The 70,957-nt window shown below is 44.2% G+C and overlaps 4 protein-coding genes across 10 annotated transcripts in view; 2 read left to right on the plus strand and 2 right to left on the minus strand.

Moving 5' to 3' along the window:
* The first annotated feature begins 9,804 nt into the window (after positions 1-9,804).
* On the plus strand, positions 9,805-20,917 carry LOC115103895 (malate dehydrogenase, cytoplasmic-like). Of its 2 annotated transcripts, none has more exons than XM_029624931.2 (9): positions 9,805-9,998; positions 13,516-13,614; positions 13,849-13,945; positions 14,903-15,078; positions 16,772-16,894; positions 17,219-17,395; positions 18,084-18,197; positions 18,592-18,681; positions 20,469-20,917. In XM_029624931.2, the coding sequence occupies exons 1-9, from the start codon at positions 9,945-9,947 to the stop codon at positions 20,589-20,591; spliced, it is 1,053 nt and encodes a 350-aa protein (XP_029480791.2). In that variant the 5' UTR covers positions 9,805-9,944; the 3' UTR covers positions 20,592-20,917. The 2 variants fall into 2 exon arrangements, with proteins under 2 accessions (XP_029480791.2, XP_029480792.2); XM_029624932.2 differs by lacking the exon at positions 9,805-9,998 and adding an exon at positions 12,546-12,639.
* Positions 20,918-23,837: 2,920 nt separating this feature from the next.
* Positions 23,838-41,546, plus strand: LOC115103897 (UTP--glucose-1-phosphate uridylyltransferase-like). Of its 2 annotated transcripts, none has more exons than XM_029624935.2 (10): positions 23,838-23,994; positions 26,315-26,430; positions 29,100-29,207; positions 37,089-37,274; positions 37,872-38,005; positions 38,279-38,576; positions 38,900-39,097; positions 39,350-39,592; positions 39,728-39,832; positions 41,097-41,546. In XM_029624935.2, the coding sequence occupies exons 2-10, from the start codon at positions 26,332-26,334 to the stop codon at positions 41,202-41,204; spliced, it is 1,479 nt and encodes a 492-aa protein (XP_029480795.1). In that variant the 5' UTR covers positions 23,838-23,994; positions 26,315-26,331; the 3' UTR covers positions 41,205-41,546. The 2 variants fall into 2 exon arrangements, with proteins under 2 accessions (XP_029480795.1, XP_029480794.1); XM_029624934.2 differs by lacking the exon at positions 23,838-23,994 and adding an exon at positions 25,109-25,297.
* Positions 41,547-41,802: 256 nt separating this feature from the next.
* On the minus strand, positions 41,803-59,587 carry LOC115103896 (vacuolar protein sorting-associated protein 54-like). 5 transcript variants are annotated; one of them, XM_065006306.1, is made up of 24 exons: positions 59,479-59,587; positions 57,711-57,882; positions 56,986-57,230; positions 56,500-56,584; positions 56,297-56,331; positions 55,915-56,046; positions 55,419-55,804; positions 54,921-55,047; positions 54,715-54,762; positions 54,168-54,275; positions 53,871-53,926; positions 50,597-50,693; positions 49,724-50,079; positions 47,705-47,834; positions 47,306-47,487; positions 47,077-47,189; positions 46,212-46,275; positions 45,981-46,086; positions 45,785-45,872; positions 44,083-44,204; positions 43,874-43,954; positions 43,656-43,763; positions 43,363-43,457; positions 41,803-43,086 (listed from the first exon to the last, which is right to left on the minus strand). In XM_065006306.1, the coding sequence occupies exons 2-24, from the start codon at positions 57,850-57,852 to the stop codon at positions 42,981-42,983; spliced, it is 3,012 nt and encodes a 1,003-aa protein (XP_064862378.1). In that variant the 5' UTR covers positions 57,853-57,882; positions 59,479-59,587; the 3' UTR covers positions 41,803-42,980. The 5 variants fall into 5 exon arrangements, with proteins under 5 accessions (XP_064862378.1, XP_064862380.1, XP_064862379.1 ...); XM_065006308.1 differs by lacking the exon at positions 59,479-59,587 and adding an exon at positions 59,151-59,349; XM_065006307.1 differs by lacking the exon at positions 59,479-59,587 and adding an exon at positions 59,147-59,349.
* Positions 59,588-62,760: 3,173 nt separating this feature from the next.
* LOC115103898 (E3 ubiquitin-protein ligase pellino homolog 1-like) overlaps positions 62,761-70,957 on the minus strand; it is a 53,835-nt gene continuing 45,638 nt past the window's right edge. Inside the window, exons 3-7 of the mRNA XM_029624936.2 lie at positions 67,227-67,356; positions 66,900-67,001; positions 66,257-66,472; positions 65,836-66,024; positions 62,761-64,642 (exon numbers count right to left, since the gene is read on the minus strand). Coding sequence (XP_029480796.1) covers positions 64,055-64,642; positions 65,836-66,024; positions 66,257-66,472; positions 66,900-67,001; positions 67,227-67,356 — 1,225 coding nt within the window. The 3' untranslated portion in view covers positions 62,761-64,054. The remainder of the gene's footprint in view (positions 64,643-65,835; positions 66,025-66,256; positions 66,473-66,899; positions 67,002-67,226; positions 67,357-70,957) is intronic.

Genomic DNA, 70,957 nt, shown 5'->3' on the forward strand with positions numbered 1-70,957 from the left:
TTTAATGCACAGAGATACCGTGATGAGATCCTGAGGCCCATTGTGGTGTTTCAGCAGGATAATGCATGTCCCCATGTCGCAAGGATCTTTACACAATTCTTGGAAGCTGAAAATGACCCACTTCCTCCATGGCCTGCATACTCACCAGACATGTCACCCATTGAGCATGTTTGGGATGCTCTGGATCGGCCATTGAAGAGGAGTGGGACAACATTCCACAGGCCACAATCAACAGCCTGATCAACTCTATGGGAAGGAGATGTGTCGCGCTGCATGAGGCAAATGGTGGTCACACCAGATATTGACTGGTTCTCTGATACACGCCCCTACCCTTTTTTCAGGTATCTGTGACCAACAGATGCATATCTCTATTCCCAGTCATGTTTATTAATTTATTTCAATTGACTGATTTCCTTAAATGAACTGTAACTCAGTAAAATCTTTGAAATTGCTGCATGTTGCGTTTATATTTTTGTTCAGTGTACAATCCAAGTGTGCAAAGCTTTTAGAGATTTACCCAGAAAGACTCAGTATTGACTCAGGGGTGTGAATACTTATTTAAATGAGATATTTAGATATTCATTTTCAATAAATGTGCATACATAAAAAATATTTTAAAAAGAACGTTTTCACTTTGCCATTATGGGGTAATGACAAAGTGAGACGAAAAAATCTATGTACTCCATTTTGAATTCATGCTGTAACACAACAAAATGTGGAATACGTCAAGGGGTATGAATACTTTTTGAAGGCACTGTGTGTACATGCATAGCAATGCTTCACTACAATGAATTGATAGGACTCATTTGTTGTTCCAGTGTCTGATTTGTTGACTATTTGAAAAGCAATTTTCCATTGGGGATTCTGTGTTCCATCATGTGGCCATTGAATCCATTCTCAAGGGTTAAGCAGTGACCTTAACTGACTCACAGATTTATCCAACGATCCTCACGCCCCAGCTAGCACGGCGAACTGATCAGGACCGACAGAGCCCAAATTCTTCACATTGTTCAATTCATCTCAGGGAACATGGTTGTTTGTCAAAGATTGGTTTAGAAGCTGGAATCTGCCTTACTCCCAATCCCTTACACCAATCCCCCAAACCTTATAGCCATCATACGCTATAGACAACAACCACCTTGGCTGGGAACCAGCACTTAAGGGCACTTTCTATCAGCAGGGTTCCAGGCAGATGGGGAAATGAGTGTGATTGGCAGAGAGGGGAAGAGGAAGACGAGGCGACTGACTGGGAGAATACTGTTGCCAAGGAGGCGAGGATTGGGGTGGGGGGTTGTGGGGCGTGACCGCTCTTAATTATCCGATATGGTTGCCAAGCGCTGGCACGGTGACAGGTTCAGAAATCGAGTGACAGGTTGCCAGCTCTGTGGGAGAAGAGCCGATAGGTGCATTCTTTGGGTTTCGAATGACAAACAGCAAGTGACTAATGCTTTTGGAGCATCGGGTGGGGACCTATGCGCCAGCAAACACGCACCAATGGATCTCCCCACAGTCGTCAGTCATCATCACATGCAATACAAAACAGCAGTTGAGCAACAACACCCGTCCCAGACCGATGCCAAACGTATATGTTTGGTTGTGAGGCTTCCCTATCAGTCCGATCTGAATGGCCCCACACTTTTAATCCTTGGTTAAGATTAGTTTCCCGCTCCAATCCCTTAAATCCCTCACGGAATGTTTTCTGTTCTGCATGTTACTCTCACCGAGATATGGATCGACTGTTAGAGCGATCGGCGATTGGTCATTGACTGCAGTCACCTCACGGAATCAGTTTCAAAACAAAACAAATCCAGCCTCCATGTTGCATTGAAAGATACTGCAGGTGTGGCGCGACTACCAGGGGAGGCACCGAAAAGGCAGATCAGTGTTGGGTTCATAGGGGGCAAAGAAGAGGCGGCGGTAGACACTGGCTAGCCTGTCCTTGTTGCCGGCCTTCAGGAATTAATTTATTTCAATCACTCAGAGATGGGGGATGGGATGGAGATAACACGGCCATAGCAGGTGAGATCACCGACTCTGGGTTCAACTGCATGTCAGGTGAAACTCCCACAATGCCTTCTGTTTTCACAGTCCACACAAATATGGAACTCAGATCCAATCGCCCCCCTCTTTTGTTGTCTTTCAAATCTTTTCTTGTATTGTTGTGGCGTTTTGAGGCCTGAAAATATTTATAATCCCCACATAGCAGACACACAAGACATAACAAACAACCGTCGAAAGGCCGCACTTGACGCCAGTAGTGCCCTAAAAACAGTCATTGCTTGGATTGACTTGAAAAACGACAATGTTGAGTCCATATAAGTTCAACTGGCGAGCGATGAAAGCTAGGCTAATATCTAAGCTCACCGGTTGGTCAGAAAACGGCATTCCGTACATTCCTCTCCCTGTTCGGTCAGCTTAAGCTCGGCGCTGAGAGACTTTTTCACTAGTGCCGTAATTACTGTGGACGGAAGGCAACAGGAAATTGTTATTCGCAAAACTGCTTTTTCTCTCTCACTGTCGAAGTGTGCGGAGACGCAGCCGTGGTCGGTCAGTCATCCCCCTCCTCGGGCTTGTCTCTGTGACTGACAGGGGAAGCCAGGTTCGGGCTGGTAGACATTGTGTGGTCATGAGAGCTGTGGTAAACAAGCTAGGCCATGCCTCTATCGCCGCTACACAGCCAGGCATTAGGTGTCAGTCATCAGGAATGGCACTTTGTTAGCACATCAACACTTGAGAAGGGGGCCAAGAGAGGAAAGAACGTCTTATTAAAAACTATTTTGTGATTCATATTTCCATGTCGCTGCTGAGTGATTGGAGAAGTGTGTGTGCCCCTGTGTGTGTGTGTGCCAGTGCATAATGTGTATGCACGCGTGTGTCTGTGCGCGACTGTGTGTGTGTGTGTGTGTGTGTGCTTGCATCTGTGTTTGTGCATGTGTGTGTGGACGCATGTGTGTCTGCGCGTGATTGTGTGTTTATGTGTATGTGTGTGCGCCTGTTTCAATGCGGAATGTGTAACATATTACACACACACATATGCACACACATACAGTGACACTGACTGAAGCATGGCAGGTTGAAACCCGCTGAGCAAACTACTCGAGGCTGCCTAATCATGCATAGTCTGTTGTCGATGAGGACGTTGGGAGAGGAATGAAAAAGATTCGCCTCCCTGTCTAAAGAGTCACAGTCAGTGAGGCCTAGTGGATTCACTCAGACCCTACATGTAAAAGACAAGTTGACGAGGTCACGACGACCACAGCTCCTCTTCCCTGTATGACCATCAATATCATGCCTAGTTTGTCTTTAAAAGTCATAAACACCAGTAGAAGTATCTTCACTTTACTGTATCCCTTTTGATCTGCCGTCCAAGGAATCTGTGTTCGGTCAGAAATAAATGAAAAATTGAAATGTGAATTACACACATCCCACTTCTGACTCCAATGCACTTCTGCCCAGTGTCGAGGCATTTATGCTTCTGTACGTAGGATAGGACTTAAAATGTTCTATATTTACCATTGGTAAAGTTATTGTGAAAGACGAAGTAGTGGGAATAGCAGCACTTTCCACACTGGCCCTCACATCTGAGCAATGCATTGCATCCCCAGCTACAGCTTATCGTTTTTCTCATGCAAGTGGCGACCTCTGGTGGTATAAGAACGAAACATCAACTTGTTTAGCTTTCTTGAAACCAATACTCTCTCAACATTTTCTCACATTGCACCTTCCTGAATAGACCACTGGCGTCATGAAACCTTCTTTCATCTGTAACCACAGGAGGTTGGTGGCGCCTTAATTGGGGAGGACATGCTCGTGGTAATGGCTAGAGCGGGAATTAGTGGGATGGAATCAAATACACCAAACACATGGCTTCCATGTGTTTGATACCATTCCATTTGCTCCGTTCCAGCCATTATTGTGAGCCGTCCTCCCCTCAGCATCCTCCACTGTGTAACCATCAAACAATATAGACTTGACTAGACTAGACTGCTGTTTTCCTCTTCATGTGCCGTTATCTGGGCCCCAGCCTGTATTTCAACGTTGAAGAAGAGTATGTCGCTCACTATATTGTGCAGGTAGTTAATGACAAAATAAACAGACACCTTTATGTTAATCGAGAATGTAAACAATCAGTGGGGATTTTAGCATGTAAATCTTGATAAGGAGGGGAAAAAAGTGGGATGCATGCCAGCAAAGCCACTACACAACACAACACTAAACAATAGATAAATTGCACTATAACGGTGACAAACAGTGCCCACAAACTGTTAGAGCCTTACATAAAGCTGTCCCAACAGCAGAGTCCCAACAGCAGCCCCAACACTTTACCACTCGTTTTGTTTGTCAAGCCTACTAGTGGTTTTCCCCTTGCTACTGTCTGATTCTAGTTACTGTTTTCAAGTTTTCCCTGTTTGGACCATTCTGCCTGCGCTGACCCTGAGCCTGCTATTCTGTACCTTGTCACATGATACTGGATTATTGACCTCTGCCTGCACTGACCCTGAGACTGCCTGCCGTTCTGTACCTTTTGGACTCTGATCTGGATTTACAAGCCTCTGCCTGCCCTTGACATGTCGTTTTTCCTGCCCCCTGTTCTAGTAATAAACTTAAGTTACTTTGACACTTTCTGCATCTGGTTCTTCCCTAAAATGTGATAATATAACTATGTACAGAGACAGAATTCAGAATTCAGAACATGGGCCGTTCTTACAGTATTCTCCCTGTACACCAAGTCAGAACCGTATGATAAATAAAAGGGACATATAAAGCAGACAATGAAAGCTCTTACAATATTCAATGATTTCTCAAAAACAGGTTATAGGCTACATGTGCACCACCAAGTCAGAACAGTAGGCAAAATTAAGAGGTGAAAATAACATTCACAACATACACTTAGTATTACTTTCTTAGCTACAGTATACATATCTCCCTGGCATATCACATCATTTATGCAGCAGCATACAAGACATTTTTGGACTCACCTTGTTGTGCTGTGCTCACTTGAACAGGAAGTTTGTCATCAAACTTTGTCATCAAAGTCTGGCATTCTCTGGATTTATGGTGCTTTCAAGACAACTGGGAACTCTAAGAAAAAAAAGTTGAATCATGATGACTTCAGTAATCTTCAGGTCGTAGCTCTAGAAAGAGGCCTGAGTTCCTGATTTACAATTCTGAGTTGGATGAAAATTTTTTTTTTAAGTAAAAAAAGTATTTTCCCAGTCGTAGGTCATTTTACCCGAGTTCCTAGTTGTCTTGAACTCACTAAAGTCAGATTTTGCAGTTCCGGGTTAACAGTTGTTTAGAGCGCGTCACAAATCATGCTTCATTGACAGTATGGCTAATGTTGAATATTTATCATTTTAAACTAGGAATAGAGACCCTTATTCTTAGACTTGGGACCACACAGACACTCCACTGAATAGCAGGCTAATGAGTGCTTTGCAATGCTTGCAGTTAGCCACTGACTCCTTCCAAACCACTTATTGTTGAATTTGCCATTTCCAACTCGTTGTGTAACGTTTTTGGCCAATGTGCACCAATACGTTTTATCTATCATTTCAATTAATTATTTATCTTCATATGACAAGGATTAAAAAGGATTTGCCAGTAGATTGTCGACTTGATTCATGATGATGACTGCTAGCTAAGATTCTGAAAGTATGATGTTGACATGATCAGTCCAATCAAAGCTACTGTTGATATAACGTGATTTGATGTCATTTTATCTGTGGCCAATGATCTTGAGCCTTCTTGGATGGGCACTTCTAATGTAATTTTTTCATTTCTTTATTTAACCTTGTATATATCTAGGCTAACTAGGTAACTCTATTGCAGCACCCAAGGGGCTTGAATTGTCAAGCTCTACCCTTAGACTTGGCGGTGACGTAGTGTCCCCATGAGTGACAGCATATTGAGCCAATCACGGCGCAACGCTCTGTATTTTCTGCTGCTTTGCCCCACCACCACAGAAAGCACTGAGCTAGGCTGAAAAACCTGCATTTTGGATCTCACTTACTCAAGAAAACAAAGAAGAGACCGTGTTGGTATGCGGCTTTATTAACTCAATTGTTTTTTTTTTACATTGTTTGCAAACTGATATGTGACACATATTAATACCAAAATAACATACAAAACAGGCAATACCCATTTTTGGCTAAGAATGTGGGGCTCTAAACAGGTGGGGATCTGCATTATTATTTAATGCAATTACATGAATTGTTATAATTGAAACGCGTGCAATATAATGTGCAATTTATGCATCATACATGCAATATAGCCTACAGACCAGTAGATGCATAGGCTAGCATATACGGCATAGCAGCAGCAAAAATGCATACTCCTGCTGTATACAGTTGAAGTCAGAAGTTTACATGCACTTAGGTTGGAGTCATTAAAACTCATTTTTCAACCACTCCACAAATTTCTTGTTAACAAACTATAGTTTGGCAAGTCGGTTAGGACATCTACTTTGTACATGACAAGTAATTTCCCAATTGCTTAGAGGCAGATTATTTCACTTATAGTTCACTGTATCACAATTCCAGTGGGTCAGAAGTGTGCATACACTAAGTTGGCTGTGCCTTTAAACAGCTTGGAAAATTCCAGAAAACTATGTCATGGCTTTAGAAGCTTCTGATAAGCTAATTGACATCATTTGAGTCAATTGGAGGTGTCCCTGTGGATGTATTTCAAGGCCAAACTTCAAACTCAGTGCCTCTTTCCTTGACATCATGGGAAAATCAAAAGAAATCAGCCAAAGCCTCAAAAAAAGATTTGTAGACCTACACAAGTCTGGTTCATCCTTGGGAGCAATTTCCAAACGCCTGCAGGTACCACGTTCATCTGTACAAACAATAGTACGCAAGTAATAATACCATGGGACCACGCAGCCGTCATACCGCTCAGGAAGGTGACGCGTTCTGTCTCCTAGAGACGAACGTACTTTGGTGTGAAAAGTGCAAATCAATCCCAGAACAAAAGCAAAGGAACTTGTGAAGATGCTGGAGGAAACTGGTACAAAAATATTTATATTCACAGTAAAATTAGTCCTATATCGACATAGCCTGGAAGGCCACTCAGCAAGGAAAAAGCCACTGCTCCAAAACCGCATTAAAAAAGTCAGACTACGACTTGCACATGGGGACAAAGATTGTACTTTTTGGAGAAATGTCCTCTGGTCTGATGAAACAAAACTATAACTGTTTGGCCATAATGGCCATCGTTATGTTTGGAGGACAAATGGGGAGGCTTGCAAGCCGAAGAATACCATCCAAACCTTAAAGCATGGGGGTGGTAGCATCATGTTGTGGGGGTGCTTTGCTGCAGGAGGGAATGGTGCACTTCACAAAATAGATGACATCATGAGAAAGGGAAATCATGTGGATATATTGAAGCAACAACTCAAGACATCAGTCAGTCATGGTCGCAAATGGGTCTTCCAAATTAATAATGACCCCAAGCATACTTCCAAAGTTGTGGAAAAATGGCTTAAGGACAACAAAGTCAAGGTATTGGAGTGGCCATTACAAAGTCCTGACCTCAATCCTATAGAAAATGTGTGGGCAGAACTGAAAAAGCGTGTGCGAGCAAGGAGGGCTACAAACCTGACTCAGTTACACCAGCTCTGTCAGGAGGAATGGGACAAAATTCACCCAACTTATTGTGGAAAGCTTGTGGAAGGCTCTCTGAAATGTTTGACCCAAGTTAAATAATTTAAAGGCAATGCTACCAAATACTAATTGAATGTATGTCAACTTCTGACCCAGTGAGAATGTGATGAATGAAATAAAAGCTTAAATAAATCACTCTCTACTATTATTCTGACATTTCACATTCTTAAAATAAAGTGGTGATCCTACCTGACCTGAGAAAGGGAATCCTTTTTACTAGGACTAAATGTCAGGAATTGTGAAAAACTGAGTTTAAATGTATTTGGCTAAGGTGTATGTAAAGTTTAGACTATATACAGTACCAGTCAAAAGTTTCGGACACATCTATTCATTTCAGGGTTTTTATTTATTTGTACTGTTTTCTACATTGTAGAATAATATTGAAGACATCAAAACTATGAAATAACACCTATGGAATCATGTAGTAACCATAAAAGTGTTAAACAAATCAAATATATTTATATTTGAGATTCATCAAAGTACAGCTTTGCACACTCTTGGCATTCTCTCAACCAGCTTCATGAGGTAGTCACCTGGAATGCATTTCAATTAATAGGTGTGCCTTGTTAATTTGTGGAATTTCTTTCTTTCTTAATGTGTTTGAGCCAATCAGTTGTGATGTGACAAGGTAGGGATGGTATACAGAAGATAGCCCTATTTGGAAAAAGACCAAGTCCATATTAAGGCAAGAACAGCTCAAATAAGAAAAGAGAAGTGACAGTCCATTATTACTTTAAATAAGATATGAAAGTCAGTCAATCCGGAAAATGTCAAGAACTTTGAACGTTTCTTCAAGTGCAGTCGCAAAAACCATCAAGCGCTATGATGAAACCGTCTCTCATGAGAACCGCCACAGGAAAGGAAGGCCCACAGTGACCTCTGCTGCAGAGGATAAGTTCAGTAGAGTTAACTGCACCTTGGATTGCAGCCCAAATAAATGCTTCACAGAGTTCAAGTAACAGACACATCTCAACATCAACTGTTCAGAGGAGTCTGCGTGAATCAGGCCTTCATGGTCTAATTGCTGCAAAGAAACAACTACTTAAGGACATCAATAAGAAGAAGAGACTTGGGCCAAGAAACATGAGCAATGGACAATAGACTGGTGGAAATCTGTCCTTTGGTCTGAGTCCAAATTTTAGATTTTAGATTCCAACCGCCGTGTCTTTGTAAGACGCAGAGTAGGTGAATGGATGATCTCCACATGTGTGGTTCCCACCGTGAAGCATGGAGGAGGAGGTGTGATGGTGTGGGGGTGCTTTGCTGGTGACACTGTCAGTGATTTATTTAGAATTCAAGGCACACTTAACCATAATGGCTACCACAGCCTTCTGCAGCAATACGCCATCCCATCTGGTTTGCACTTAGTGGGACTATCATTTGTTTTTAACAGGACAATGACCCAACACACCTACAGGCTGTGTACGAGCTATTTGACCAAGAAGGAGAGTGATGGAGTGCTGCATCAGATGACCTGGCCTCCACAATCAACTGACCTCAACCTAATTATGATGGTGTGGGATGAGTCGTACCGCAGAGTGAAATAAAACAGCCAACAAGTGCTCAGCATATGTGGGAACTCCTTCAAGACGGTTGGAAAAGCATTCCAGGTGAAGCTGGTTGAGAGAATGTCAAGAGTGTGCAAAGCTGTCGTCAAAGCAAAGGGTGGCTACTTTAAATAATCTCAAATATAAAATAGATTTTGATTTGTTTAACACTTTTTTGGTTAAAATATAATTCCATATGTTTTATTTCTTAATTTTGATGTCTTCACTATTATTCTACAATGTAGAAAATAGTAAAACATAAAGAAAAACCTTTGCATGAGTAGGTGTGTCCAAACTTTTGACTGGTACTGTACACACCACACCTCTGCGGTTCTCAATTGTAGGCTAGTGATGTCATCAACCAAACCCCCGTCTCACACCAGACTTGATTATTAGGATAGACTACACTTTATGCAACAGTACTCATTATTAATGGGCAAAAGATTACGGCGCAGTCAATCTATTTTAGTCTACTAAAGCTTATTAGCGGACTAGACTGTAGTGCAAGAGAGTGGGGGTGACTCCTGGGTGAGACTGATAGATAGCGGATCCGAGTTAACTGCATAGCGGAGCGCGTTTCTGTCCTAAGGGCTCGCGTTTCCCCGAGGTCGTTGCACCGCTCTCTAGGTCCTTCTCTCCCCGACTATCTCGCCATAAACTCTTTTCGCCTGGACTCGCAAAGACAGACGGGCGGACATACTGTAGCGAGGGGGACGGATCCGGGTTCACCATGTTGACTTTGTTGACAGCGATGTACATAGTGGTGCGGGCGGCATCGTCGGAGGTAAGACTCTTGTCCTTGACCGCACCAGCCACCAGCATACCAGAGGGGCTCTCAAACGAAATATTAAGGCTTCATTTGAATTAATTACAGTTGCCAATTCGACATTGACTCTCCTCCCTATAGCCTATGTCTTGTTGAATTACCGTGATAAGCTCTTACAAACCTAATCCTATAGGGTGGCCTAGTGAAATATTGGTTTATTCGGGTCCCCGTTAGTTTTTGCCGAAGCTTCATCTATTCCTCCTGGGTAGTAGACACTGTCGACTAGAAAATGATAGGCCCATAGGCTACTATTTGGGGGTATCTATCCTCAGTCAACAAGACATTCGAATTGAGTAGACTACTGTGAGGCCTACTCATTCACAATAGCCTACAGACTTGAACAAAGTGTCTGTGGCTCGACCGTCCTGTCTGTGTGACCACATCATCATTAATTCATTGACTGCCTCCCCTCGGCAGCTTTGGTGAAGAACGCGAGCGGGTGTTCATTGCACCATGGATAGCTCCATGCCACCCGGTGCGTCAGACAGGCGCTGCCTCCATAGGGAAGCCAACTATTTTCACCGGGCGATTATGTAACATTAATGCCCCACTTCCCACAATCCTAATGAAATGGATCTAATTAAGCAATAAAGCACGAGGGGTGTGCTAATGGCTGTTCTTGTGCAAGGACGACGCAACGCGGAGTGCCTGGATACAGCCTTTAGCCGTGGTATATTGGTCATATACCACAAACCCCTGAGGTGCCTTATTGCTATTATAAACTGGTTACCAACGTAATTAGAGCAGTAAAAATACATGTTTTGTCATACCCGTGGTATAGGTCTGATATATCACGGCTGTTAGCCAATCAGCATTCAGGGCTCTAACCACTCAATTTATAATTCGTTTTTATATCTGTTTGCATAACAATAATCTAAATGTTTAGCCATGTAGCGTTTTGTTAGATGGTGTATATATACCGTGTACATCCTGTATATACGACTAATACAACTTAAATCATTGTAAATAATAACTAAGGGACATGTTAAATCTGCTGTGGCAAATACTAGGCTGCATGTCTGTGTTAGGTCCTAGTTGCTTCATGTAATAGAGTGGACATGAATTATAGATAAAAAGTCAACAGGCTTTTTGAAACAAGTTTTTTTGAAACCTCTGAATGCATCCACAGAGGGACATGCCAGAAACGATGGGATTATGGTGCATCCAAACTAAATTGCATTCACTAAACCTAACCTTGTTCTTACCCCCGCCCTAGAAAAAAAGCTCATATGCCTGCTCATCAGTTGTGAAGATAATGCCACTTTAGTCTGTTCTATTGCTAAGCATCTTGTGACTAGTCTACCAGAGCCACATCACTGCACTTGACTTCAAATGACCCCGCTCGTGCGCCAGTGGAGGCTACAGACGGACATCTTCTTCCAATAGTCTTCAGTTAGAAAAAGTTAGGTGGACGTTATACTTACTACGTGAGGATGAATCATATTTTGTGTTTGAATTAGGCTACCAGTTGGCCTATGACCTATTTGATTGTACCCACCTACCAAATAAAGATGCAGATAGTAAGGCTGGGAGAGGACAGTGGTTTTCAAGTTAAACCAATATGGACAAATCTTGCCCAGCACTTTCACTTATCAGTGATCATGAAACAATGAGGCCATGAAAGAGAAGTGTCTCCATCTTACAGACAATGGCCATTAATAGTTGCTTAGTAGTAAGTCACAGAACCAACCTTTGACTTCGTCTAATCAGGCTTTTGTTGGGTTGTTGAATTAATCATTGCTTGAAATATTGTTCATGTCTTAGTCTTATTAACTCTAATTATGAGCCATTAATAGATCATTTACAAAGCATGTTTTTGATTGGCTAAACATTTATCCTGTCGGCGGGCTCAATCTTTATAGGAAAATGCTGTGTGATGTAATGTAGGCGTGATCCATTTGTAAAAGCAAACATAGATTGATATCAGGGTATAGGCAAGGGGTTGAATTCATTGGCTGAATTCAACTTGGCACAGGCTACCAAAAATCCACGAACAACATCCCAACACAACTCTAATGTATATCTCTGATTAATGAAGTGTATATAGATTCAAATGTGTGTTTTCTTAAAAATAGATTTAAAAAAAGCTTGGCCAAGTGTTAATACTATTATTGCTATCCTCCTTCATTCATTAGGCCACAGTAAGAACTGCAAATGACTGTGTACAGAAAATCCCTAGGATACTGTCTATCTAGTCCTTCTAGAGGAGTGATGAACGTCTGCAAATTTATTAAAAAGTTATTTAAAAAAATGTGTGGCTGAAAGACGCAAGAAGCAAGATATTTGTAAAAGGAGATATATGAACGCGGCCCACACTCAGTTTTTGTGTGGGGTCCATATAAGGTCATGTGGGCGTGGCCTTCGAGAACAACGAGCTGGCGCTGCAGCGGTTCTTCATGGGGAATGTGTTCCTTTTCGTGATTTGAGCGGGTAAAAAGACCAGCATCAGTGAATATTCAACTACAGATCCCTGGACAGGAATCCAGTGCGCCATCGTCGTACATTTCAATACAAGCGCAGAGGTGACCCTTCAGTCTAGTCCTAGCGAGAGAAACAGTGTTTGCAGGCTTAACGAGATCCTCTATCTCAAGTGAATATGGTAAGATGTATGTTTATTTTGTTGCCGTCAAGTTATAGCTAACTGTTATATGAATGATGCATCGAAAGTGTTTGCTAGGTAGGACAACAGATGCTTGTCATTGTTGATGAGCAACTTGGGGTTTGTGTCCACTTGTCATTGAAGCCGGGAGCTAGCATCAGCGGTTAATCTCATGTTTGATCAAAGATTAGTCTGTTGTTTCAGCAAAGATTTCTGGCTAACGTTCACCATCTCTTTCTGAAGTCGTTCGCTAACGTTAGTCAGAAAGATGGCCAGCCAGCCATCTTGTGCGGTAACCCATGTATTAAAGCCTCGCTATTGCTATTTTACTGCCGCTCTTTAATTAGTTGTAACTTTTATTTCTTATTTTATTTTAGGTATTGTTTTGTACGTATTTTTTTCTTACCTGCATTGTTGGTTAAGGGCCTGTAAGTAAGCATTTCACTGTAAGGTGAATAACAAATAACATTTGATTTTAAGAAATGAGGATGCTGGATTTTAAAAAATTGTCTCTAGACTACAATTCCGAAATTAAGAAGATAAAGTAAAGTGCCTGATTCGGAAATTGTTTCCGCTTTTTCACGCTAGCAACAATGTAGCCGCGGTGTCTTCGAGAGCGGTGTGGTCAGCATGTAAAGACTTTCGCGCGTGGCATTAGTCGAAAATTGCATCATCATCATCTTTATTTCATTCAGTTCCTCTGCCAGCTAATGCAAAGTGCGTTTCTATCTGTCGACACTGAATTTTGTCATTTTAATCAACATAGCAGTCAGATGCGATTACTGCCGCTTCATTTGCGTATCCCTGCTATGTAGGTCATTACTGCTGTGTTGGAAGATTGCACAGAATGAGTATGGGGTTTGTGTTGTTTTACAGGCCGACCCAATCCGTGTGCTGGTGACTGGCGCTGCTGGACAGATCGCATACTCCCTGCTGTACAGCATCGCCAAGGGAGATGTCTTCGGCAAGGACCAGGTAACACGGCCAAGGCCTACTTCTACCCGCACACGCTCTCTTTCAAATCAGCTTTGTCCTCGAGCACAGGAGGCAGACGGATGCTGTAACATGTAGGCTATAAAGATATCGTTACATAAGCTCGTGTGAATTATGCATGGGATGTGAATTTTTGGCATGAGGTCGGGAGCTCTTATTTTTGTCAGCTGCTTGAAGAAGAAAAAAAATCCCTCTTTGCAATCGTTTCTGTTCTAGCCCATCATCTTGGTTCTGTTGGACATCCCTCCCATGTTGCCGGTTCTGGATGGGGTTGTGATGGAGCTGCAGGACTGTGCTCTCCCACTCCTGAGGGGTGAGCAATGCTTTTCTATTTCTGCCTGGGCTGGTCGTGAGAACATATGCACCCATTATACATAGGCGTGCTTTTTGGCATGATTTACAATGTGTCCTCCCCCATCTGAAACCCATGTAAAATGCATTGGGTGTGGACTGTATGTGTGCCTCCCTGTTGCTGCGGTACTTTTCCAATAGCCCTAATTTCACAGCAGCAGGGATGGTCCACAACAGACTGCTGTGGGAAGGAGTGTTAGAAAGGAGGCCTACTATTCGTCGGTTCCCAAGGGCCTATAGGACATTCCAACCAATCCTGGGAGTGGTGGGGCAACAATAGGGGAGGTGGGGTACAAGACATCTCGTGCACCAATGAGCCCTGACTGAAGTTCATCCTGATAAAAAAGAGTTTTTCATTAGTTGACACAGAGCAAACATTATCTACGAAATCGGCACATTTGGCAGTGTTTCAAGAAACGAGACAATTTATCAGCAAGGTGGAGCCACTGAGTGCTAGACTACCGGTTTGGAAATAACCTGGTGTGTGTGTGTGTGTGTGTGCACAATTACCTAAGGGCATTTCCCACACAGACTGTTTGTCCTTCCCTAATCTTGCATTCATGTACACCCAGATGAGCCTGAAATAGCAGTATAATTACTGTAAATTAAAAAGGTAATTAAAACGTTCAGCTACCACCACAAACAGAAACTGCCAACACACCTATTATTTAACTAACTTTAGCAGACATTCTATGCTTAATTTGTCTTTATAGAAATAGTTTTTTTTAACGCGTCTTAAAACCATGATTGTTGTTGCTTTTTTGTCAAATCTGAATTTTTATGTTCATTGCAGAATCCAGTAAAACCATACATCTCTCTACAAATGGGGCAGTAACACAACGTTGACAACTACATCCACTCTATCCAACACAATATCCATCGTAACTAACCGTCACCCCACCCCCATCTTCATCCACAGAGGTCATCCCCACCGACAAGGTGGAGCTGGGCTTCAAAGATCTGGACGCCGCCATCTTGGTGGGCTCTATGCCCAGGAAGGAGGGCATGGAGAGGAAGGACCTCCTGAAGGCCAACGTGGCCATATTTAAGACCCAGGGGGCCGCCCTGGAGAAGTACGCCAAGAAGACCGTCAGGGTAACTGTCCCTCTGTGTGTCTATGACTCGGCATGTTTCGGGCCACTGCCGCAGAGCAGCAGCAGCCTGGCTAGAGAGGACAGACACACACACACACACACACCCCGCACCAAACAGATAGCTCTCATTGCTAACGATAATCAAGGGACATGAAGGCACAACAGTACTGCAAAGGCCAGGTTGTGGGGTGTTGAATGATGTTAAAGGGTGTTTTGGGGACAGGTTCATCTGCTTTTACAGATGTAATATTTTGGTGAGATACATTTTTGATTCCTGTTAAAGACTTGACGCAATACCTCTAGTTCTATGACATTTGACATGAACCAGCTTGTAGAACTTTCCTTCCTTTAAAAGTCACACACACCTTTTTGACAAATCAGACTATAGTTTGACCTTTTCACATTTAAAACGGGTCATTTTTTTTTTTGAACAGCCTTATACTTCTATGGTATCGGCGCAAGTTCACATCTTACAGGCTATTAATCCTGTGTGGAGTGGGCTGTGTTCCAAAGCCAGGGATGAAAACTACTCCACGCTGTGTTGTGTATGTACACACTGCAGTCACTGGTGTCACAAGGGGGGCCTTTGGCCATTGCGGGTTTGCAGCAACAACTAGACGTCAGTGTGACGAACAAAGACTCACCTCTTCTAATGGCCAAGGTCAACGACTTCTGATCCAGGAATGTGTGTGCATTTGAGTGGTCAGGTTTCTATACGATCTATGTAGCTACATAAGAACTGAATGCCCGTCCTCTAAAGTGAGTGTGTTTTTAGAAGAAGAGTACTTTATTGATCCATACCAGATGGAAATGTGTATATACGCCCACACAAGTACCCACATTAGCCAGGAACAGTACAGCGACCCGGTGAGTAGTTCAGGGGTTGAGTGCCTTGCTCAGGGGCCATAATGGTGGGAGATGTTATCTTTCTAGGGTTGGCGCTGGCAGCCATAACACTCATGTACACACAGCGATCCCTTTAAATCGAGCTAATCCTCGACCTTCATTTAAAGGGGATGTATTCTGTGCGTGACATCAATCTTCTATAGATTTTTTTGGGCCATTTAGAAAGTGTCCGCATTTCCCTTAGTCGTGACTCATGTTTCTCAGTTGCACTGCTACTCTTTTTTTATATATATTATTTGATATATATTTGCATTTTTTAAATATAAATTAATTTCATGATATCCAATTGGTAGTTAGTCGTGTCCCATCGCTGCAACTCCCCTACGGACTCGGGAGAAGCGAAGGTCAAGAGCCATGCGTCCTCAGAAGCACAACCCTGTCAAGCCGCGCTGCTTCTTGAAACACTGCTCACTTAACCCAGCCGCACGCACCAATGTGTCGAAGGAAACACCGTACACCTGGCGACCGTGTCGGCGTGCATGCGCCTGGCCCGCCACAGAGGGGACAAGGACATCCCGGCCGTCCAAACCCCACTGCAGTGCCTTAGACCGCTGCGCCACTCGGGAGGTCTCTGCTACTCTTTCTGATGATGTGCCATCTCTGCTTTGCATAAAATCATGCGTATGCTTTTAGATGTATAAATAGTCACATACAATGGCACAAATGAAGATGAGGACTTAAAATAGGACTTATCCTACTCTCGTTTCCTACTCTGAAATGGAGCTGTTTGTGAATCTGTAGTTTGAGTGAGTGATGACTGATGTTTCTAACCTCTCTCTTTCTCTCAGGTCTTGGTGGTGGGAAACCCTGCTAACACCAACTGTCTGATTGCCTCCAAGTCCGCCCCCTCCATCCCCAAGGAGAACTTCTCCTGCCTGACCCGTCTAGACCACAACAGGGCCCGTTCCCAGGTAGGCCAAAGCCAAAAGGCTCCATCTGGAAAAACACACTAGTTCCTAGCCTCAAGGCACTTGTTGTAATGTCCAATCCCAAATGGATCCCTCTATACCCTATGTACTTCTGGATATCTGAGAGGATTAAGTGTGAGCAATATGATTGGTTAGTTGGACATTTTACCATATTTCTTAAACCTAGTCAATCATCTTATCTCTACAAGTGCATAAGGTGTATGGGGCTGTACGTCCATTTGGAATTCGATCTGAAACAATTGAATGGGGTATTCCAATATGGTCAAAAATCCCATGAATGACATCATAGCCTGTGTCTGCCTCTAGGTGGCGATGCGTTGCGGCGTGCCCGCCGACGCAGTCAAGAACGTCATCATCTGGGGCAACCACTCATCCACCCAGTACCCCGACGTGCACCATGCCATGGTCAACGTGCATGGCAAAGAGGTGGAGGCGTACAACGCCGTGAAGGACGACAGCTGGCTCAAGGGAGACTTCATCTCTGTAAGCAAACTCTAGTTTTGGCTCTTCTGACCTAACCCATGTTGACATAATTTCCCATAAATATGTACTATAGGGCATTCTAACAATTTGCTTCAAAGGGCATTATTCTGCCTGTTTTTTTTATGGCTTCGTTTTTATGAAAATGTTCATGGCCTCAAACTGTACAAATGTACCAAGTTTCATGCCTTATGGAAAAAGTAAACAATTCGACCCAAATCTGCACACGTCGCTTGGACTACTGCTCATAATAAAATTTTATTTGTCACATGCGCCGAATTCAACAGGTGTAGGTAGACCCTTACAGTGAAATGCTTACTTCCAAGCCCTGAACCAACAATGCAGTTTTAAGAAAAAATGTGTTAAGTAAAAAATATATAAACAAATAATGCTTTATGAATGTAGTTATACATATTAATGATCAGCTATTTGCACCTATGTTGTGTATGCATAGCTCATAGGTATTATAAATGTGCGATCCTTACCTGAATGAATCCCTATTCATGGAAAAGTGAGTGTGGGTTGTGGGTGTCATCTGGACCCCATAGCTCATCTTTCAATAATCTCTTATCTGAATACAAGCATTTTCACTGAATCTATTAGTCTCTTTAGTCCCGTGTTGTAATGAAGCCGTCCTAAATCCCCCTCTGTCCCCCCCGCTCTCTCCCGCTCTCCTCTCTGTCTCCTGCAGACGGTGCAGCTGCGTGGTGCTGCCGTCATCAAGGCCAGGAAGCTGTCCAGTGCCATGTCTGCCGCCAAGGCCATCTGTGACCACATGAGGGACTGGTGGTTCGGCACTCTCGATGTAAGCCGTGTATTTGGGAGGTGGGGTGGAATGACGTCAAGGGTCTGCAGCGAACCCCCCACACTAACATTTAATGCTAAACAACTAACATTGTTCAAATGTTTATATATTGAAAAGTGATATCTTGGAACAGAGCACCATGACTCTTCTTTATTTTCAATCTGGAAGAATCCACAAACATGCAAAGCGTTTTTGGATGTCTCAGACAAATTCATTTTAATTTGGCAGTACTCTTAAGTGGGAAGCTAATATCATGAGGTTGCATAATTCTGCTAACTTTCCTAGGATTTCTGGAAAACCTGGGAATTTGGGGGGGGGTGGGGGTGTTACCAAAATGTTGTGTTTTGTGAAGCTGAGTCCCTGGTCTGACTGTTTGTCCTGTTGTTATTTTCAGGGTGAATTCATGTCTATGGGTGTTTACGCTAGTGGAAACTCCTACGGAATCCCCGAAGACCTAATTTACTCATTCCCTGTTCATATCAAGGTAAGGCATAACCATAGAGATGGATAGAGGGCTCTTGTGCCACAGTTTATTTATGAATTGCCAAAACTTGTCACTCAAACTAGTCACTCACAGCCCTCAATAGCACTGCTCATTCTGTCACAGAAAAGGCCATTGTATACATAGCATCTCTATGGACATAACTAAATCAACCCTGGCAAGGTGTATTAATAGAACATATAAACTAAGCAAAAAAAGAAACGTCCCTTTTTTAGGACCGTCTTTCAAAGATAATTTGCAAACATCTAAATAACTTCACAGATCTTCATTGTAAAGGGTTTAAACACTGTTTCCCATGCTTGTTCAATGAATAAACAATTAATGAACATGCACCTGTGGAACGGTTGATAAGACAATAACTGATTACAGACGGTAGGCAATTAAGGTCACAGTTAGGAAAACTTAGGACACTAAAGAGGCCTTTCTACTGACTCTGAAAAACACCAAAAGTAAGATGCCCAGGGTCCCTGCGCATCTGCGTGAACGTGACTTCGGCATGCTGCAAGGAGGCATGAGGACTGCAGATGTGGCCAGGGCAAGAAATTGCAATGTCCGTACTGTGAGACGCCTAAGACGGTGCTAGAGGGAGACAGGACGGACAGCTGATCGTCCTCGCAGTGGCAGACCACGTGTAACAAACACCTGCACAGGATCGGTACATCCGAACATCACACCTGTGGGACAGGTACAGGATGGCAACAACTGCCCGAGTTACACCAGGAACGCACTATCCCTCCATCAGTGCTTAGACTGTGCAATAGGCTGAGAGAGACTGGACTGAGGGCATGTAGGCCTGTTGTAAGGCAGGTCCTCACCAGACCTCACCGGCAACAACGTCGCCTATGGGCACAAACCCACCGTCGCTGGACCAGACAGGACTAGCAGTAATTGCTCTTCAATGACAAGTCGCGGTTTTGTCTCACCAGGGGTGATGGTCGGATTCGCGTTTATTGTCGAAGGAACGAGGGTTACACCGAGGCCTGTACTCCGGCGCGGGATCGAGGTGGAGGGTCCGTTGTGGTCTGGTGCGGTTTGTCACAGCATCATCGGACTGAGCTTGTTGTCATTGCAGGCAATCTCAACGCTCTGCGTTTAGAGGGAAGACATCCTCCTCCCTCATGTGGTACCCTTCTTGCAGGCTCATCCTGACATGACCCTCCAGCATGACAATGCCACCAGCCATACTGCCCGTTCTGTGTGTGATTTCCTGCAAAACAGGAATGTCAGTGTTCTGCCATGGCCAGCGAATAGCCCAGATCTTCACTGCAGTACTTAATGCAGCTGGTGGCCACACCAGATAATGACTGTTACTTTTGATTTTGATCCCCCCCTTTGTTCAGGGACATATTATTACATTTCTGTTAGTCACATGTCTGTGGAACTTGTTCAGTTTATGTCTCAGTTGTTGAATCTTGTGTTCATACAAATACTTACATGTTAAGTTTGCTGAAAATAAATGCAGTTGACAGTGAGAGGATGTTTCTTTTTTTGCTGAGTTTATATATCATTTACCGATGGGTGGTTATTGAAAGTCATTGTTACCCAACATCTGCTTTTCAGAGTTTAGGTTATACCAACAGGCCTACTATTGCAAGCCAGCAGTTTACACAGACTTTTGACACATTCATTTGCAATTGGAAAATCGTGACACAACTGTGTTACTCAGAGCATTGTGGGTACTGTAGTCATGTACTATAGATGTGATCCTGGACTAGATGAGGTGTGCTAAAGAGCCCCCTGTTTGATCCTCATCCATATTCTCCCCACAGAACAAGTCGTGGAATATCCATGACGGTCTGCCTATCAACGACTTCTCCCGCGCCAAGATGGACGCCACAGCCGCCGAGCTGGTGGAGGAGCGAGACACGGCCCTGTCCTTCCTGAGCCAGTGACTCGCAGTGCCACCTCCTGGCACACCGCCACAACAGCAGCACTTAGAAGACCCCCAGAACCCTCCTGACTCACGTCTGTGACCAATAGATCCACTCGAGTCCCCTGCGCAATTGGCGTGTGTGTGTACCTCTCTGTATGTATGTGTGTGTGTGTGTGTGTTTAAGGTCACGGTTATTAATAATAAACCTGTAATAAAAAAAATGCTATCTAAACGTTTGCCTTTGTCGGAAGACACTGGAGGATTGTCCTTTGGGTAGATGGTAACACACAATAGTTCTACTGTACTTGTACGTGTTATCTAACAATAAAAACCGATACAACTGAAGACCCATTCTGTGGATTGTGGTTGGTTATTTGACTAAATATCTTTCAAGCTAGGGTTTTCTGTTATTTTTCCAGTTTATAGAAATATGACAGTTGTATTTCTATCAATATGGTAGTTATGACTAGTGAAATGTTGAGTAATAATTTGTCTACCCCCTCTTTCCGTTGAGCCTTCAAACATGTTGAACTCAAAGTATTGTGATCAAAGAGGGTATTTCTGAAGCTAATTATCTTGTCAGTCAGAAAGAAAGACAGACAATCATTACATGTTGGACGTTGGTGATGTCATAGATGGTGAGGTTCATTGCTCTTTGCAATGAAACGTTTGACCACATGGAGGCAGTGTTGATTCAGGGACCCTTTCAAATCGATCAAATGGTAGTTTAACCATATTAACAAGATTCAAGTAGTGAAAAGCCTAAGATTTGTGGGGGATTTTAATCTCCCTGTTACCCAATCATTTCTAAGCCACGTTATCAATGTTTAAAAAAATAGCAGTTGCATGCATGTAAAGTTATTTTTTACAACCATCTGAGAACCTATCATGAAACGAATCAGTCATTTAATCAACCATCCTGGACTGCCCGGTGGCAGGCACTCTTTGCCCATTTTGCAGTGCCTGACAAACTGCACAGCGGCCAGGGGCTGAACTTTAAGTCTACTGTTTGGTGAGCTGTGCTATGCAGGCAGAGGGTGGTCCGGAAGACCCATACACCCCACTCCAGAGAAAATGAGAAGAGGGACACAGTCTCACATAGAGATCCTATTAAATGACATATGAATTGTTTTAAACATTTTATAATATTTTCTCAATTGCTGGAATGAAAGTGTTCCTTTACCGACACAGCGTGTGCGGCTGTCACTGGTGTCTGTTCTCTCTCAAGTCGTTGACGTCCATCTTTCATTGAATGTCCAATATTTGCTATCAAATTACAGAAGGCGATCAAAGACTATATCAGCTAGGCTTTTGGGAACTATTTGAAGAGATCACATAGAGATCTTAGTTTATAGTATTTGATGAGTTTCTGGAATGTATTTTCAGGCTTTTGGTCCCTCATCATCTGACCACCAGAACCAGGGAGTCTGGTGGGCCAAAAAGGCATGGTACTGGGCCCAAAAACAGAAGGCTTCCACTGAGGTTTGGGGTGTATTTGGGGATTACTTGGAGGGGTGGATTAAGCCTCAAAGATGTTTGGGAAGAAAGGCTATTAAAGGGAAAAAAGACTATCTGAGAAGAAAGTGATTTAGGCAATCTACTGAATAAACTCATTCTTGACTACTATTAGTCAGCAGAGTTGCCATCTGGAAGGCAGACCACCATAGTCCCTGTGCCCATGGAAGTGAAGGTAACCTGCCTAACTGATTACCGCCCCGTAGCACTCACGTCGGTAGCCATGAAGTGCTTTGAAAGGCTGGTCATGGCTCACATCAACACCATCCTCCGTAGACCCACTCCAATTCGCATACCGCCCCAACAGATCCACAGATGATGCAATCTCAATCGCACTCCACACTGCCCTTTCCCACCTGGACAGAAGGAACACCTATGTGAGAATGCTGTTCATTGACTACAGCTCAGCGTTCAACACCATAGTGCCCACAAAGCTCATCACTAAGCTAAGGACCCTGGGACTAAACACCTCCCTTTGCAACTGGATCCTGGAATTCCTGACAGGCGACCTCCAGGTGGTAAGGGTAGGTAACAACACGTCTGCCACGCTGATCCTCCACTCTGGGGCCCCTCAGGGGTGTGTACTTAGTCCCCACCTGTACTTCCTGTTCACCCACGACTGTATGGCCAAACACGACTCCAACACCATTAAGTTTGCCGACGACGCAACAATAGTAAGCCTGATCACTGACAACGATGAGACAGCCTATAAGGAGGAGGTCAGAGAACTGACAGTGTGGTGCCAGGACAACAACCTCTTCCTCAACATGAGCAAGACAAAGGGGCTGATCATGGACTTACAGGAAAAGACGGGCCGAACAGGCCCCCATTCAACATAGACAGGGCTGTAGTGGAGCAGATCCTCAAAAAGTTTGATAGCTACACCATCGAGAGCATCACCACTTGGTATATCAACTGCATCTAACCGTAACAGAGGATAGTGCGTACGGCCCAGTACATCACTGGGGCCAAGTTTCCTGCCACCCAGAACCTATATAATAGGCGGTGTCAGACTCCAGTCACCCAAATCATAGACTGTTTTCTCTGCTACCGCACGGCAAGCAGTACCAGTACCGGAGCTTTTGGTCTAGGACCAAAAGGCTCCTTAACAGCTTCTACCCCCAAGCCACCCCCTGCAGAACAATGAATCAAATGGCCACTGGACTATTTACATTGACACCCCCACTTCCCCTCCATTTGTTTTATACACTGCTGCTACTGCTGTTTATTATCTGTGCATAGTCACATCACCCCTACCTATGTACAAATTACTTCAACTAACCTGTACCCCTGCACACTGACTCGGTACTGTTACCCCCCTGTATATAGCCTCGTTATTTTATTGTGTTACTTTTTAATTATTTTTTACTTTGGTTTATTTAGTAAATATTTTCTTAACTCTTCTTGAACTGCACTGTTGGGCTTGTAAGTAAGCATTTAACCGTAAGGTCTACACTTGAGACAAATATGTGACAAATAAAGTTTGATTTGATTTGATTAGGTCATTTGTCAATCATTTCATTTAAGAGTCGTGCTTTTTATTTTGATGGCGAGCCTTTGTTAGAAAAAATATTTTCTATAGATGAATAAACTGTAGAGACAAATATGCACAGTCAGCGAGAAAGAGTCGGAAGAGGTCCGCCCTCTTGAACAAGATTCTGATTGGGGTAAGTGGATTTTCGCATGCTTTGATTGGCCACTGACTCACCAATCGTTTGCTCTCATTGACAGGCCTTCATTTGGCATCGCGTGGTGCAAGAAACCTGTCCAAAATAAATATACTCCTCAGGACGGTGACAATGTACATTTTAAAGTGTTAATTTTTCACAGGCCGAAACCCAGCTCGCTAAAGTAGCCAAGCACCTTGGAGTTCTTTGGTGGATTGATATCAAAATAATTATCATCAGGTGGGTAGCCAATGCAATGAATGACGTTTGAAACATTATGCTTGAAAACGTGGTGCTTGTGATGTAAAATGCACTACTAGAGCCTTTTAAACAAAAACATTGGCTGCTGGCATGGATATCTTAGCTACCGCTGCTGCAGAATGGCTAGTTTGCCCCTGCCACTTCGTCTCCCAAGTTTACCGGGGCATGTAGCCAAGATAGCGAATCGTGTGGCTAAAGTCAATCCAGGGTCAAATTAATCAATACAAATAATGTATGAACCATACGCCAGCGTGCCAAACAGCCGCCTGTTAACGGCGGGGTAGGACCAACCATGCTATATAGAAGGGATATGATGATATTCTGCTATTCAAGAAACTGCGTTATGGAGAAATGTGGACGAATCATGTATTTGCCTCTAACGTAACATATTTGGCAACGAGTATGTGCGTATGGATCTGACCAGAGATGCGTGTTCCATAATAAATTAACTAAATATTCTATTTAATTCCTAGATCTCTCGGCTGCTTGCTGTGCTATAGGGCTACATGTAGGTACTGTAGCCCACATAAAAACAACGGACATTATCAGTTGGCAAGCACTTGTCAAATAACGTCAGGCGGTCTAATGCACTGCATCTCAGTGTTAGAGGTGTCACTACAGACCCTGGTTCGAATCCAGGTTGTATCACAGCCGGCCGTGATTGGGAGTCCCATAGAGCGGCGCATAATTCCCCCAGCATCGTTTGGGTTTCGCTGGGGTAGGCCGTCATTGTACATAAGAATTTGTTCTTAATTGACTTCCCTAGTTAAATAAAATAGTTCCGTTAGTGAGATATTTTGCGATTGTTTCCTGCTAAAGAGGGTTCGTCACTAGCCATCCACCAAGTCTTAAACTCCGCCTATTCCTACAATTGTTCTTCTTAAAATATTATTTTTAAACCTAACCTTAACCACACTGCTAACCTTGTGCCAAACCTTAAATTAACACAAAAAAACAATATTTTTTTCCAGAAATGTTGACGATGTAGCCTATTTGTGTGGCTGTGCTATCTAGTGGAAACCCAAAAGAGGTGGGCGAACTGAGAATGGGTGGTGTCGGGTTTACTGATGGATTGATACATTGTTTCTTGGGACTGCAGTTCATTTTCTCAAGCGCGAGTGACTGTCACTGGTGTCTGGTGTCAAGTCATTGATGTTTATCTTTTATTGAACGATGTCTAATATTTGCTCGAAGACTATAGGCTAGGCTTTTTGGAATCTTATTTGGATAAATTTTCTTGGCACATATTTTGTCATACGTCCAAAGATGTCTGTTTTGGATGGTAAGTTTTCTGTACCTGTCGGTAATGAGTCAGATCGCTACTTTCCCATTGCTATTGATTGCTCTTGACAGTTCTTATCTTTTCCATGACTATAAGTCACTTCTTGACTTCTCTTTTTAGTGTTTAATGATTTCAACTTTTTAGAAGGCAGTGCGTTCATTTTACTTAACTATATTTCTGATGTGTTGAATTTAGGTTAGTGAGAATATAGATTTCACCACATCGGTATTATGCAATACTGGGAATTGTCAAATTAGGCTACCAATCTCTTAGTGTGGGATATTTTCATCTTGAGTGATTTGCATGTCAATTGTACCCAGAGCTTGGTTGCTGCTATGTCTATATTTTCTTAACATAATAAATCCTGTAGTGAACACAGGGTGAACGAATCGCAATTGACTGGTTCAATAATGGAGGGGCAGGTAGCCTAGAGGTTACCGAAAGGTCGCTGGTTCGAATCTCAGAGCGAACTAGGTGAAAAATCTCTGTGCCCTTGAGCAAGGCACTTAAACCCTAATTGCCCCTAATAAGTCCCTCTGGACAAGTACATCTGCTAAATTACTTTAAAAAAAGATGTATGATAATATTGACCCAATAGGCTTGACTTGGTCATGGCATAATGGATGTAGGAAGAAAATTCTAGATGTCCATTAAAATAGATCCAATAAGCATTATGTGGGTAGACATTTTCATGGCATCATATGTAACAATGTTCCATTTCACCTATTGTAAAATAATGTGCTTGCTTAATGACTACAAGCTGCCTCGCTCATTAGAACACAGGCATGCAGTGGTGTCAAGAAGGCTTTATGACAGAACGTCTTTAAACTGACCTTATCCTCTGTCTGATAGTTTTGAATGGTTCCAGCAGAATGAACAAACTTAGCCTTCTCCCTCTCCCTTTCATTCTCTCCTTTCTCTCCTTTGGCCTCATACTCTTTGATTGTTTCGAATGGTTCAAGCGGACTGAATGATGAAATACCTCTGTCGCTTTCTTTCTCTCCTTTCTCCCGGCAGATATCAGCAAAGCCGGGATGGCAGAGTTTCAGGAGAAGCTGCGGCTGCAACATGAGGCCACCATGCACAAAGAGCTGGAGAAGCTGCTGACCACAGCCAAGGGGGCTGAGCAGGAGGTGGGCCTGGGGTTTGGAGCGAGAGTACCTGGTGCATGTTTGTGGATCCAGGGTGGTTGTTTTGGAGGAGTGAGGACATTTCTTGGCGTGCTGGACTGAGTTCTGAGAGGGTAACCGGATGGTGAATGACCCGTGTGTCTCTCGATGGGTCAAACACAGATGCACACACTTTACGATTTCACAACATGGATTCACTCTACCTCTTTCTGCTCCTCTCCCCCATTTGTTTTCACCTCCCCACTCTTTGCCCCCCCCCCGTTTACTTTAAGCCCCAGCAGGCTTGATGTTAAACCCTTTCTCTATATATGATGTAGGCCATACATTCCCACAGAAATCATTGTCACTTTTCCTCACCACTGAGCCCTCCCCTTACAAAGCATCAGCTATTACCATGCTATCCAACAAGCACAGCGCACAACCCATTAAAAACAACCCATTTGCCCAGAAACTGGAAAGACAATTCTCCCTGCTTAGCAAACCATTTGTATGCAGTTAGCATTGCTACTGCTAACTAAGGCATTGGCATGATGGCAAAAGCTTACAAGATAAGCATTCACTCTTTAGAGTAAGTGGTTCCTTTTTTTTACACTCCTCCTGGTTTCACTTCAAACGCATCACATTAAAGTTAGATTGCGGAGGGGGGAGAAACGCAATTAAAACCCACTAAGGAGCCCGGAGGGTTGAGGAATGAACAGTGAGATGGGCTAGGTGGGAGTTCTAATGATTATCCCAATGGGGGCATTTAGAACACACTGAACTGAAACGGACATGAAAGCCATTAAGCAAAGGTCAGAAAGGAGGGTTGCGGGCAGAATGCTTTGATTATAGGGAAGTGGGCAGGAAATGATGAAAGTCTACGCGTCACCAAACAGACTGCATCAACAGACTAGAGCAATAATGATGCATATCATTTGGAATAGAACTATTGAGTTCAGATGTAGCTTATGTAGATGTAGGTTTTGTCAGGCCAGCATTTTCTCGAATAACCTCCACCAGCTCCATTTGATTTGGTCTATAGAGCCCCACCGTGGAGGTGTCATAATACCCATAAATCCATGGAAATGGTTCCAATTGTTTTTCTATTAATTTTTCCCCATAGGGGATTTTAGAAGCACTTAAAATAAGGGATGTTTCATGTAGTCTTACACTGGCGTGATGCTTTGATAACAATGTAAATCTCTCTTGGACAAGGTGACTTTTATCAATAAATTCGGCTGGATTTTACTCTCATCGTGCAAAACTACAAATCCCTGGAAGCTCCTACACGTCATCGCTAGCTGACACCTTTGCTAACAGGTATTATGTCAATTTTAAAACTTGCACAAGATAGTTCACAGAATTGTCCATTTAAAGAAATGTAGCCAATTTATTAATTACTACATTTAGCTAACATTAGAAAGCTAATCCACAGATTCTTACCTTTGCCTCAATTCAGCAGTCTCGTCCAGATCATGTCATTTGTAGTTCTTTATGACAACCACATTGGCAGCTAATTAGCGTTACATTTTTTTTTTGGGGGGTGTAAATACAGGTGAATATATTGATTAAAGTCACCTTGTCCTAGAGAGATTTACACGGTTATCAAAACCATTTCCCTGTTTGACCACTAGGTTTTACGACTCATACTGTGGTACTATATTCCAGTACAAGCACACCTGATTCAAATGTTTTACTAATCATCAGACTTGAAGCCGACTGGAGGTGTGGCGCAAGGAACTCTTCTTTGCCCTCATCTTCCTTTCAGTCATAAACAGCGCAGCCCGGGATGTCGAAAGTAGGTGGAAATTTGTTGACGATCTAAATCTGGTCCCGTGCCCTCTCCGGATTGAGGGCCAGGAGCTCAGTGTGTGATTGTGTGATGATTTTAGGGGTAATGGTACAGAAAGACTTACAATGGGGCGAGCAGGTTGCTACTATGGTAACCAGGAGCAACAGAACTCTTTGTCCTTCGCCGCCTTATAAGGTTCCATGTGCCACAGGAAGACCTGGTTAGCATTTACACCGACTACAGACGCCCCACCCTGCTCGACACAGCTCACTGACCCAGGCCCAGTCTGGTGACCTGGAGCGTATTCAGAAGAGGGTATGCAGCACCATCCTAGGCGGATACTCCAGCTATACTGAGGCACTTCAGATACTGTCCCTAACCCGCAGTCGGCCTCCTAAAATCTCAATTCAGAGTCTGGCTAACCCCTGACTGAATCACAGTGACCGGCAGGAACACCTGCAGCCAAAACAAACTGACTATACCAAAGTCTAGTTTACCAATCCCATATTTCTGCTCATTGGTTAATTATTCTCTTTAAGACCACAGGATGTTATTGATTAAGATTTTTGTTTAAAAAAATATATAAATGAATGTTACTCATATCCATTAATATTTTGTATGCTCGTGGATTTGTACTGACTGCTATATGAGTGTAATAAATAAAAAAAATAGTTGAATCAGGTGTGCTGGTTCTGGAATACATCAAATAAATGGAGATGGCTGAAGTTACTAGAGGTTTGGGAGGCACCGTTTTAGGCTTTAGTAATGTTATGATTTCAGTAGTGTGTCTTTTATCAAGCTATGTTTTGCGTGTGAATTGGATGCGATTTATGAATAAATTATGTGGATTTTGATCATTTGCGTCAATTCAAAGCCTGAGCCTTGGCACTTTCTGTTTCAGATTTCCAAAAAGGACTTTGAGGGTTTTAAGAACCTCTTCCACAGATTCCTCCAGGTAAAAGGACCCTCTGTGAAATGGGACAAGATCCACAAGCCCCCAGAGGATCTGGTGAGTAGTTCGGTTTTAACCCTGGTTGTCTACACGCCACAAGCTGAAAGCTCAGGCATTCGTTAATTTGCATAAGAAATGACAAGACATTGTCATACAGATCAGCCTATGTCTGAAAATGGTTCCTTTCCTTACCATTGGAAATTCATTGTTTCTGCAGGTGCAGACCTATTTTCATGTTGCCCCTCTTGTACAAGGGATTGTCTGACCTGTAGTTTCTTTTTCTTTATTTTTTTATCAACTTTGTTGCAAATTTAGTGCTAGTCCACAAACGCTCAGAAACACTGTTTTGAGTGTAGCATCTCTCTGTGTATGTTGGATGAGATTGGATCTCTAGGCCAAAGCCCTCTTTCTACAATGAGCATCCACACCCCCATCTGAACAGATAGATGCCAACGCGGCCCCTTTCGACTGAGCATGAGAGCTGTGGATTTAGTGGCTGTCAAGTGACACTGGCTCTATGGGGGCAGAATGCTGTGGTCCTGTAGCAGAGAGTCTGGGATAGAAAGCCCAGCCAAGTGCCAGTACCACCCCCCCCCCCCCCAGCTGACTGGAACATCTGAGGCTCCAGTCAGAGAGGGAGTGTTACATCTGAAGGGTCACTGGGGCGTGGGCTTTTCCCAAGTCTAAAACGTCTAAGAACTTAGCGTTTTGAGTAGTGCTGGACAAGAGACTGCGCCTATGGTGACAGGAGGTAGACTCCGTTTTAAAGGAACGAGGGGAGCGTTTCAGGGAGACCTGGGCTGGAACCACTGACCCATGGAACACTTGGGCCACATGCAGGAAGGCTACATCCAGTTGGTATATAGTTGCACACCCTTGTTTGTGAGTCGGTACATTCCCAAGCACGTGAAGCCCACAGATCTTAATGAGTACGTAGTAAGGGATGGAAACAAGCACCCCGCACCAACAGAACTGAAACGAGGTAACCAGATCCAAGAACACTGTGTGTAGCTGTGGGCCAAAGCAAGCCAGCTATTTATCACCTGGGTGACATTTCAGTATCTCAGAGCCTGACACCCCCCTAGCTCATAGGTTACCCTATAAATAGCCTGACCTTTCCAGCATTCGAAAGCACAGCCTTGAGGGAGCATGATTCTGGCCTGGGGTGATATTTGGCTTACCCTGCCCCGAGCCCAAGTTTACACTCTTGCTACCCGTGTGCATGGGTGGGTGTGTCGTCCTATCTGCTCTAGCAGCCTCACTGTAGGACTGTCTTTGGACAGTCTTGTTTTGGGACGTGGTTCATGGTCACGACCGTAAGTAGGGAATTTGAAACCGTCTCTGGACTCGTTCCGCACTCGTGACATCGAGACAAGGTCACCTTGGAGACCTTGAGTTTTGAAGTTGTGTTAAGTTCAAACAACTCGGTTGTTCAAGTTTTTATGAGTTAAATCTCATCGTTGTTGTATTTCTTGTTATCGACAGAAGCTGTATGGCTCTGAAAGGGTTAATCGCTTATCCGACATATAACAGTAATGTCAGTCTTCTGCAGTAAATCTGCACAATGTTGACTTGTGAGTTAATGTACCTAATTGAGTGAATCTCACAAAAAACAGTCCATGCAAAGTGGTTTTCTATTATCCTATGGATACGGTCTACTTCTCTACCAGATTCCCACAGATTCTCCATTCCCTCCCAGTTATGTAATTGCTCATAGGTCAATATTGCTTGTTTTTTTTGCTTGAGTTTGAATGGTTGAAGTCCATGGTTGCTAATACGCGCGTCGAGTTTGTAGTCTCAACATTTGTTAGTTCTAATGCTTCATCAGCTAGCTAAGTGCTTGGAAAGAACCCTACATTTTGAGTAGCCTAGCAAATAATAACGTCCCAAGAATGGAACCTTGCGGCACGACAGTATTTATAGGAAGCATTTCAGACGTTGTACAATCAACCTGTACACATTTTGATTAGCTAGTTTTCCACATTCGAAAGGGATTATTCAGGTTCTTTGCTGTTTCACCCTAGTAAAACTCTGACTAACTAATGAATAAGTGAGATATGTGTTTCCCTTCTCTAAATCTAGTCCAGATTGGACTGTTTTACTTTGGCCCAAACCACATTTCTTTCAGGAATTAACTCGGTTAGATCCCCAGAAACCCATGGACTATCTGAACCCTTATGACTTCGAGCGACAGAAATTCTCTTGAAAGATCGCACAGGAAGCCAAATAAAATTTTCTAAAATTGTTTCCTAATAATGGGTGGCTTCACCTTTGTAAAGAGAACTACAGAGCTCGCAATGAAAGTAACCTGTTTGTCATCGAGAGTAATTGCACCTCACCTCAATAGCCCAGACTTGGGTAAGCACATCTTATTGTGCTGTGTTATGACTGACGATGGAGAACCCACACCTTCAAAACGCTGTGTGGTCTTGGCTCCAACACAGCCATGAGAGACTGTTGTATGTTGGGAAGGATCTCCGTAAGGTAAGAAAAATTGGTATGTCTTCGAGAGCAAAATGTTCATGGTGATCATGGCAAGGAAACAAAACTCTAAGCGTATTTAAATGATTTAGGAAAACAGCCTTAATGTTGTAAACAAACGTCATTATGGTGTCATCCAGAGTCACATTTATTTTTTCAAGCACACATTTTACATACAGCAGGTTTTAAAGGACCAAAGTGTTTGTTCGGCTTTGTTTTTTCATGTTTGCCATGGAACAAAAATCCCAATACTGGTATCATTCCCAGTGGCGTGTATTCATGGATGCCAAGGGTAGTCAGGCTTACCCCAAAAATGTACCAACACCACAAAAAGCATATGAGCGAGTGAAACAGTGCCCCTCTGTCTCTGTGTAGACCAACTATCTGATGCTGTCTGGTCAAAAAGAGTATGACATTGTTGCCGCCTGTAGCATTGAATACAAGGGAAGCCAGTGAGCATTTGGCCTCCCTTGATTAAAATAATAGCCATACTTAAAAAAAATGTTTTTATCAGTGAACTGAACTATGAATGGTCCTGGCACACCAAAAAGTGTCAAGGGAAGTCTATTTGGATTTGGCTTCACCCCAATCACATCAAGAGCAATACATCATTGACAGAAACTTCATTTGTTTAATCTTGTGTTGTCCTCCAGTGGCTAGCTAGCTAAAATTGACCCTTTCCTATACCGAACAAAAATTTAAACGCAACATGCAAAATTTTACTGAGTTACAGTACATATAAGGAAATCAGTCAAATTAAATAAATTCATTAGGCCCTAATCTATGGATTTCACATGACTGGGCAGGGGCACAGCCATGGGTGTGCCTGGGAGGGCATTGGCCCACCCACTTGGTAGCCAGGACCTGCCAATCAGAACAAGTTTCCCTCCACAAAAGGGCTTTATTACAGACAGAAATACTCCTGTTTCATCAGCTGTCCAGATGGCTGGTCTCAGACGATCCCGCAGGTGAAGAAGTCGGATGAGGTCCTGGGCTAACATGCTTATGTGGTCTGCAGTCGTGAGGCCAGTCGGATGTAATGCCAAGTTCTCTAAAACAACGTTGGAGGTGGCTTATGGTAGAGAAATTAACATTAATTTCCCTGGGAACAGCTCTGGTGGACATGCCTGCAGTCAGCATGCCAATTTCACACTCCCTCAACTTGAGACATCTGTGGCATTGTTGTGTGACAAAATTGCACATTTTAGAGTGGCCTAGCAAAAGGTGCATGTATGTAATGATCATGCTGTTTAATCAGCTTCTTGATATGCCACACCTGTCAGGATGGATTATCTTGGCAATGGAGAAATTCTCACTAACAGGAATGTAAACAAATTTGTCCACAACATTTAAGAGAAATAAGCTTTTTGTGCATATGGAAAATGTTTGGAAGGTTTTATTTTAGCTCATTAAACATGGGACCAACACATGTTCCGTTTATATTTTTGTTCAGAAGGATTTGGACTTGTGGTTTTACTTGATTCTCCGTACTGGCCAATGATTATAATGCCAATTCTGATCGAACAATAAATTCATACATTGTACCCCTGTGCTCGATTTTTATACACCTGTTAGCAAAGGGTGTGGCTGAAATAGACGAATCCACTAATTTGAAGGTGTCCACGTACTTTTGTATCACGATCGCAAGGCGTATGAACAAACAGGTTATAGAGCAAATATCAGAAAACAGGTTGTAATGTGCCATTTATTTTCTGGCTTGGCTTCCCTAGTGATTTTACTCTGCTACTGATTGGACCGGCCCAAATCTTGACGTGACTTTCTGACACGAGAGAGTTGTGAGGTCTTGGGCCAGTCTTTGGTAATGTCAAATGGGGACTAACATGAAGCTTAAATGTTGTTTGTTAAATCCTTTATTGAAGATTATTATAGCCTGTATGTCTTGAGGGAAGTATAATTGTAGAATGACACAGCTCTCCAGACTCCTATTCATTTAAAAGGGGGCTATGGTTGTGGTGATATTTAGCCTAATAGTAGTTGAGCTATAAAAGTGTTTTGAAACTTCTGCCTAACAACAACTCACGTGAGGTTGTAGCTTCTGGCAATGGACCAATACGTGTCTTTTAGTTTTTTCTCAAGGAGTTCCCCATTCCTATGTCTTACACGTTGCTTTGTGTATTTTCCAATAGTCCATACACACTGAATACAGTACACACTGTAAAACAATAAATTGGGTTTGTTGGGAGAGTGTGTACAGTCTGCCTCTAACCTATAGGGCCGGTTTCCCGAGACAGTAGGCCTAGTCATATACTATTTATTTTATTTAACTAGGCTAGTCCGTTAAGAACAAATGATTATTTACAATGACTGTCTACCCCAGCCAAACCCGGACGACGCTGAGCCAATTGTGCGCCGCCCTTGGGGACTCCCAATCACGAACGGTTGTGATACAGCCTGTAATTGAACCAGGGTCTGTAGGGACGCCTCTAGCACTGAGATGCAGTGCCTTAGACCGCTGCGCCCCTCAGGAGTGACTAGTAAGAAGTAGCCCACCACTTTCAATGGTGAGTCTCCATTGAATGTGTTTTTTAGTGCAGGACTAGGCTTTTCTCCTAATATGTCTGGTCCTGGAGAACACTGCCCATAGCATTGGGAAATCAGATTTATAAGCTAGATTTGAAATGGCCCATCTGTGGGAAGACATTGTCAAGATACTGCGAGGCAGTCTGAGTTCCTTCATGGTCGCACTCTCATCTCGATGGTTCGTCTCATGAAGGCGAGCGGTAAGGAAGAGGCCTGACTGCCTGTTACCATGCCAACTCTGAAACTGTAGCCTCCCTCTGACGGTGCAGGAAGTGTGTGTGTGTAAAGGTAGTGCAGGAGGTGTCATCGTACACTCCCATCATATTCTCCTGCGTCTGTCTATGCATTTGACCACGATGGGAGGGAGGTAAAGTTAGGTGTGTATATAAGTTGAGAGTTGAAGGCAGAGTGTAAAACGGATTGTGTAAAAGTTAAGGTCTTGAGTGTGACACACACACAGTCTATAATTACTCCCTGTCCTTTTTGTCCTCTTGTGTTGTACATCTGTCATCTTTCCATTTTGGCAACAGCAGGGCCAGTAAAGGCCAGAGGGCAGGTTCCTTCTCCCTGGGAATTATTCTAAATGACTGGAAGTACAGGAAAGGAAATTCAAATGGAAGTGAATTATACCCACCGTCTGACTATACCACATCTGGCTTACCCTGTATTCAGTTCACAGTAAAACATACCATATTAACAGTGTGCCTTTTTTTCAATTATGCAGGCTACCGCTGTACCTTGATATAGGCCTACAAGAATGAAATATAGTGGGCCTATTGTTTTATCCTATTGGACAAATCTATTTCTGGACCCATGTTTTTAATTTGGCATGAAGATACAGTATGCAATATTGATACACAAATAAAACGCTGACCAGATATATAGTTAACACCAGCGTCATCCTTGACCTCTAACACTTTGCTACAGCCTTTGTGGCTGTCCCTCCTATGACAGGGGGATATTTTCTGTAGGGGTGTTTTGTTCTCCCCTCAGTCCCTGTGTGAGGATGTACTTTATCCCCACCACTCTGGGTTTTGCTGTCATGGCTTCACTGAACAGCACTGTTACATAATGGGAGTCTGGAGTGATGCCAGCTCCCCCCCTCCTACGCTCCAAAACAGAGCACCCCCCCCCCCCTGCCTTGAGCAACCCCAATTACTGCCCCCCAGCTGTCAAATGCTGAACTGAAGATCCAACTTTCACAGGGATTGATATAGCAGTCGGAAGGTTGAGTCTTCTCTGTGGTTAAACCATTGGTCAGGTTAATTTTATTTGTATTATTTTATAGCTTCTTGATATGCCACACCTGTCAGGTGGATCTGCCATACAACTCTCATTCTGTGGCCTCCAACTGCTCTTAAATACAAGTCAAACGAAATGCATGCTCTTCAACCGATCGCTGCCCGCACCTGCCTGCTCGTCCAGCATCACTACTCTGGACGGTTCTGACTTAGAATATGTGGACAACTACAAATACCTAGGTGTCTGGCTTGACTGTAAACTCTCCTTCCAGACTCCCATTAAACATCTCCAATCCAAAGTTAAATCTAGAATTGGCTTCCTATTTCGCAACAAAGCATCCTTCACTCATGCTGCCAAACATACCCTTGTAAAACTGACCATCTTACCAATCCTCGACTTTGGCGATGTCATTTACAAAATAGCCTCCAATACCCTACTCAACAAATTGGATGCAGTCTATCACCGTGCCATCCGTTTTATCACCAAAGCCCAATATACTACCCACCACTGCGACCTGTACGCTCTCGTTGGCTGGCCCTCGCTTCATACTCGTGGCCAAAGACGCTGCTAGGTAAAGTCCCGTCTTATCTCTGCTCGCTGCACCCACCCGTAGCACGCGTTCCAGCAGGTATATCTCACTTGTCATCCCCAAAGCCAATTCCTCCTTTGGCTGCCTCTCCAGTTCTCTGCTGCCAATGGCTGGAACGAACTACAAAAATCCCTGAAACTGGAAACACTTATCTCCCTCACTAGCTTGAAGCACCAGCTGTCAGAGCAGCTCACAGATCACTGCACCTGTACATAGTCCATCTATAAATAGCCCAAACAACTACTTCTTCCCCTACTGTATTTATTTATTTTGCACCCCATTATTTCTACTGTCAAATCTACCATTCCAGTGTTTTAATTGCTATATTGTATTTACTTCGCCACCATGGCCTTTATTTTGCCTTTGCCTCCCTTATCTCACCTCATTTGCTCATATAGACTGTATTATTGACTGTATGTTTGTTTTACTCCATGTGTAACTCTTATGTGTCGAACTGCTTTGCTTTCATCTTGGCCAGGTTGCAGTTGTAAATGAGAACTTGTTCTCAACTTGCCTACCTGGTTAAATAATTTTTGTTGTTGTTGAAAACAACCAAACTGCGACTCCTGTGGCGGGCCGGGCGCAGTGAGCGCTAACCAAGGTTGCCAGGTGCACGGTGTTTCCTCCGACTCATTGGTGCGGCTGGCTTCCGGGTTGGATGCGCGCTGTGTTAAGAAGCAGTACGGCTGGTTGGGTTGTGTATCGGAGGACGCATGACTTTCAACCTTCGTCTCTCCCGAGCCCGTACGGGAGTTGTAGCGATGAGACAAGATAGTAGCTACTACAACAATTGGATACCACGAAATTGGGGAGAAAAAAGGGGTAAAAAAAGAAAACCAAACTGCAAAGCATTGCTGTATCCTAAACAGATTTCTGGATCCTCCCTATTTGTTTAATTGAAAATCTGCCAAATTGTCATTTCTGTGTAACTTACTTACTACTTTGTTAATGGAGGAACGTAGGGCCTGCACTGAAGCATTCTAACATTGCCACTATGTGTAAACATCTACATTTTTGGGCAAGTGATCATAATCTTCAGGCTACTCCCAGTATCTGACCTGCACCTCTTTCCCTCCCTGTTGCAGATCCACCCCTATGACAAGATCAAGGCCCAGGCGCTGCCGGACAGCGTAGCGGCCAGCCTCAACAAGCTGGTGGTGGTCAAGCTCAACGGAGGCCTGGGCACCAGCATGGGCTGCAAAGGCCCCAAGAGTGTCATCAGTGTCCGCAATGAGAATACCTTCCTGGACCTCACCGTCCATCAGATAGAGGTAGAGGATATTATATTGTACTGTAGTATACTATTTTTGGTCCGAGAGAACATAACACTTAAACATTTTTTTTATAGATATACAAATATTCAGTATGAGACAGAATGTTAACTAGAGCTAGTTATTGTAGTACTAGATATTCATTTCTTTCCATTTCTACATTCAACATAATTTGGAGGAAATTACAGTATGATAAAAAAACAATTTGGGAGCCAAACTCCAGTCATAAAAATGTCTCCTGAGTGGCGCAGTGGTCTAAAGCACTGCAGTGCTAGCTGCGTTACTACAGATCCTGGGGCGACGCACAATTTGGCCCAGGGTCGTCCGGGTTAGGGGAGGGTTTGGCTGGCCGGGATGTCCTTGTCCCATCGCGCTCTAGCGACTTCCTCCGACACATTGGTGCTTCCGGGTTAAGCGTACATTGTGTCAAGAAGCAGTGCGGCTAGGCGGGGTTGTGTTTCGGAGGATGCACGGGTCTCGACATTCGCCTCTCCCGAGTCCGTACGGGAGTTGCAGCGACGGGACAAGACTAACTTACTACTAATTGGGGAGAAAAAGGGGTTACAAATCATTTAAAATAAATGCTTTTCCTCTCAGCACTTAAACAAGACATTCAACGTGGATGTGCCTCTTGTTCTCATGAACTCCTTCAACACAGACGAGGACACCAAGAAAATCCTGCAGAAGTACACACACCACCGGGTGCACATCCACACTTTCAACCAGAGCAGGTAACACACGCACACAGATGTCCTCACCTACAGAATGTTTCGAAAACATTTTCTCTGTACTGGACATGATCCTGTTCTATTTACGATCCTCCCTAACTCTTTCCTGAACATCCTCTCCCTCTTTTTACACTCATCCATCTCTCCATTTCATTCTCTTCTCACCTCTACCTCACTTGACAGGTCGTCATTGTAAATAAGAATCAGTTCTCATTGACTTACCTGTGTAGATAAAGGTAAATGAGCATTATTAAAACTCTCCTCCTGCCCCTCTAGATACCCGAGGATCAACAAGGAGTCCCTGCTGCCCGTGGCAAAGGACCTGGGAATGCACGGTGACCACGCCGACGCCTGGTACCCGCCCGGCCACGGAGACATCTACGCCAGTTTCTACAACTCCGGCCTGCTGGACCAGCTGATCGCCGCGGGCAAGGAGTACATCTTCGTGTCCAACATAGACAACCTGGGCGCCACCGTGGACCTGTTCATCCTCAACCACCTGATGACGCAGCCCAAAGACAAGCGCTGCGAGTTCATCATGGAGGTCACGGACAAGACCCGTGCAGACGTCAAGGTGAGCAGAGGTTTGTGTGCTAGCTAGAAGCAGGCAAGGGGTACTGCTGGTTTTCCTTTCTCCTTGGTGGTTCATTGAATTGTTCATGTCGCTGATGGTCAGAGTCCACCCACCTCGGCAGGACCTTGGGACAAAATATGTAAGACCATTAAAAAGAGTGCTAAAGCGACAATGGTAGAGGATAAAATGGAATTCTCTACAATTGTATGATCCATTTTGCGATGTATTATACCTCAGTGTAAAATGGCATACAGCCTACCATTTTTTCTTTTTACATTTCCTGACTGCTCGTGGTTCTGCCACGCCTCTCAATCTCTCCGCAGGGTGGCACGCTGATCCAGTACGACGACAAGCTGCGTCTGCTGGAGATTGCCCAGGTGCCCAAAGCCCACGTGGACGAGTTCAAATCCGTCACCAAGTTCAAGATCTTCAACACCAACAACCTTTGGATCTCACTGGCCGCCATTAAGAGGCTGCACGAGCAGAACACCATGGACATGGAGATCATCGTCAACCCCAAGGTGAGAGGACAGGGGAAAGGAGAGTCTTTAAATTAAAACTGGTATCTGTATCTGTTTAATTCGTAGCCATGTGTTTTAGGGTTTCCTTTGATGTTTTTACTCTTAACCATCCCATTTTATATGTATTAATACATTTCGGAAGGCTGTCACCCATGGCAACTCACCTATGATTAGATTTGCATAACAATTAAATAGCCGCCACAAGCTCACTGAACGTTAGAGCCAATTACCCCTCAACTACCTCGTCCCCAGACGCTGGACGGTGGTCTGAACGTGATCCAGCTGGAAACAGCAGTGGGCGCCGCTATCAAGGCCTTCGACAACGCCCTGGGCGTCAACGTGCCCCGTAGCCGCTTCCTGCCCGTCAAGACCTCGTCGGACCTGCTGCTGGTCATGTCCAACCTCTACAGCCTGGATGCCGGCTCGCTCACCATGAGCAAGAAGAGGGAGTTCCCCTCCACGCCACACGTCAAGCTGGGCAGCTCTTTCACCAAGGTAATGGAACCAAAATGTAGATGAATGCATTTTGTTGAGTCATTATGGCAGACATTTTGATTTTCATTAGAGGTAGTTATTCTTATTTTATGGTTTGAATTGTTAGTATAGGTTCTTGACCTGTTATGGTTGCAGGTGCATGACTTTCTGATGAGGTTCGAGAGCATCCCAGACATGCTAGAACTGGATCACCTCACAGTATCAGGAGATGTCACCTTCGGAAAGAACGTCTCTCTCAAGGTAAAGGCTTCATACCCAAAATGGTAACTCATTCCTATTGCATAGTATCTACTTGGAATTGGAGGTAGACCGATTTAATCAGGGCCGATTTCAAGTCTTCATAACAATCGATACTTTTGGGTGCCGATTTGCCGTTTTAATTTAACACATTCTTATTTTCAATGACGGCCTAGGAACGGTGGTTTAACTGCCTTGTTCAGGGGGAGAACAGATTTTCACATTGTTAGCTCGGGGGATCCAATCTTGCAACCTTAGTTACCTAGTCCAACGCAATAACGACCTACCTCTCTCTCGTTGCACTCCACAAGGAGACTGCCTGTTACGCGAATGCAAGTTGCTAGCTAGCAATAAATTTATCTTATAAAAACAATCAATCATAATCACTAGTTAACTACACATGGTTGATGATATTACTAGATATTATCTAGCGTGTCCTGCGTTGCATATAATTTGACTGAGCATACAAGTATCTGACTGAGCGGTGGTAGGCAGAAGCAGGCACGTATACATTAATTTTAACAGCACTTTCGTGCGTTTTGCCTGCAGCTCTTCGTTGTGCGTCAAGCATTGCGCTGTTTATGACTTCAAGCCTATCAACTCCCGAGATGAGGCTGGTGTAACCAAAGTGAAATGGCTAGCTAGTCACTCGCTCTGAGCCTGTGTTTTTTTCCCCTTGCTCTGCATGGGTAACGCTGCTTCGATGGTGGCTTTTGTCGTTGTGTTGCTGGTTCGAGCCCAGGGAGGAGCGAGGAGAGGGACGGAAGCTATACTGTTACACTGGTAATACTAAAGTGCCTATAAGAACATCCAATAGTCAAAGAATGAAATACAAATGGTATAGAGGGAAATAGTCCTATAATAACTACAACCTAAAACTTCTTACCTGGGAATATTGAAGACTCATGTTCAAAGGAACCACCAGCTTTCATATGTTCTGAGCAAGGAACTGAAACGTTAGCTTTTTTACATAGCACATATTGCACTTTTACTTCTCCAACACTTTGTTTTTGCATTATTTAAACCAAATTGAACATGTTTCATTATTTACTTGAGGCTAAATTGATTTTAATGATGTATTATATTAAGTTAAAATAAGTGTTCATTCAGTATTGTTGTAATTGTCATTATTACGAATACATTTCTAAAAGAATTGGCCGAATAATCGGTGTCGACCTCTACTTGGAATACAGAAAAATGATATTGGCCTACTTTTGCTTGACATTTCTCTCCATTTGTCTACGTCCCCTCACTATCCATTCCACAGGGAACTGTCATCATTATTGCCAATCACGGAGATAGGATTGATATTCCTGCCGGAGCAGTGCTGGAAAACAAGATTGTATCTGGCAACCTGCGCATCCTCGACCACTAAGGCCTTCAGGACAAGACAGTTGCACAGACCAGACTCAAGGACAAACTATACCTAGGACTGTTTTAGAGCAAGAAAGGTTTCACTGTGATCTATCATTTATCTGCAGCTTACAAAGAAAGACTTGACCACAGTCAGGGTCATTTTAATCAGTTTTTAATGGGTGGGATGGTCCTCCTAATGAGCGTTGTGGTTCAGCACACAAGGCTTCTAAGGCTGTGTTTACACACGCAGCCCAATTCTGATAAGGCATATTAGTGGAAAAAGATCAGAATCGGGCTGGCTGCCTGTGTAAACAGCCTCTGTTGCCAACTCTGACCTGAATAAAGTGCAATATGGATTCAACTTGTCTTGATTTTAAAACTAGAATAGTTTAGTGGCAAATCAAAGGTGTGGCCTCTGAAGAGCCCATCTCAACCCTGCTCCTGGAGAGCTAGTCCTGTAGGTTTTTGCTCCAACCCTAAACTAGCAATTATCTAGATGGAGCGTATCTCTCCAGGAACAGGGTTGGAGACCCCTGGTGCAATGGTTCTTGTCTGGATGATTCCATCTCAATCAAGGGCAGCAGATGGACAGAGAGAAAAGGCCAAAGTAGAAATGCTTCCATATTTGTCCCATGTTTTATTCAGTTTCCAGGGATTCAAGACAAACACTCAGGCATGCGGTCAGATTTTCAGTTTGCCACACTTTCTTACCCTCACAGGCACTCAAACAGTATGCTATTTATCAAAAGTAGGCACTTTTGAAGTAGACCACTTTACTGGATGGTGCTTTTTGTTATATACACCAGTAGATCCTCACAGTGTAAGACAGGCAGTGAATAGAACTGGGAAACAAGACTTTTGGTTGGAGCTCAACGTTCGTTCATGCTTCCAAGAGATGCAACAGGTGATAATGCTTTAAATAGAACGACTTAGCTCGGGCATAAGGAAACAATTGTGCATATAGTCTATCAATGCTCAAAGTGGCATTGTGATGAAATGACTCACTCTTACTGTACAGACAGCACAGTAAAGGTTTAATTTAGGGCCATGGAAGGAATTTGTTTGCAGATGCATTCAGTGCAAATTATGCTCCATCTGAAGCTCTCTTTAGAGAAGTGTTTTTAGTCAACTTAAATGCCATTTCGCTTAAACATGGGTCTGAATCTGAGTGTGTCGAAGTGGCCTTGTTATTCCTTACTTCGCTTTCAACCTGAAAAAAATAAATAAAAATCAGTTCTCCAGTAAGTGACATGTTCTGAACCATGTCAGCATTTCAGTCCAATCAAAGTCCATTTATTCATCTGTTTTTAATAAGTCATCTATAGTTGAATTACAGTGTGATGAGGTAACGGGCAGCAGTTGCGTCCTAAAGGTGTCTCGTATCTCATTGTAGCCCCCCCAGGGAGGTGCTCTTAAAAAAAGCCCATGTCAGTGTCTGAAATGGCACCCTATTCCCTAGATCATGCACTAGTGGTACACTGTATAGGGAATAGGGTGCCATGTTATGTAGCCTGTCCTACACAATGGCCGCTTCAGTGTTTGGTCCCACACCGTTGCTGCCTGGGGGAGTTTCTCCCTTGAAGAAGCACCACTACCAGACCTCCTCAACTCTCTTTCTGTACACAAGACAGCGTGGGCTTCAGTGAGATCCCTGGGCAGGCTGGCTGCTGGAGGTGCAGTCTCTTTACAACAAGAATCTGATTAGAGTTAGTTTCTCCCCTCCCTCCGGGGTGGGTTAACAAGGCGTTACACACTGTAGGTAGGTAGGTAGGTAGGACGACTACTACCCCCATCATCACCTCTTCTGCTCCCAGATCTCAGCCATGTTCAAGTCTAGCTTCTCAAGTGTCCTCAGTGATTGAACATTCTCAGTGTAAAACGCGACATCCACCGTCACCAGCCTGGAGCGGGGGGGAAAATCAGAGAAGTGCTTTCAAGTCCATTGAAAGTGTCTTTTAGCTTTAGTGACAAGAAGCTGTTTTATCAGACACATTAAGCCTAGTTCTGGACAAATGACTTTCATTAGAGATTCTCCATTGAGCATGCTTTCTATTTATAGTCCAGGAGTAGATTTAATCTGTGTATTGTAAATACATGTTTTATTACTATTTTTTGGGGCAATATTACAGAAGTGTTCTCTCTCAACCCCCACAGAATCCGAGGTGAGAAACACTCACCCATGTTGAGGTCCACCGTCGTGGTGCACCCCGAGACGGGCCAGCTGCCTTTTAAGGTGAATTTTAAGGCTGGCATTGATCCTCAGAAACAACATCTAGGCCCAGAGAAAAAACAAACACACAATGTTACCCTCAAAACATCTAGTCAGCTGCAAATGCAATGAAGACCACCTGGACCGTGCCCAGTATGTTGAGAATAGCGGTAGAATTAAACTACAGCGTTGTTACGTAGTACATTGTATTTTTCATTATTACACATTTGAATAGGATCTGTGGTATTATTGGCATAATACCTGTGCCTGTTCCTCAGGTAGCAGCTCGTAGAGGGCTTCATGCATTTTGGCCATTTGTTTACAGACGTTGCGAAAGCAGGCCGACGGCATGGGAGCCTTGACTTCATACTGGCGGGAGACGAGATAGATATGTTGATACACTGACATTGCTGTAGCCAATCTTATAAAGTGGTATTGTAGGGGAGAGTTTGAGAGTGGTTTGGACCTGTAGAACTCACCTTAGACAGCACCTTCTCAAACATGCTGTCCATGATCGACACCAGTTTAGCGGAGATCTCCGCTATGTGATCGTTGTAGTCCTGTCCACCCCCCCAAAAAAGAAAAACGTTTCTTAAAACTCAAAATGCCTACACGTCGTGTCACTCACGGCTTACAAGTGAATCTCCGAACTAGAGTACTGTCCTCGTGCGTGGAGGTCCGTGCTCACCTTAGTGATGTGGTCAAAGTGCCTGAGGACGCTGTACTGCTTGGGCGTCAGCTTGGTCTCAAAGTGGGCCCTGATGACGGGAATGTAGTGAACCACCAGCTGAAGACAGCGAGAGGCCAGGGCTGAGGAAAGACACACACTATGGTTATTTCTACACGGACATCACAGACAGGAACACACAGCTAATACGAATGTGGAGGTTACCCTGTAGTGGGGCAAAACCTAGGGTTCTTAGCAAAGCACTGGGTTGTGTTCAGTAGGGCACACTCCATAGCGAGACAATTTTGAAATGTTTTGAAATGGAAAATGAAATTGCTCGTCTTATTGGACACGCCCAAGTAGTACATAGCAGAGTATGTGAGTGGAGTTGAGCAGGATTGTTTTCATGGAGCAGTGCCAACTCCTAACCGCTCTACTAAAAACCGCTTCTAAAAATTCACTCCATTCAACAAACACCCGTTGATTTGTGAGACTACCGGGACCTACCATTTGGTTCGGAAGAATTGAACACAAACCATATGATTGGAATAAAAATGAAAAAGGTGAATGTAAAAAGCGCACATTTCAAATAGCATATATACACTAAATAGGACAGGGAGCCTAAGAAGGAACCAAAATGAATGACTTATATTAGTTCAATGCTATAGCCTACAAAGAAATACATTGTGAAGCATTTGCGAGTGCGACACAATTGGCTGGTAGGGACATAAAGCCCTCAGCATTAAATCATTATAGTCTATAAATTGCGCAGGCTGTGACTTATTTAGAATTCAATACAAATTAAACAAAAATGTACTTATTAGTGCCTTTGAATGTATTTTTTAGAAGCACACGTTTGGCCAGTCTGTGGCGTCAGGAGAGCCGGCCGGCAGCAGAGAATATCCTCTCCACTCTTGCAGAGCCACTGGGGATGTTAAACACCATTTTGGCCACTTACCAGGCTGGGCAGAGATGCAGTTTTAGGTAGGCCTAAAGGTTTTTAGGTAATATAATCCAATAAAAACAGAAAGCTTATTGAATGTGGGAATATGCCAGGCCTATTGAATAGATCATTAAATTCATTTTTGTTCTTTATTTAACTAGGCAAGTCAGTTAAGAACCAATTCTTATTTACAATGACATCCTAGGAACAGTGGGTTAACGGCCTTGTTCAGGGGCAGAACGACAGATTTGTACCGTGTCAACTCGGGGACTCGATTCAGCAACCTTTCGTTTACTGGCCCAACGCTCTAACTACTAGGCAGGTAGTGGTTAGAGCGTTGGGCCAGTAACCGAAAGGTTGCTGGATCGAATCCCTGAGCTGACAGAGATCTGAATTGTAGTTTGAAAATTCTTTGCTACAATGACCCATTTAGTCATCTACCCACATCGTTCCTTTCTTTCTTTAAGCATGTGCATGTAGTAAGTCATGCTTTAGGGATACGTATCTTTTCCGATTCCACAATGATTCTTTAGTTGTGGACACATCACCGCACTCCCTCTCTTACTCTTTGTAAGTCACCTTGATTCAGCATGTGTGTTTTTTGTTTTTTTATTCAAATATTTACAGAATTAAAGCAAGGGGCTCTAGATAGCATCGCACAAGTAGGCTACAAATGCATGCTGGGCTGGGCATGACGTGAGCGCTACTGACGCGCCAGCCTTTGGGAATCTCACGCCGCGCTCCAGTTAAATTGGGCACGCTCCAGCTCCGCATACATACCCAGGTTTTTAGTGGTGATGGTCTTGAGTCCCACCACTTGTAGTGCTCCTGCCCCCAGGACCAGCTGGCAGCTCCGCGAGTTGAAGTGCTGTCAGGGACCATTCAATACAACATGGCAGTTTGTTAGTGGGATGCTTGCCAGGTAAATGTAGCCAACTCTCAGACCATCCTTCTACCACAGGGGGTGGTGTGTTACCTTGAGTAGGTCTGAGAGGCGGGTGAGCATGTCTGTGGAGATGGAAGGGATGTCGTTGACACACTGACAGTACTCCAGGAAGATCCGGATTAGTAGTAACACCGTGCTGATGAGGAGGAACACAGAGGTCACCAGTCAATATGGGTCGCAATCATTTTTCCCTACATGCCTTCTGTTTTGAATGTGGGAGTGGAAAGGCGCATTAATTGTAGTTAGTAAATCAAAACTCACCCGACAACAGCATATTTCTGGCCATCAATGTGCAAATAATCACTTGGTTTCCTTTCTTCTGTGCCTGGTGTTGAGAAGACAGAACATAAACTCAGTCAGTCTGGGGACAGACAAATATTTTGGGGGGACTGACCATCGGGAACCTGGACTGACTATGGTAAACATGGTATACAAGAGCCTAAAATTCACTTTGTGGTCTACCAGCCACTCAGGTCTTTTATCAGCCAAAATATTTTTGCCATAATTACATAAACATTTGCTGTTAAAAAAAACGATGATCATGCTTTGTAATGTTTCTAAAGTAATGTGGTATATTGCTGAATTTCATTTCATGTGACCTGAGCCCAAAATATCAGAGACAAAATGTTCAGCTGCCCCTTTAAGTGTCTCTGAGATTTGGGATCTCTCTCTTTGCTATCGGTTGAAGCAGCAGACTCAATCTAACGTCGAAAAACAACCACGCAATGTAAGTAACCAAAAAACACCAGGACAAAGTTTCACTTTGTAAACTTGAGTAAATTAGACCAACTTTCACCGCGCCTCCAAAAATGAATCCATCAGCACTTAATTCAGTGTACACAGCTCACCTGCCAGGCAGTGTTACAGCGAGAGGTGGGATATAGGATTCCTATTTATTTGAGCGATTAGCAGTTATGAAACGGAACAGCAGAAATACTTTATATAAACAGCTATTGCAACATTTTTCGTGCTCATACTTGACTTTTGACAATGTAATGCTTGCACTGTAGATCCCTGCAAATGGACCACCCGCCAACATGGCTGGTGAAATAGACACTTCACCTGCCAATATCTAAATCTACACGTGGGTGGCGGGTGCTAATTTTATGCTCAAATGGTATATTACCTTGGGGTTTGCGTTCGGGTAGTGTGATCCTGCCATCTGCTATGGAGTTAACCAGGTCCTGGAATTCTGCAGGGACCTCTGCCTGTTTCCACCGCTCATTGTCCAGCAGCAGACTGGAGATGAACCCACACACACACACACACAGTTAAGATAGACGGTTTTCAAGTTCCTGAAGTATTGCACATCTCTTCCCTAGTAAGGTGTGTGTGTATACTCTTCAGTCTAGTACCTGAGCTTGGTCTTGCGCTCCTCGTGGAAGCGGTGGACAAATCGGTTGGCCTGGCTCTGTAGCGCCCCCCTTAGGGACACACTGCGCCTGCAGCACAGCTCCTCCGTGTCCCTCACAAAGCCTTCCACCGCCTGGGACAGAAACACAAACTCTGCCGAGCTCAGACGCTCCAGGGAGCCATCCTGGCGGAGAGAGAGAGAGAGAAAGTGATTATTCAAGGTTACAAAACAGGAAACTCTACCAGGCAGGGTTTCGAGTTATTTCAATTTTACATGGTCAATTCAGAGCACCAATGGAAATTTGAACCCTGCCTGTACAGTCACACATAAAGCCAGCTGAGAGTGCATTGGTCATGCTGCGTGTTATTTTTCCTGTCATGGCATGCGTTAAGCTAGCTACCTTGGCTCTGGCCATGAGGACTTTGACACATCGGTCGTGGCTGACGTCTGAGGCGGTGTAGAGCAGCTCCTGGATGTTATTGGCCACGCGGCCCAGCTCCAGGTCACTGGGCATCATGTCCTCACTGGACCTGCAGCCGGACAGACAACACAAATACAATTACTAGAAAGACACTTTTTAGACATTCTATTATATAGATGGCACTTAGGAAGGGACACCATTTTTTTGTCTACTACAGAGTATAAAAAGGTCCTAGCTGGTCCCAACCTTTAAACATATATACACTCATTGGGCAGTTTATTCGGTACAGCCATCTAGTACCAGGCCCCCCCCCCCCCAGCCTGAATTCCTCGGGGCATGGAAATGATGCTCAATTGGTATCAAGGGACTTAACGTGTGCCCCACACCATTATGCCTGTACCGTTGACACCAGACAGGATGGATCCATCCTGGCTTAAACCAAATCCTGACTCATCAGCATGACACAATAGGAACCGGGATTCGTTGGGAGCACGCAATGTTTTCCCACTCCACAATTGTCCAGTGCTGGTCATCGTGTGCCCGCTGGAGCCTCTTCTTGTTTCTAGCTGATAGGAGTGGAACCCGGTGTGGTCGTCTGCTTCAGTAGCCCATCCGTGACAAGGACCGACTAGTTGTGAGTTCCGAGATGCCGTTCTGCACACCACTGTTGTACTGCGCTGTTATTTGGCTTTGTGGCCCGCCTGTTAGCTTGCACGATTCTTTTCGACCTCTCTCGTCAACGAGCTGTTTTTCACCCACAGGACTGCCGCTCAAAGCCGCTTAGGTCACTCGTTTTGCCCATTATAACGTTCAATGGAACAGTAACAGAATGCCACGATGCATGTCTTCCTGCTCTATACAGCAAGCCACGGCCACGCGACTCACTGACTGTAGGTCCAGTTTTGTGTATGGGGTGGTGTATCTAAAAAAAAAAAAAAACGGTCCTGCAAAGTGTATACTTCCATAATTTATTCGAACTGGTACTGGGCTACCTTGAGACGAGTCTTGTGAGGTGTCAGAGAGACTCACCTTTCCACAGAGGGGTCATATTAGTGTGTAGCCCAAACTGTTTGGTTGCTACAGATAGAAGTTGGCAGATCGGCAGTAGCGACTTTAGACGAGTCCCGTGACGCTTTGTGGGGGTCGTAGGGAAAAATGGTGTTTGTGAGTCTTTATATAAAAAGGGGTCATGTAGGCCAAACTGTTCGGACGCTTACAGACGTTTGTGAGAAGACCGATTTTCGGGATGTCGCCTGGTCTAACAAACACTGCTGTAGCTCGGCCAGCTTCCGCCGCAGAAGGCTGACATCAGAGGTGGATATGGATATCTCTAGCTTAAACAGGGGGATTGTTTTATTATGTCAACTTGATTTCCAAAGGGGAGCGGATATCGACTCTAGGGTTAACCATGGCAAAATGCATAGAATCGCCGGAAACTTGCTTTAAAAACGGCTAAATGTTCTCTCAGCTCCATGGGAGAATGTAGAATTGCAGAAAATTAGCTATAAAAACCACATATTTCACTCAGTCAATTAAGAAATGTGTAGAATTTCAGGAAATTAGCTTAACTTAAATGTCTTTACACCACCAAAATGGGGGCCTCAAATGTTGCCTGGCCGAATGCGCCCACTGCCCAACCCACCACCTAAGCCCCTTTTTGATCCAGAATAACCCTGTATTCTCTGGTTGGGGTACGCTCACACCATTCAAATACAGAAAAGCTGCTTTTAAACATACTTCCTTAAAACATTTTGGAAGGAAAACCATTTCACGTATATTGTAATTAATTACAGGTCATATTTGATAGAAATCTGGAAACACTGGACAGTTACTTTGATTTCCTGAGTCAATACATGCTGCACAGCTGAATACAATCTTTTTCACACTGCCTTGCCAACCCAAACTTTACTTTGGTGGAAAAATAACCAGGCCAGCACAGCATAGCCTGACTCAGTAGTGTTAACCGTGTGTGGTTGGTGAAGGTGGTGAGTGACTCACGAGATGCCGGCGGCTCCTCCTGGCTGGAGAGCGTGTTCCCTGCTGGAGGACGACTCGGTGGTCCCTGAGGCGGAGTCACTACCACAACCATCCAAACGTGACAGGGCCTGCCTGGGCCCCACCGTGGAGCTCTGCTCCTGGCCCCCGCCTGCCCCCAGGTGCAGCTGGGCATCATTTAGAGCGTCGCTGATGAACAGGCCCTCGTGGGTGAGGTAGGCCAGTTCTGCTTCCCCCTGATTGAGAGGGGTCCCTGGGGCCTCAGCCAGGCTCCCCGCTGCAGCCCGCTCCAGCAGACGGCTCTTCTGGTTGCTGTCCAGCGCCTCCAGCACCACATTCCTCACCACACTGAGCGTTGCCTGGATGAGGACATATGGTTAACTTATAGGGCAGAGGAACCAACTACCAGGGTTGGGGTCACTTCCATTTACATTCCAGTCAATTCAGAAAGTAAACAATACCAATTAGAAATGTCCCTCATTGAAAAGCATTGAAGAGAATTTGGTATTTCAGTGTACTTCTTGAATTTAAATGGAATTGACCCCAACCTTGCTAACTACACCAGATAAATAAAAAGGCACAGATCATCAACTTCTAAGTCCTACAACGGGCCAGTAAAGTAATGCACTTTAAACAGCTGGTTTGCACATCAACCAATGAGAAATGTGTAGACACTGCCAAAATAACAAATGCTAAAGTGTTGTTCTATTCTTCTATGCCAATTTATATAGCAAGACATCTAACTACCTTCCATTTTCTTTACCTCTTAATACACCTTTTTCAAGTATTCTATTCAGCAAGAGGACAATTCCATAAATCCAATTTTGATTCAATCTAACCAACCGGGATTGTGTTTTAATGAAGTATGATCCTCACCTTGATTCTCTTCAGGAAGAGAATGAAGTTCTCAAAGACGAACTTCAGCAGCTCAAACCACTGGGGGAAGGTCATCAGACGCATCTGGTCTGCCAGCCTGACCAACCAGAAGCAGAGAGAAGGGTCTTATTCATTAGTGCAAACCATAGCAAAATGTTTTGCAACAGAAAGAGGTTCTTCAATCCTTTAAATGGTCTCTTGAAAAACGCCTAGAAAAAAATGTCACTTTAAATTCCTATTACGAACAACTCAAACAAGAACGCCTTTTCTTTGCCAGCTTGATGTTTATTTTGGAAATAACAGAGCTCTACCAGGAGGGTCATACCGGCAATGCCATATCAGAATGGTAATTTGCATAGCATTTTTACTCATGTGAACAATATACTTTTTTACTTTAGGTCTGCTTCAATGGCTTTCATAGTTAGGTAAGCATTGTTAAATGAGGACTGATGTCAAATTATTACAAATTATGGTAATTTTGTATGTCCAAAACATTAATATTCAATTACATTCATATTAATACGTTTTCAAGTGGTGTATAGTGCCAAGTCCCTCAAAATGGTTGTTACCTTTCTAAATGATCCAGGTTTTTCCACATGTTCAGACTACATTGAGAAAATATGACAACGTGCAGTTTTTTAATTATTATTTTAATATACACAACTTTAAGTCTGAATATTGATGAATTGACCCCATGGGTCATGAAATGTGGTGTAATCAATGTGTTGCCCAGTAGTGTTGTCAATTGAAATCATATTTTTCACCAAAATAAGTATTTTTGTATTTTAAAAAAATCAATGTACCCTATTCTTAGTCCAAAGTGCTTAAGTAAAGCCCTCACTGTCAATCAAACATTTTCCAGGGTCAGCCTGCCAGCTGAAAATATTTGCCTGTGTGTGTAGGCTACATGCACACACACACACACACAATGTCTTCAATAAAAAAAATGTAAAAGTACAACTGTTTGCGTGTTATTAATTTAGACAGATTGTGTCCAATTATTATGACTTAGATGAAGATCAGACCACATGCAGAAATCCAGGTAATTCCAAAGGGTTGAAACTTTTTCTTGCCCCTGTATATGTACGTACGTACGCACACACACACAGGAAAATCCTATGTTTGGCTTTAAATGATGCAGGAGGGCTGGGGAGTTGAACAATCAAGTTTAATTCAAATGTTTTGTTCATATCCACTTCTAAATCCATTGTCAAAACATGCTCTTACCAGCCCGTTGAGAATAGGGTTAATCGGTTATTGGACATATTCAGGTTCTTCCAGTTGGTGTCTAGTGAATACGACCCAGGGGTATTGTGATGATAAACTTTAAGAACATAGCAGATAGAAAAGTACAAAAATAAAAACTGACCAAATTCCAAGATTTAATTTCAAACCTTGATTAAATTGGGATACGATCAAGTGCATTCGGAAAGTATTCAAACCTCTGACTTTTTCCACGTATTTTTGTTACAGCCTTATTCTAAAATGTATTGTTTTTTCCCCCTCATCAATTTACACACAATACCCCATAATGATAAAGCAAAAACTAGTTTAGACATTTTTGCAAATGTATTAAAAATTAACTGAAATATCACATTTACATAAGTATTCAAACCCTTTACTCAGTACTTTGTTGAAGAGCTTTGGCAGCGATTACAGCCTCAAGTCTTCTTGGCTACTCCTGCATTGTCTTGGCTGTGTGTTTAAGGTTGTTGTCCTGTTAGAAGGTGAACATTCGCCCCATTCTGAGGTCCTGAGCGCTCTGGAGCAGGTTTTCATCAAGGATCTCTCTGTACTTTACTCCTTTCATCTTTCCCTTGATCCTGACTAGTCTCCCTGTCGCTGAAAAACATCCCCACAGCATGATGCTGCCACCACCATGCTTCACCATAGGGATGGTGCCAGGTTTCCTCCAGGCGTGACGCTTGGCATTCAGGCGTGAATCTTGGTTTCATCAGACCAGAGAATTTTGGCATTCAGGCCAAAGAGTTGAATCTTGTTTTCATCAGACCAGATAATCTTGTTTCTCATGGTCAGAGTCTTTAGGTGCCTTTTGGCAAATTCCAAGCAGGCTGTCATGTGCCTTTTACTGAGAAGAGGCGTCCGTCTGGCCACTCTACCATAAAGACCTGATTGGTGGAATGCTGCAAGATGGTTGTCATTCTAAAAGGTTCTCCCATCTCCACAGAGGAACTCTAGAGATGTCAGAGTGACCATCAGGTTCTTGGTAACCTCCCAGACCAAGGCTCTTCTCTCCCGATTGCTCAGTTTGGCCGGGCGGCCAGCTCTACGATGAGTCTTGTTGGTTCCAAACTTCTTCCATTTAAGAATGATGTAGGCCACTGTGTTCTTGGGAACCTTTAATGCCGCAGACATTTTTTGGTACCCTTCCCCAGATCTGTGCATCGACACTGTCTCAGAGCTCTACGGACAATTCCTTTGACCTCATGGCTTGGTTTGTGCTCTGACATGCACTGTCAAATATGGGACCTTTATATAGTCAGGTGTCTGCCTTTCCAAATCATGTCCACCCTATTGAATTTACCACAGGTGGACTCCAATCAAGTTGTAGAAACATATCAAGGATGATCAATGGAAACAGGATGCACCTGAGCAACAATTTCGGGTCTCATAACAAAGGGTCTGATACCTTATTTACAAGTTGTTTTTGAAATGTTTTATTACATTAGCAAAAACTTCTAAAAACCTGTTTGCTTTGTCATTATGGGGTATTGTGTGTAGATTGCTGAGGTTTTGTATTTATTGAATCAATTTTGAATAAGGCTGTAACGTAACAAAATGTGGAAAAAGTCAAGGTGTCTGAATACTTTCTGAAGGCACAGTCTGTCTCTCTATTTATGCAACAATGAAAATTCAATAACAAAAAAAAAAACTTGCGGGGCCAAATCAAATGATCTGAAGGCAGAATTTGGCCAGCTGTTGAAGAGCCCTGTCCTAAACAATACGTTTATCTGACAATCTAACGTACGCCCTCATAACTAGATTTCCACACCCAGATTGGTTTCACAGGCCTCGCGTCATATTCCAAGCGCTCCTTTCAATGACAGATTAACGCAGTCTAACTCATTGTTGTTGTTAAGACAACCATAACCAACTGGTTTTAGCTTCCTTTCCTTTGTTGAGGAAGGATTCTCAGAACACCAGGCCATACTTTGACCACACCTCCAGTGCATTCGGGAGATATTACCAGCAGCTCAATGTGCTCAAGCAATTACAAACACATTCAAAATGTATAGCTAGCTGTACTACTCACTTTGTGACGATGTCAGTGTCGATTTCTTCAATCTGTGACACCGAGTCAACAACAGACTGTGGGATAAGAGGATGTTACTTTCCATATCTGTTTTACCAACTCAAAATGTATTTCTCGTATGATACAGGTATGCTAATTCAGGAATAGACCAAAAAAAGTGGAACTCGGGAGGGGGTGCTGGAGGAGAGGTTTGGGAAATACCCTTAACATGTCAAAACCCTTCCCCAATTTCACCATAAATGTTTATGATCATGAAGTATAAGTCTATTCTGATACTTTTTATGTCTGGCCTTTTACCTGCGTGACGATGCTTTTGGCTGCTAGGATCATCTCGTCGCTGTAGATGTCCAGAAAATCCAGCTTCCGCTGCCTGAGCAAGCCAAACACCAGAGACTCCAGCCTGTCCTGTATCCCCCGACACACACACACACACACACACACACACACACACACACACTCAGTGAGCAATACTATAAAGCCCAATAACTCCAATCAGAGTAATTCTTCACTTCAAGAGATCAATTATGATAAGACACCAATTCATCAAATCAATTACAATAAACTAATAAACAAAGAGATTCATATTTCAAACCAATTAAGACAACGATTTCCGCATAACAAAGATAATTAAAATCCCCTTCAGAGTCATTCAAAGTTACCATACCCATAATAACAAGGCAATTGCCAATTGTGCTACTGAAATGTAAATTAGGTTGACGATTGAAGAGATCAACACATTGATGTTTTCCTCTGATCTGAACAAACTATACAAGAGTACCCAACATGTGCCATTTTTATTCACTTGATTCCAAGTAGCAAACTTGTTCGGAAGAGTCAGACCCACCTTTATTGAGACTGAACGTTTGTATTGCATCTGTGAGAACAGTGACCACTGTGACAAAACACAACCTCAGTTTGGTGCTTCAACCACACCTACATATTCTCAACATTTTCCATTTATGGTTGAACTCAAGCTATAGGGTTCAAACCACAACTTAATTCAAATGTAAACATTGTTTATATATCTATTTTTATCTCAATGGTACAGACCTTCTCCATGACCTGTCCGTCGTCCTCCAGACTCCTGCTGAGGTCACTCCTGGAGTACATGCTAAAGTCCTCCACCATCATCTTGTCTATCAGCTTCTCCATCTCACACAGCTGCGAGCCCAGGTGTCTGCAGGGGGGAGACAGGAGACGTCACAGGGTCCAAAGGCCACACTCTGAATAAACAGAGTATTTCACGATGGGACTCGTGTTTAAAATGACTTCTATTGACATGAAACTCTGAAAAGTATTCTGACTAGAAGTGGTGTTTATTTGAAACTTTCAGCATGATACCGTTCTGTAACCACGCTGTATTTGTGCTTCAAGCTTACTCACAATAAATAGTTGGCATAGACTGCTGCTTACTCTGATTTGATGTATGTTGTTTGTCTCATATGAGTGTCAGCGCATTTAATCAGACAAGTGTCACCACTGTGTGCGTCGATAGATCTGAGTATGTAACAACAAACATGCTACACACACACCTATCCCCCCCCCCACCTGAAGCTGTGTATCCCCTGCAGCTCCTGCTGCAGCACCTCCTTGGTGGTGGCGATGAGCTCCAGGGCCCCAACGAACTCCGAGGTGGAGAGCAGCAGCTGCACAGTGGGCTGGCTCTGATGCACCGCCGCCATCAGCTTCAGCTTGTTGTGCAGCCGCGCGCAGTTGGAGCGCGTCAGCGCCTGCCGCAGTGCCCGCAGCGGACCTTCGCACATGATGCGTTCGATGGCGGCCGTGCGGCCCCGGAGGACTGCCACGGCGCGGGCGGTTTCGGTGAGGCGGTCCTGGAGCTCGTGCTGGGAGGACATGGCGTGGAAGAAGGCCTCGGAGCGCAGGGAGATCTGGCGCGCGATGCTCACCTCCACCACGTCGAGATAGTGGCTCAGCTGAAGAAAGAGAGGGATGGAGAGAGGGAGAAGCCAACAACAGGAAACATGACGGTGAAGCAATGAAACAACGCAGGACATGACAATTGTTCAAGTTTTCGCCGTCTCACCTTTTCCTGTAGTAACCGTGACGATGCCATGTCCCTGCTGCTCTTCCGCCCAGCGCTGTTGAAGTGGGACCATGGTAGGACCGCGTTAAAGGTCGTTGGGTCGTCTAGTGCAAAGTCAGGCTTCATGAAGATCTGTTTAAGCCAGACATTAGGCAGATATTCATTTTGGAATCCAGAACAAAATATGTGTGCTGCTCTGTCTAGACAAGGGAGATATTAATACAATTAAAAAGATATTATATTAAAAAGTTTACGGTATTAATGACAGTTTGAGGATCATGAAAGCATACAGTCAAAATCAAGGGGACGAGACGGTTCAATAGGGCTCTAGAAATCCCCACAACTCACACGGATACAACCCAAAACAAGAGGAAGTAATTACCTTGGGAACCTGCTCCAACTCTGTTCTTGATTTATCTACGAAGAAGAGAAAGTGAAAGAGCACATTAGTTGAATCAACTCACTTCAACACTGAAAGGAAATTTGATATTTGACAAAACAAATAAGATTGATCTGTCCGTATGGTCCAAAATAGATACGATAGGCCCCAGTCATTATGGTGCAGAGCTGTTTAATATTGCATACCATGGTTGTTTGTGATGCTGGAGACCGCATCCAGCTCATCCTTGTTGGGACAGATATTCTTGCATCGCTCATGGATTTTCTCCCTCTACAGAGAAACACAGACACAATTTAGTTTAGGCCTAATAGCTTATAAAGTTGAATTATAGTGGATACATTTTCTTAGTGCTATTTCGACCATGAGTAAAGGGAAGAGGACAAAGTCTTAGAAATAGCTTAAAAAGCCATGTTCATTACATTCAAACAATAGAAAGAGGATTTGACACCTGGACTGTGTTCATCAGGCACCAAACAGTCAAACTGGAAGGGACTATCTGGACTTGCCCAATAAGAAATGCACATTTTTATTTTTCATTGCAACGTGTTTTTATATGTTTTCTGTTGCATGCCCCGATGAACACAACCCAGGCCAGACAGTGGCCTCTACTTCTGTCCAATCTACTGAATAATTCAAACTGAATGACAGGGGCAGCAGAGTGCGTTGGTTACCTGAGCTGTTTCCTGCAGGTAGGGGCCAAAGTGTTCCTTTGTGATGTTGGGGAGGTAGAAGGAGGGCATGACTTCCGTCTCGGCAAAGTCCAGGCCCCAGGATTTGGTGAAGAAGTCAGACTCCCTCTTGGCCAGCCGTGGGTCGTTCAGCGCGGCTGGAAGGTTCACCTTGGAGTTGTACACCGTCCACCTGTGCTGGTCGGCCACCACCGACGGGCCCTCGCACAGCCCCCGGGCTGCCTCGCCTGCAAGGGCATGTGGGAAATGTAGTCAATAGAAACCTTCAGCAGTATTAAAACATTTCATGCATCTTGAGATGCATTACATGGTTGCGCTCCAATTCTCTAGCCTGACCCACCATCCTCACCGATGCGCTCGTACTGAGGCTACCAAATCTCTAGCCTGACCCACCATCCTCACCGATGCACTCCTACTGAGGCTACCAATTCTCTACTACCCTTCACCAAGAAGTGTGCACTATTTCACTTCCGCTAATGCATTTAAAAGCTTTGGATTGGTGCAAGAATGGCTGGAGGGAGTGCCTTACACCAATCCATTCCTTTTAAATCCATGAGGGAGAGTGTACAAGTGCAAACTTTGTGAGAGGGGTAGAAAATAGGACTGCAGTCAGCATATGGTTGATCAACAGTGACACAAGATGAACCTTAATAGATAACAATCTTGTAAGACTGCTGGCCAACCATAAATGTAGGCTAGTTCTTTACCCGTGGGCTCCTTGGGGCAGACGTCGGGCAGGGAGTGGACGGGCCTGTAGTGTCGTGAGGAAGGGTCCCTGTCCTTCCGGAAGATCCCCTCGCTGCCACCACTGCTGGGATGAGGCACTGGGGAGGAGCTGTGGGAGGCCATAGCATCGGTGCACCTCTCCACGGAGGCTAGCTGAGTTAGCAAAAATAGCTCTGAGTCAGAGAGTATCAATACAAAACAAAGACATAGCCTAAACATTAATGTTTGCGGTAACAAAATAACAAACACTAAACCGGAACGTCTGCAGAGTTTTTAGTCCAATGGCATTGAAAATAGGGACATAGAAAACTTGTGTCAGTAGTCAATCAATTCAGTCAATCCATTCAAAAGTCAGCCCATTTTTCTGTGCACGGCAATGACCTTCAGTCATTGTCACAAGTCACTAGTGTGAAGCAGAAGTGAAAGTGCAGATGTAGTGTCGCTCAGAGGTGCAGTTGAGCAGACATTAGGCTATAATCTGAACAGTGAGGAAAGCGATGCCTTTTGACTCACTTCCACTGTGTACTGATTCAGTTATTGCTTTGTCTGCATTACAAGCCCAGTCTACCTAAACTGAATGATCAAATTCAAAGTAATTCACCATTGGTGATTAAAGTAGAGGGTGCCTAGAACAGAGCCTATGTTAACCAATATAAGAAGACAGTCTCAGTTGCTGACACAACACTATGTGTAACTGCCTACAGGAGCGAAGATCCTTTGTTGTCTAATCTGTCTGTTGAAAAGATTAGGGTGAAAGGTGGGCAGGTATCATCTACCTATAGGCTACAATCAGCTCCTGTCAATATGGATGTGTTGTCAGTTTCAGTAACATACATTGTCGAATGCAGGGTGAAATTAGAAAACAAATGATTGACACCAGAGACATATAGTACGTCGGTCATATGACTGACTTACACCAACGTCACGTGCATCACGTTAAATAAAGGTGAAATAAAAATAAAATAAACACATCACAAGACACTGAACAGGTCATTGGGCAATGACATCGTAGCTGCCTATATCAACAACGTCAAATGTTAACCCATGTAGCTTGCTAACTAACTGGACAGCTACAGTCAGCCTAAATTCCCTAGCTTAGGGCTATATGGATCAAAACTGTACTATGCAAAATGTCAAGAAAATATAGTCAGCTATTTCTGCGATTCAGATAATGTTCCAACTCCACCAGGGATGATGTGGTCAATTAACTAACGTTAGCTGGGTAACTTATCTGATCAGATGACATTCATCTAGTTAGCTAGTTAACGTTATTTCACTTTTTAAATAGCTAGATAACTGAGTAGAGGTGCTTCCCTCACCACACTGCTAGACAACTGCATCGCCTTAACTATCTCAGGAGGGGAACAAGATAGCACGATAACTCTAGTTAGCTAAGTAGGTAACGTTAGCCAGTTACCTACTAACGTTATAGCTAAATATGAAACACCGCCGTCCACATTCGCATTTCCCCGTCATGCGGCAACATTAACCGTCATTGACCATTTTTCTAATTACTCTTTACAGACGAGATACGATTAACTGTCCGAGCATCGATATTCGAGTAGCTACCCACGACCGCAGCGGCCTGAAGAGACCAGCTGGTTACACGTCGACTGATAATCGAAGCTAGCAGAACGCTAGCCCGACAGCCAAACAGAAACGGAAGCAGTCCACACAAATAGATGACCGCTGAGCTTTTTTTGTTGTTGAAGAGCAGACAAAAAAAAGAAGGTGCGTCATGTCTGGTACCTGTTGTTAGAAACACATTAGCTCTTGATTCTTCTTTCCACCATCACATTAGACGAACCAGGAGAAAACATCAAGCAAGCCGCCGGTACCGTAACCAGAATGCACTGCGCAAACAATCTTCTTCGAGTTCTTACGTGCATAACGATGCAGTCACAGCACACTGCCACAACATACATACTGCAGGGATAGGCGTGGGGGGGCATGAGGGGCTGCAGTGGTTCGTGGCGTGGGGGTGCATGAGGGGCTGCAGTGGTTCGTGGCGTGGGGGGCCATGAGGGGCTGCAGTGGTTCGTGGCTTGGGGGGCCATGAGGGGCTGCAGTGGTTCGTGGCGTGGGGGGCCATGAGGGGCTGCAGTGGTTCGTGGTGTGGGGTGCATGAGGGGCTGCAGTGGCTCTTGGCGTGGGGGGCCATGAGGGGCGGTAGTGGTTAGTGGCGTGGGGGTCCATGAGGGGCTGCAGTGGTTCGTGGCGTGGGGGCCATGAGGGGCTGAAGTGGTTCGTGGTGTGGGGAGCCATGAGGGGCTGCAGTGGTTCGTGGCGTGGGGGGCCATGAAGGGCTGCAGTGGTTCATGGCGTGGGGTGCATGAGGGGCTGCAGTGGTTCGTGGCGTGGGGGCCATGAGGGGCTGCAGTGGTTCGTGGCGTGGGGGTGCATGAGGGGCTGCAGTGGTTCGTGGCGTGGGGGCCATGAGGTGCTGCAGTGGGTCGTGGCGTGGGGGTGCATGAGGGGCTGCAGTGGTTCGTGGCGTGGGGGGCCATGAGGGGCTGCAGTGGTTCATGGCGTGGGGGGCCATGAGGGGCTGCAGTGGTTCGTGGTGTGGGGGCCATGAGGGGCTGAAGTGGTTCGTGGTGTGGGGAGCCATGAGGGCTGCAGTGGTTCGTGGCGTGGGGGCCATGAAGGGCTGCAGTGGTTCATGGCGTGGGGGTGCATGAGGGGCTGCAGTGGTTCGTGGCGTGGGGGCCATGAGGGGCTGCAGTGGTTCGTGGCGTGGGGGTGCATGAGGGGCTGCAGTGGTTCGTGGCGTGGGGGGCCATGAGGTGCTGCAGTGGGTCGTGGCGTGGGGGTGCATGAGGGGCTGCAGTGGTTCGTGGCGTGGGGGGCCATGAGGGGCTGCAGTGGTTCATGGCGTGGGGGGCCATGAGGGGCTGCAGTGGTTCGTGGTGTGGGGGGCCATGAGGGGCTGCAGTGGTTCGTGGTGTGGGGGGCCATGAGGGGCTGCAGTGGCTCGTGGCGTTGGGGGCCATGAGGGGCTGAAGTGGTTCCTGGCGTGGGTCTGCATACCCACATCTATACAGCCCCCTCCCCACCTTGCAAGCAAAACATTTTAGTGGCCCCCCACATGTGAGTGAAGAGATACAAAACAATTAAGTTAATTTCCTGCAATTTTACGCATTTTGCTATGGGGTGTAGAGAAAATGTTGTAGTTTTAAAGCAAGTTTGCTGCAATTCGACACATTTAGCCATGGGGCAGAGAACATTTTGCAATTGTACGACTCATTTCATGAAGTTCTACTCATTTTGCGATGGGGTGGAGAGAAAAGTGTGCAGTTATACAGCTTATTTCCTGCAGTTCTACACATTTCAAACTTTATTTGTCACATGTTTTTTATTTAACTAGGCAAGTCAGTTAAGAACAATTTCTTTATTTACAATGACAGTGGGTTAACTGCCTTGTTCAGGAGCAGAATGACAGGGGTTTACCTTGTCAGCTAGGGGATTCAATCTAGCAACCTCTCGGTTAACCACTAGGCTAACCACTAGGCTACCTGCCGCCCCACTAGCAACCTCTCGGTTACTGGCTCTAACCACTAGGCTACCTGCCGCCCCCACATGCGCTGAATACAACATGCCCGTAACCAACAGTGCAGTTCAAGAAAGAGTCAAGAAAATATTTACCAAATAAACGAAAGTAAAAAATTATAAAAAGTAACACAAAAAAATATCAATGTGCGGGGTACAGGTTAGGCAAGGTAATTTGTACACGAAGGTAGGGGAGAAGTGACTACACATAGATAATCAACCGCGGGTAGCAGCAGTGTAAAAAACAAATGGGGGGGGGGGGGGTCAATGTAAATGATCCGGTGGCCATTTGGTTAATTGTTCAGCAGTCTTATGGCTTGGGGGTAGAAGCTGTTATGGAGCCTTTTGGTACTAGACTTGACGCTGCGGTACCGCTTGCCGTGCGGTAGAAGAGAAAACAGACTATGACTTTGGTGATTGGAGTCTTTGACAATTCTTTGGCCTTTCCTCTGACACCATCTAGTATATAGGTCCTGGATGGTAGGAGGCTTGGTCTCAGTGATGTACTGGGCCGTAAGCACTACCCTCTGTATCGCCTTACGTTCAGATGCCGAGCAGTTACTATACCTGGCGTTGATGCAACCGGTCAGGATGCTCTCGATGGTGCAGCTGTATAACTTTTTGAGGATCTGTGGACCCATGCCAAATCTTTTCAGTCTCATGAGGGGGAAAAGGTGTTGTCGTGCCCTCTTCACGACGGTCTTAGTGTGTTTGGACCATGATGTGATGGACACCAAGTGATGGACACCAAGGAACTTGAAACTCCCGATCCGCTCCCTGTTGATGTTAATGGCCTGTTCGGCCCCCACCTTTTCCTGTAGTCCACGATCAGCTCCTTTGTCTTGCTCACATTGAGGGAGAGGTTGTTGTCCTGGCACCACACTGCCAGGTCTCTGACCTCCTCCCTATAGGCTGTCTCGTCGTTGTCGGTGATCAGGCCTACCACTGTTGTGTCATTTTGCCATAGGATGAAGGCAAATGTTTGCAGTTTTTAATATGATAACTGATGATCAATGGGCCCCATCCCGGTTGCTAATTCCCCCATGCTTACTACAAAGTTTCGATAGCTGGCCGCTAGACTGACTTACCAATCAAAGAAACGTTTAGCTGACTTGGGCTATTTGAGTGACTGCTGATGCGCAACCAAATTGCACCTTGTGTATTCTATTATTAAGTAAGTTGAGACCCCGACTGAGTTCCTAAAAAAAAATACAAGTATAGTTGCCCAATCTCCTACCTACTGCTTATAACTGACCATTTTCACATTCTCATAAGTGGCAAAAGTCATGTTTTATGTGAACTAGCTAGTGCCGTCAATCCAAATGAATCCCGTGTATAATAGGGCGAATGTCATTGCATATGTTACTTATTTCAGCTAAGTAAACCAAATATCTAGTATACATAAGTTCTGTCCAGTGTGGATTTGATGATCTTGGATTCCAACAGTGGACGGGAAAAAGAGCGAGGACTCACACAAATGTGAACAATTTAAAAGCTTTTCACTTTTATTGTTTGCAGTTGGTAAAAAAAGAATGTGTTGTCAGCAACAGCAACCCTCTTTGCAGAAATAATACTCAACGTCCTGAATGAAGGCATCAGGCGACCGAGAGGATATAAAGCAGAACAAACTGGTAAAACGTGAATGGAAGTCGGTTGAACGGTAAAGAACATAAACTCTCACACATTACTCAAATTGGGGTACCAATCACTGCGTACATTAAGATCAGAAGGCGATACAGGGGTAAATGAACATAAACATAAATATTATATACACACTGAATGCAGGTGCACATGGAAGATGAGAGGGGAAAACTTTCATACCATCTGAAAAGTCGATGTGTTTTAGGGCCACACTTCAATTGAAAGAAGAAAAAAAACGGATCACTTGCTTTGAACACAGTCTGGACATTCAGATATGTGTCATTGTCAACAAGTTTCCATCAGTCAATTCCTAGATCTGTTTCTCCAGTCCTTGTTCAGAAGGGCAGAATGGTACACAGAGAGAAAAGTGATATTATTTTGTATTATGTCATTCTTCCACTTCCACCTTGTCACCGTGTTGATGTGGTGATTGATAACATTAAGATAGAGAACATGTTGGGTTTCATAGTAAAGAAAAAAGGTACAAGGCCATAAGCACTTTTAAAAAAAAATGCAATCGCCAAATAATGACTTAATAGGTCTAGTTTAACAACATGGGTCTTCATGTCTAAGAAAAAGGAGGTCATTCCAAAACAGTAGCTAGCTTTACAAAGTATGCTTGTTTCTGCTACAATTACCTCGTAAGTTTCAGATAGAAAAAGAAATGACTATAAACGTCAAGCCACACACACACAGCCTCACAATGGATTTTGCATCAGAACATTACAAATCTGCACCTGTGGAAGAGTTTTCTGTGTTAGCATATACTGTAGCGCTTTTTCATTGTTAACATAAAAATATAATTATAGTATCGAAAACAGCACTGCTAGAAAAAAGGACACTTGGAAAAAAAGTATTCTGTAGCTCTCCGAAATATTTAAGTTAAGAAATGTTTAACAGTCCTTTAAGGTGTATTTCCATTGACTGGCCCTTGGGTCATGTTCATGAGCCACCAAACAGAAGAAAACTGTCTGAAACAGTGAAGGACTACCTGGATTTGTCCAATAAGAAACTAACATTTTCATTTTCTGTTGCAAAACATTTTAAGATGTTTTCGGTTGTGTGCCCTAATGATCACAACCCTGGTAGTTGTTAAGCGTCAGTTGGGGTTTGGAAGGAGACCGCTGTCCATTATCTAGTCCAGGGGCCCTTGGAAGATGAGTCTGAGGTAGCCGCTCTCGCCGGCCAGCTGCTGCACGCAGAACGGACACGCGGCGTGGAAAGTGTGTGTGCCGTGTGGCAGCGGGATCTGGCTCCAGAACGCCGCCGTCTTCTCCGAGCACACATGACCACACGGACTAAAGGCGTGTGTGGGCGGTGCCGCGTCCAAGTAAAACCCCGCCTCACACCCCAGCCATAACGGTACATACGGCCCCCTGGTTCGGCACATGGGGCACTCCCTCTCACGGCCCACCTCCACCACCTCATCCTCGGGCTCCCGTCCTTGGCCTCCCCAGGCGTGGTAGCCGTGCACATGGCCGCATCGGAGGTAGGCCCAGGGCTGTTTCTCATCCAGGATCTCCTTGCGGCGGAGGCTGGGGAAGGCCAGGGTGTTGAAACCCACGGGGCACTGGGGCCGCCCGGCATTCAGCTCCTGCCTCAGGGCCTCCAGGTGCTTCACGGTGGGAGTGCGCGAGAGGCCCTCGGCCGTGCGCCACAGGAGGGTGGCGCCGCACAGGTCGATCAGCGAGCCGTCCACCAGTTCCTGGCTCTCGCTCTCCACCTGCAATGGGAGAGAGGTTCAGGACAAGAGACACAGAGATATTAGAAAAGAGATGGCAAGATATTAACAGACACAATACAAACACATGCTCCACATGAAGTTGCTCTGCAATGTGTCAACGGTCCAGTAGACGGCAACCTATGAATGCCACATTTAATAGCTGTGGGGTGAAGGTGGGATCCTGGGTTCTCCATTACTTAATGTAGTGCTTTTCATTTGTTTGGAGTGAGAAGAGATACTGTAAGTATATTATATTGAGCATTGTCCTGTATTATTGGCCTTCAGTATGTACCTCAATAATACATCAAAGAAATCTTGGTTTTGTTTCCGACAGAGTGCAGACCTACTGTGACTAAACCCATTGAACCAGCATCCCTTCCTCTCATCAGCTCTCTGGATCCCCCCCCTCCCCCTTCCCTGGCCATTCTCGTGCCTCAGTTTTAAAGTTTAAAGGCCAAACCACGTCATAATCGTAATAACAGCATGTCTCAGACTCAGTCATTCCTCCCAAAATGACGGTGAGGAAGGGGGGTTCGGTATTCCTATGAGAATTACTCTGACACACTGAAATCTTCCAAACTGACTGTGTGGTCTCTGGGAGGAAGGGATGGAACATAAAAGTCTAGACTCAGGGTTTTCCAGGGGAGGTTATCATCGGTGACATAACAGACCTACTGTATCACATAATAAATCAGAGGCCGATTTCTGTGCTTGAGAAACAGAGACCTCAAACAGCTGGAGCCCATCCAACCAGACTATTCTGTACAACTGAGGTAACTAATTAATTAGTTAAGATGTCCCATCTGCTCATATCACAGAGCTGCTGTTCAATGGCTTTATGAAGTTACACAAAAATAACATTTTGGAGAACGGTGGAGTCGATGTTCTGAAAAATTGTTCCAGAGATACATTTTTCCAAGTTAGTGTGAGAATTGGGGACATTCGCTGGGGGCTTCCATTCAGTTAGTGCAGTGTTAAGGCTTCAGAAACAGCTTCTTAAAACAATGTCCCTGCAAAATAATGTCAAAGCACGGCTGACAGGGAGGAGAATCACTCAATGCGACTGCACAGGAGTGTGTGTGTGTGAACATCTACACATGTTAGTGCTTGTTACTTCATGTGTGTGCGCACGGCATCTGTGTGTGTACATGTGTGCATGCTTGTGTCTGTGTATGTATCTACTAGCTACCCACCATCTTGCCCCGCTGCTGGGCAGAGCGGGTCTCTCTGAGGGTGAAGACGTTGCCACAGACAGAGATCTCTCTCCACACGCCCGGCTTGGAGTCCTGCGTGAAGCCGTGGCGAGGGTGCATCACCAGCACGCCATTAGTGGTCAGCCCGTCCATCTGTCCTTCCTGTGTCCTCCACTTGGCTGCCTTCTCCTGGGGGAAAGAAGGGGTAGAAAGTAGAAAAGGAGAGTTTCAGAAATATGCGTGCAACACTTTTCGTTCTAATAGTTCATAGTTATTTCAAGGTGATATTATGACTTTTAAACATCATTGCCTCACGCATGCCAGTTGCAAATGCTTACAGAGAAACAGTATATCACATTAGTCGTATTTCTACCCTAATTATATGGCAACTATTTTGTTTTCATCCCAATCCCCAACCCACCCCCAGGAAGATGTTCTTGGAGGAGTCGAAGCCGGCGGCGTAGATGTGAGCGGTGTACGGCGGGCTCCGCTGGCAGATGATGCGGCAGGCGAAGCGCGAGATGGTGCTCTGGATAGACTGGGTCTGGGTCTGGCCCTCCCCCCCGTGGCTCTGCTGGCTGCCAGGCACCGTGTCCGTCACCACAAAGTCTATGGGGCTCTCTGTGGAACGCCCAATCTGGGATAGAAGGGAAGAGGTATATGATTTATCAGTGTATACTCCTTTTAGCTTCAGTAATGTTCTTGCTAACATTTTTTTTAGAGAGGCATATATAGTAACTAAACTGATTCAGTTCTTTATTTAGATTAGCTTTCGGAATCCCAGAAATGTATTCTCTGTCTCAGTACTCAAATGGCTTCCTTTCCTTGTCTCCTTTTTATGTGGTCTCTTAACCATTAGTGCTTTCACTAAGATTGTTGCCTGTTAGCCAAGTCTTCTATCGTTTTCATGCAATTTATTAGTTAAGAGTTACATAAGGTCTTACTCACATCGGCTACGGAGAGCGTGATCACACAGTCGACCATATGAGTTGGCAAGACACAGCACAACAGATCTGGGACCAGGCTTGACTTGAGCAGTGAGGACACGCTGAGGACATACTCACCTGGAACATGTCTGTATTGCCGTCATGAGTGTACTCCACCACCACCGTCTGGGCCCGGGACAGAGTGTAGGAGATACTGTGCTGGTCCTTGTTGCTGATGGCCTGCAGGTGGTGAGGGAAAAGTTTGATGTTAGGAGTAGCCGGATGATGTCATTACCAATTACATTTACTTCAGGCGCCCTCGTTCTGCGTGGAGATAAAATGCCTCTTATAGAGAGAAGCTTGTGTTTTTATCAAGCACACACTACATTATATAAGAGCGTTTCTACGATTACAGAAATAAGTCTTAAATTCCAGCATACAGTATGACTGTTTCCTAGCTCCTACCTTGGCTGCCTGAGGTGTACACGCCACGTGCACTGTACTGGGTTTCACCCCGCTGGCCTTGGGTCTCCGGCACAGTGCAAAGCGGCTTTTCCGCCTCCCCCTGTCTCCGTTGGGTAGGGAGCCATTGTACCTGTGTAGACAAGAACACACCCCATATAAATTACCAATTTTAATCAAGACATCCTGGCAGTGAGATCCTAGACTGGTGTTCCAGTCTGTTTCGTGCTTTAGCAAACTCCTCTCCGTATTCATTTGGTGTCATACTAGTATGAGACCAGGCTAGGGGGAACCATCAAAAGTTACAGTACAAAAGAAGCTGTTGATTGTTTGTTTCATCATATAGGATATATACAGTGCATTCGGAAAATATTCAGACCCCTTGACTTTTTCCACATTTTGTTACATTATTGCCTTATTCTAAAAATATGTTTTATTTTTATTTGAGCATACCCCTTATTTATTGTTTATTGATCAGTATTGTTTACATTGATCATCCTGTTTCTACATGTTTCTGCAACTTTATTGGAGTCCATCTGTGGTAAATTCACTTGATTGGACATGATTTGGAAAGGTACACACCTGTGGTAAATTCACTTGATTGGACATGATTTGGAAAGGTACACACCTGTGGTAAATTCACTTGATTGGACATGATTTGGAAAGGTACACACCTGTGGTAAATTCATTTGATTGGACATGATTTGGTAAGGTACACACCTGTGGTAAATTCACTTGATTGGACATGATTTGGTAAGGTACACACCTGTCTATCTAAGGTCCCACAGTTGACAGTGCATGTCAATGCAAAAACTAAGCCATGAGGTCAAAGGAACTGTCAGTAGAGCTCCAAGACAGGATTGTGTCGAAACACAGATCTGGGGAAGGGTAACAAAAAATGTCTGCTGTATTGAAGGTCCCCAAGAACACAGTGGCTCCTTGAAACCACCAAGACTCTTCCTAGAGCTGGCCACCCGGCCAAACTGAGAAAACGAGGGAGAAGGGCCTTGGTCAGGGAGGTGACTGAGAAACCTATTGTCATTCTGACATGGCTCCAGAGTTCCTCTGTGGAGTTGGGAGAATCTTCCAGAAGGAAAACTGTCTCTGCAGCACTCTACCAATCAGGCCTTTATGGTAGAGTGGCCAGATGAAAAAAGGCACATGACAGCCCTCTTGGAGTTTGCCAAAAGGCACCGAAAGACTCTCAGACAATGAGAAACAAGATTCTCTGGTCTGATGAAACCAAGATTGAACTCTATGGCCTGAATGCCAAGTGTCATGTGTGTCTGGAGGAAACCTGGCGCCATCCCTACAGTGAAGCGTGATGGTGACAGCATAATGCTGTGGGGATGTTTTTCAGCGGCAGGGACTGGTAGACTAGTCAGGATTGAGGGAAAGATGAACGGAGCAAAGTACAGAGAGATCCTTGATGAAAACCTGCTGCAGAGCACTCAGGACCTCAAGACTGGGGCGAAGGTTCACCTTCCAACAGGACAACAACCCTAGTCTCTGAATGTTCTTGAGTGGCCCAGCCAGACCCTGGACTTGAACCCGATCAAACATCTCTGGAGAGACCTGAAAATAGCTGTACACCTTTGGGATGAATTGGAATGCCAACTGCGAGCCAGGCCTAATCGCCCAACATCAGTGCCCGACCTCACTAATGCTCTTGTGGCTGAATGGACCCATGTCCCCGCAGCAATGTTCCAACATCTACTGGAAAGCCTTTACAGAAGAGTGGATGCTGTTATTGCAGCAAATGGGGGACCAACTCGACATTAATGCCCATGATTTTGGAACAAGATGGAGCAGGTGTCCACATTATTTTGGCCACAGTGTACATTTTTTTTCAATATTATTTTTTATATGTGAAAATAAGACTGTTAACTAAGACTCTTAACAAAACTAAAACAAATAGTTTAACCACTGTAAACCCATTTAAAAGAGAAATGAATGAGAACTGTTGATGTGCCCTTGAGCAAGGCACTTAACCCTAATTGCTCCTGTAAATCGCTCTGGATTAAAGCGTCTGCTAAATTACTAAAATGTAAATGTAATGAAGTCATTCAATCCACTTCTAAAATAAAGTGACAATTGAGAGGGGACGTCTACTTTACTGTAACTCCTTGGTGGAATAGGGTCACACTCGCCGCCAGCTTTGGGTTTGATGCAGTCAGATCTCCATTAAAACAATCCTCTTTCGTCCAATCAGAGGAGCTAAGCTAGGAGGTTATCTTTTGGTCGCTTACCCCTGCCAGCATCTGCCGTGTAAACATTCGACTTTCAGACAGTATGAGTGCAAAGATTTCATTGGGAAATTAGGTCTTTCCTGTTACTTCATCGAACGTAAGCAGCTGCCTACTTGTCCTGGACAAGCTGAAGTGTAAAGAGTGCATTCACTAATTTCACATCTTGGTTAGTAGCATTAAATCATGTGCTAACTGAGACAACCAATGCATTTGTTAACTATTTGGAACTGAAAAAAGAAAGTCGTCTATGAACACTTAATTGTTGTTTTCTTTTCAGTTGAATTCTACTGCTGAATACTATGTGAACGTGAGAGAAAACTTTCGAAAGCCACAACAACCTTCCAACAACTCAGCTCACATCCTCCCTCTCTCTGCGCCACATAGGCTACATTCTCCTTTGTCCGAAAAAAAACGTCCTTACACTCAGGAAGCCAGCAGCGTTCTTTGTTTACCCTCACTGTGGCTGAGTTGCAGTGTGCATTTAACTGGATTTAGATAGAACCACCCTGCTCCCCCTTTTTTTAGAAGAAACAAAACTGCCCAGTTCAAATGTCGTAAATGAACATGTACAATTGTGTCTGTTGGAAGTTGGAACAATGGGGTTCACATTTAGAGCATAAGGGCTGACTGGCATTTATTTCAAAGAACCTCCACGTAGCACAGTTGTAGCATACTACAGTTGCCAATAATTTAACATGTACAGTGCCTTCAGAAAGTATTTAAATCCCTTGACTTTTTCACACATTTTTTTTGTGTTACACCCTGATTTGTTTGATTACTGGTGTACACACAATACCCCATAATGTGAAAGTGGATTTTTTTTACAAATGAATTTAAAAAATGAAAAGCTGAAATGTTTTGTGTCAATAATTACTTAAACTCTTTTTTTTAATGGCAAGCCTAAATACATTCAGAAGTAAGAAATTGGTCAACAAGTCACATAACTCTGTGTGCAAAAATAGTGTTTAACATGATTTTTGAATGACTACCTCATCTCTGTACACACATATAATTATCTGTAAGGTTCATCAGTCAAGCAGTGAATTTCAAACACATATTAGTCACAAAGACCAGGGAGGTTTTCCAATGCCTTGCAAAGAAGGGCACCTATTGGTAGGGATTTCACCATGAGGCCAATGCTGACTTTACAACAGTAACAGAGTTGAATTGCAGTGATAGGAGAAAACTGCGGATGGATCAATAACATTGTAGTTACTCCACAACTAACCTAAATGACAGAGTGAAAAGAAGGAAGCCGTGTCACGTTTTGACCTTAGTTCTTTTGTTATATGTCTTTGTTTTAGTATGGTTAGGGCGTGTGTTGGGTGGGTAGTCTGTTATTTTTTCTATGTTGTGGTTTTGTGTTTGGCCTGGTATGGTTCTCAATTAGAGGCAGGTGTCGTTCGTTGTCTCTGATTGAGAATCATACAGGTAGCCTTTTCCCACCTGTGTTTTGTGGGTGATTGTTTTCTGTTTTGTGTATTC

Source organism: Oncorhynchus nerka, linkage group LG21 (genome assembly GCF_034236695.1).
Source record: "Oncorhynchus nerka isolate Pitt River linkage group LG21, Oner_Uvic_2.0, whole genome shotgun sequence".
In the NCBI taxonomy this organism is placed as follows: Eukaryota; Metazoa; Chordata; class Actinopteri; order Salmoniformes; family Salmonidae; genus Oncorhynchus; species Oncorhynchus nerka.

Coding starts and splice junctions, on each gene's coding strand:
- LOC115103896 (XM_065006305.1), bottom strand. CDS start 59,069: ATGCAGTTGTCTAGCAGTGTG. Junction 56,332..56,499: donor CAGCATCACAAACAACCATG/GTATGCAATATT, acceptor TCTTCTTCGTAG/ATAAATCAAGAACAGAGTTG. Junction 46,276..47,076: donor ACCCGAACGCAAACCCCAAG/GTAATATACCAT, acceptor TCTCAACACCAG/GCACAGAAGAAAGGAAACCA.
- LOC115103897 (XM_029624934.2), top strand. Junction 29,208..37,088: donor ACAAGCCCCCAGAGGATCTG/GTGAGTAGTTCG, acceptor TCCCTGTTGCAG/ATCCACCCCTATGACAAGAT. Junction 38,577..38,899: donor AGACCCGTGCAGACGTCAAG/GTGAGCAGAGGT, acceptor ATCTCTCCGCAG/GGTGGCACGCTGATCCAGTA.
- LOC115103895 (XM_029624931.2), top strand. CDS start 9,945: ATGTTGACTTTGTTGACAGCGATGTACATAGTGGTGCGGGCGGCATCG. Junction 9,999..13,515: donor TGCGGGCGGCATCGTCGGAG/GTAAGACTCTTG, acceptor GTTGTTTTACAG/GCCGACCCAATCCGTGTGCT. Junction 13,615..13,848: donor ATGTCTTCGGCAAGGACCAG/GTAACACGGCCA, acceptor TTTCTGTTCTAG/CCCATCATCTTGGTTCTGTT.